The sequence below is a fragment of the Oncorhynchus keta genome, unplaced genomic scaffold (assembly GCF_023373465.1).
Source record: "Oncorhynchus keta strain PuntledgeMale-10-30-2019 unplaced genomic scaffold, Oket_V2 Un_scaffold_8559_pilon_pilon, whole genome shotgun sequence".
NCBI classification, from domain to species: Eukaryota; Metazoa; Chordata; class Actinopteri; order Salmoniformes; family Salmonidae; genus Oncorhynchus; species Oncorhynchus keta.
In genome coordinates this window covers 120,799-192,887 of record NW_026291008.1, presented here as the reverse complement: position 1 = coordinate 192,887, position 72,089 = coordinate 120,799, and the positions used below count along the sequence as shown (strand labels likewise).

Genomic DNA, 72,089 nt, shown 5'->3' with positions numbered 1-72,089 from the left:
CGCACCAAAGTCTGTTCATCTCTAGGAGACAGAACGCGTCTCCTTCCTGAGAGGTATGACGGCTGCGTGGTCCCATGGTGTTTATACTTGCGTACTATTGTTTATACAGATGAACGTGGCACCTTCAGGCATTTGGAAATTGCTCCCAAGGATGAACCAGACTTGTGGTGGTCTACAATTTTTTTCTGAGGTCTTGGCTGATTTCTTTAGATTTTCCCCATGATGTCAAGAAATGAGGCACTGAGTTTGAAGTTAGGCCTTGAATTACATCCATGGGTAGTATGTATAGTAACTATAGTTTGTTAACAAGAAATTTGTGGAGTGTTTGAAAAACGAGTTTTAATGACTCCAACCTAAGTGTACGTAAACTTCCGACTTCAACTGTATATACCAAAGCAGTTTCGTAGGAATATTTTGAAGCGAATTTGGGACAGTTTACTGATTCTAAATCTACTATGTGATATCTGTCCTATAGTATTTATGATAATATACACTACCATTCAAAGGTTGGGGTCACTTACAAATGTCCTTGTTTTCCATGAAAACATACATGAAATTAGATGCAAAATGAATAGGAAATATATTCAAGACGTTGACAAGGTTGTAAATAATGACTTTTTAATTGAAATAATAGTGTCCTTCAAACTTTGCTTTCGTCAAAGAATCCTCCATTTTCAGCAATTACAGCCTTGCAGACCTTGGCATTCTAGTTGTCAATTCTTTGAGGTAATCGGAAGAGATTTCACCCCATGCTTCCTGAAGCACCTCCCACAAGTTGGATTGGCTTGATGGGCACTTCTTACGTACCCTACGGTCAAGCTGCTCCCACAACAGCTCAGTAGGGTTGGGATCCGGTGACTGTGCTGGCCACTCCATTATAGACAGAATACCAGCTGACTGCTTCTTCCCTAAATAGTTGTTGCATAGTTTGGAGCTGTGCTTTGGGTCATTGTCCTGTTGTAGGAGGAAATTGGCTCCAATTAAGCGCTGTCCACAGGGTATGGCGTTGCGAAGTGGAGTGAAGGGCTTCCTTCTTCAAGATCCCTTTTACCCTTTACAAATCTCCCTCTTTACCACCACCAAAGCAACCCCAGACCATCACATTGCCTCCACCATGCTTGACAGATGGCGTCAAGCATTCCTTCAGCATTTTATTTATTGATTCTGCGTCTCACGAAAGTTCTTCTTTGTGATCTGAACACCTCAAACTTAGACTTGTCTGTTCATAACCATTTTTTCCAGACTTCCTCTGTCCAGTGTCTGTGTTCTTTTGCCAATCTTAATAATTTATTTTTATTGCTCAGTCAGAGATATGGCTTTTTCTTCTTTCTATCGCCTCTGTTTTGTGGGTACTATTTAATGAAGCTGCCAGTTGAGGACTTGTGAGGCGTTTGTTTCTCAGACTAGACACTCTAATGTACTTGTCCTCTTTCTCAGGTGTGCTTTCTATTCTGGTTAGAGCTACTTTTCACTGTTCTGTGAAGGGAGTAGTTAGTACACAGCGTTGTACGAGATCTTCAGTTTCTTGGCAATTTCTCGCATGGAATAGCCTTCATTTCTCAGAACAAGAATAGACTGACGAGATTCAGAAGAAAATTCTTTGTTTCTGGCCATTTTGAGCCTGTAATTGAACCCACAAATGCTGATGCTCCAGATACTCAACTAGTCTAAAGAAGGCCAGTTTTATTGCTTCTTTAATCAGAACAGTTTTCAGCTGTGCTACCATAATTGAAAAAGGGTTTTCTAATGATCAATTAGCCTTTTAAAATGAAAAACTTGGATTAGTTAACACAACGTTCCATTGGAACACAGGAGTGATGGTTGCTGATAATGGGCCTCTATACGCCTATGTAGATATTCCATTAAAATCCTGCCGTTTCCAGCTACAATAGTAATTTATAACATTAACGATGTCTACACTGTATTTCTGATCAATTTTATGTTATTTTAAATGGACAAAAAAGGTGCTTTTCTTTCAAAAACAAGGACATTTCTAAGCAACCCCAAACTTTTGAATGGTAGTGTACATGCATGGTCTGAGATGGAAAGCATGTAGAACAGAGTCAAATAGAATAGAGAAGCCAACAGTAGAATAGAGTAGAATAGAATAGAGTAGAATAGAGTAGAATAAAGTAGAGGAGAGCAGAGGAGAATAGAGTGAAATAGAGTAGACCATAGTAGAGCAGAGTAGAATAGAATAGAGCAGAATAGATTAAACCATAGTAGAGTAGAGTAGAGCAGAGCAGAATAGCGTAGAACAGAGTAGAGCCGATTACAGTAGAGTAGAAGAGAATAGAACAGAATAGAGTAGAGTAGAGTAGAATAGAGTAGACTAGAGTAGAGCACAGTACAGTAGAATAGAGTAAAATAGAATAGAGTAGACTAAAGCAGAGCAAAGTAGAATAGAGAAGAGTAGAGCAGAGCAGAGTAGAATAGAGTAGAGAGGAGCAGAGTAGAATAGAGCAGAGTAGTGCAGAGTATAGCAGAGTAAAATAGAGTAGAATGGAATAGAGAATAATAGAATACAGTAGAATACAGTAGAATAGAGCAGTGTAGAATAGAACAGAGTAGAATAGAGTAGAATAGAGTAGAGTAGAATAGAGTAGAGTAGAATAGAGTAGAACAGAGTAGAATAGAGTAGAGTAGAATAGAGCAGATTAGAGTAGAATAGATTAGAGTAGAATAGAGTAGAGTAGAATAGAGTAGAGTAGAGCAGAGTAGAATAGAGCAGAGTAGAATAGAGTAGAGTAGAATAGAATAGAATAGAAGTCGCTCTGGATAAGAGCGTCTGCTAAATGACTTAAATGTAATGTAAATGTAAGTAGAGCAGAGTAGAATAGAGCAGAGTGCAGTGTGGGGCGGCAGGTAGCCTAGTGGTTAGCGCGTTGGACTAATAACCAGACGGTTGCAAGATCAAATCCCCCAGTTGACAAGGTAAAAATCTGTTTTTCTGCCCCTGAACAAGGCAGTTAACCGACTGTTCTTAGGCCGTCATTGTAAATAAGAATTTGTTCTTAACTGACTTGTCTAGTTAAATAAAGGGAAAAAAAGAATACAGTAGAATAGAGCAGATTACAGTGGAATAGTGCAGATTACAGTAGATTAGAATAACAGATACACATTTGTGAGAGGAGCATCAACAGTGTTGAAGGCTTCCCTTTCGTTTCCCTCTCTGTTCCCATAGGGAAGTAAAGCCGATAGATGACTGCTGTGAGATAGATAACCCTACAGTGACTTTGCATTAACATGTGTCAGATAAGAGACTTTCAAGTGTCTGGTGAGAACTAAATAATTAGCTATTGCCGCCTTTAGCATTTGAATGGGCCCTTTAACTCTGAAAGCTCTCATTGTTTTGAGTAACGGCTCAGGCCCTATACCCTCAGTATCAGCTAAGTCTCCTATTGAAGAGGGAATCAGAAGAGAAACGTTTAAATTAAGGATAAGAGGTCCTGGTCGCTTTGTAGGTCAAGAGGCAGCGGGACCGGTTTTGTTGCCCATCACTAGATTGTCATTTCAATGGATTACTGAAGGGGTAAACAAAGTCATGCTGATAGCACCCTCACATCATGAATACGATCAAATGTGTCTCACAAGTGCACAGAAGTTCTTTCCCCAAACCCTCATCATTGATCCCAGAATAGCAAGATAGGCTATCACATGAAGTCAATGACAATCCAAAATGAAGTGTCAACGCACTAGAGTCAACAGCACCCTGGAGTCAACACTCTAAGCAACCTAATGAAATGGAGGATGTGTCGAGGTGCTTCCACCCAGCACTGGATCTAATGCAATTCAATTCAATAGACAATACTATAGAGTCAACACACACTAAACAACAGTCATCAAGCAAATGGTGGAAGTATCAAGGACAAGGTGCTTCTACACATCACTAGATCCACGAAGGCTCCAGCAATACTGTCCTGTATAAGGAGGCAGCCATGACCAGACAGCTGTAAAGAATAACAACAGACAGCCATGACCAGACAGCTGTAAAGAATAACAACAGACAGCCATGACCAGACAGCTGTAAAGAATAACAACAGACAGCCATGTCCAGACAACTGTAAAGAATAACAACAGACAGCCATGTCCAGACAACTGTAAAGAATACCAACAGACAGCCATGTCCAGACAACTGTAAAGAATACCAACAGACAGCCATGTCTAGACAACTGTAAAGAGTACCAACAGACAGCCATGTCCAGACAACTGTAAAGAATACTAACAGACAGCCATGTCCAGACAACTGTAAAGAATACCAACAGACAGCCATGTCTAGACAACTGTAAAGAATACCAACAGACAGCCATGTCCAGACAACTGTAAAGAGTACCAACAGACAGCCAGACAACTGTAAAGAGTACCAACAGACAGCCATGTCCAGACAACTGTAAAGAGTACCAACAGACAGCCATGTCTAGACAACTGTAAAGAATACCAACAGACAGCCATGTCTAGACAACTGTAAAGAATACCAACAGACAGCCATGTCCAGACAACTGTAAAGAATACCAACAGCCATGTCCAGACAACTGTAAAGAATACCAACAGACAGCCATGTCCAGACAACTGTAAAGAATACCAACAGACAGCCATGTCTAGACAACTGTAAAGAATACCAACAGACAGCCATGTCCAGACAACTGTAAAGAATACCAACAGACAGCCATGTCCAGACAACTGTAAAGAATACCAACAGACAGCCATGTCAGCCAACAGACAGCCATGTCCAGACAACTGTAAAGAGACAGACAGCCATGTAGACAACTGTAAAGAATAAACAGACAGTACCAACAGACAGCCATGTCCAGACAACTGTAAAGAATACCAACAGACAGCCAACTGTACAACTGTAAAGACCCAACAGACAGCCATGACAGCCATTTCAGACAACTGTAAAGATACAGACAGCCATGTCAACTGTAAAGAATACCAACAGACAGCCATGTCTAGACAACTGTAAAGAATACCAACAGCCATGTCCAGACAACTGTAAAGAATACCAAAGAATACAGACAGCCATGTCCAGACAACTGTAAAGAATACCAACAGACCATGCCATGTCCAGACAACTGTAAAGAATACCAACAGACAGCCATGTCCAGACAACTGTAAAGAATACCAACAGACAGCCATGTCTAGACAACTGTAACTGTAGACAGAATACCAACAGACAGCCATGCCTGTAAAGAATACCAACAGACAGCCATGACAACTGTAAAGAATCCAGACAACTGTAAAGAATACCAACAGACAGCCATGTCCAGACAACTGTAAAGAATACCAACAGACAGCCATGTCTAGACAACTGTAAAGAATACCAACAGACAGCCATGTCCAGACAACTGTAAAGAATACCAACAGACAGCCATGTCCAGACAACTGTAAAGAATACCAACAGACAGCCATGTCCAGACAACTGTAAAGAATACCAACAGACAGCCATGTCTAGACAACTGTAAAGAATACCAACAGACAGCCATGTCCAGACAACTGTAAAGAATACCAACAGACAGCCATGTCTAGACAACTGTAAAGAATACCAACAGACAGCCATGTCCAGACAACTGTACCAACAGACAGCCATGTCCAGACAACTGTAAACAGACAGCCATGTCTAGACAACTGTAAAGAATACCAACAGACAGCCATGTCCTAGACAACTGTAAAGAATACCAACAGACAGCCATGTCCAGACAACTGTAAAGAATACCAACACCAGACAACTGTAAAGAATACCAACAGACAGCCATGTCTAGACAACTGTAAAGAATACCAACAGACAGCCATGTCCAGACCAGACAACTGTAAAAAGAATACCAACAGACAGCCATGTCAACTGTAAAGAATACCAACAGACAGCCATGTCCAGACAAGTGTAGACAACTGTAAAACTGAATACCAACAGACAGCCATGTCCAGACAACTGTAAAGAATACCAACAGACAGCCATGTAAAGAATACCAGCCATGTCAGACAACTGTAAAGAATACCAACAGACAGCCATGACCAGACAACTGTAAAGAATACCAACAGACAGCCATGTCTAGACAACTGTAAAGAATACCAACAGACAGCCATGTCCAGACAACTGTAAATAATACCAACAGACAGCCATGTCTAGACAACTGTAAATAATACCAACAGACAGCCATGTCCAGACAGCCATGTCTACTGTAAAGAATACCAACAGCCATGTAGACATGTAAAGAATACCAACAGACAGCCATGTCAGACAGTAAAGAATACCAACAGCCATGTCAGACAGTAAAGAATACCAACAGACAGCCATGTCCAGAAAGAATACTGTCCAGTGTAAAGAATACCAACAGACAGCCATGTCCAGACAACTGTAAAGAATACCAACAGACAGCCATGTCTAGACAACTGTAAAGAATACCAACAGACAGCCATGTCCAGACAACTGTAAAGAATACCAACAGACAGCCATGTCTAGACAACTGTAAATAATACCAACAGACAGGTCCAGACTAGTGTAAAGAGTACCAACAGACAGCCATGTCTAGACAACTGTAAAGAATACCAACAGACGGCCATGTCTAGACAACTGTAAATAATACCAACAGACAGCCATGTCTAGACAACTGTAAATAATACCAACAGACAGCCATGTCCAGACAACTGTAAAGAATACCAACAGCCATGTCCAGACTAGTGTAAAGAATACCAACAGCCATGTCCAGACTAGTGTAAAGAATACCAACAGCCATGTCCAGACTAGTGTAAAGAATACCAACAGCCATGTCCAGACTAGTGTAAAGAATACCAACAGCCATGTCCAGACTAGTGTAAAGAATACCAACAGCCATGTCCAGACTAGTGTAAAGAATACCAACAGCCATGTCCAGACTAGTGTAAAGAATACCAACAGCCATGTCCAGACTAGTGTAAAGAATACCAACAGCCATGTCCAGACTAGTGTAAAGAATACCAACAGCCATGTCCAGACTAGTGTAAAGAATACCAACAGCCATGTCCAGACTAGTGTAAAGAATACCAACAGCCATGTCCAGACTAGTGTAAAGAGTACCAACAGCCATGTCCAGACTAGTGTAAAGAATACCAACAGCCATGTCCAGACAACTGTAAAGAATACCAACAGCCATGTCCAGACTAGTGTAAAGAGTACCAACAGACAGGCTTGTTTGCGCATCGTAGTTGAAGTCATTTAACAACATCACATTACTAGATTGCTGGATCATCATGGTTCGGTCACCCTGACCGTGATAACCAATCACATCACACCTGCTGGCATGATTCTGTGGGCAGATGGTCTACAAATGAGACGACAGGCGTACAGGCCTGTACAATAGCTTTTAATAGGTACCTGAGCAGTCATACAGCCATCTGTACAGCCTGGGGCAATACAGGGTATTTCAAACATGTACATGGACAGACACTGTGGCCGCATCTCAAATGGCACCCCATTCCCTATATAGTGCACTACATTTGACCAGGGTCTATAGGGTACCCATGGGGCTCTGATCAAAAGGAGTGCACAATATAGGGAGTAGGGTGGAATTTGTAACGCAGCCTGACAGATTGACAGATAGTGTAACTTTTAATGCTGACCCTCACTCTGAGGCAAAAATATGACAGTATTTACAGTATAGCTACTATAAATCAATGAGGTTATGTCAGTTAATTGTTTTCTGCAGTGCAGGGCCATACACAGATTAGGTGGATTTGTTTTGCCTAAAGTGTTAATCCCTAAACCTGTACAGGAGTTCAACGACAGGGCCAAGGCTGTTTGGCAGGTTTTGGAGTGTAGTGTGTCCCTGTCGAGGGTGGTGTGGTTGATCATCTGTTCATAGATACACTCAGAAAAAAGGGTTCCAAAATGGTTCTTTGGCTGTCCCCATAGAACCCATTTTGGTTACACGTAGAACCCTTTTGAGTTCCATGTAGAACCCTCTGTGGAAAGGGGGGTTCTACATGGAACCAAAAAGGGTCCTTCAAAGGGTGGGGACAGTCGGAGAACATTTTTAGGTTCTAGATAGCACCTTTTTTTCTAAGAGTTTAGTTTGGTGACAACGTCAGATGGCGGATAATGCGGATAGCTTTAGCTGTACTGAACATGCTGCTTCCTTTTTCCCACAAATAATGAACTAGTGGCGGGTGTTTAGCTGACTAGAGAGAGCAAGAGCTCCCTGAAGACAGAGACGGGGAGAGAATAAAAAAGTTGAAGACGAAATAAAAAATAAAAAGTCAGACTGATAAGTTCCCTGTAACCAAGGACATTAAAAAGGCCAGCAGAGCCACATACCTCAGCTGATCTTATCATAGCCAAACCCTTATGCAAACCTATATCATTGAGTCATAGGTACAGATACAGGAACTGCAGAGGGTGTCATAAAGCTTACAGCACGTGTCTCTCCTGTCCACAGCATTCAACAGAACACAATGATGTCAGCGGTGGCAGATTGGTTTACCTAATTCACTCCTTTCCCCTGTCTCTACCATTAGGACCTTGCCTGAACTTCCATTGAATTGACAAATCTTCACTTGGGAGAACTGGGTCGGAGCTGCGGGGAGCCCCAAATTGAATTACATGCACATTTCTCAGTCACAAAGGAGAGCTATCACTAATTAAAACATGTGATTGATGAGACTGACGGTCCATGCTGGAGGAGGATAAATCACGCTCTTCACTTTGCTGCATTGGTTTCTATCTCATCTATCTACAACATTACCCACTGGTTGAGTCAGTGCTCTTTCCATGTCATTTCAACAACACTCAATGTCTTTCCTTCTGATGACGTTGAATCAACATGGAAAACTGATTAAAGTCACATCAACGTGATGGAATTTGGAGAATTTTACTCCTTTTTTTCCACCCCCAAAAAACTCTATTTTGGTATTTTATACATGATGATGTGGCTGGTGACACTTTGCTTCAATATCTTCAAAACTTGACTGCTGACATGCAACACATTTTGGGACTGTATGAACAGTGGATTAATAAAAAATGAATGAAAGAAAATACATATTTCTTTTGGACTGGATTTTCCCTTTCAACCTAAATCCAGTGACATGGTACACATTTTTGTTGATTTCACGTTTTAATTCATCCTCTCCTTGGTTAAAACAGAGCCAAACTACTGAAAAAGGATCGCTGTATGTGCGGGTGAGTGAGTGCAAGAATTCAGAGCAAAATACACGGAGTGTACAAAACATTAAGAACACCTGCTCTTTCCATGACATAGACTGACCAGGTGAATCCAGGTGAAAGCTATGATCCCTTATTGATGTCAATTGTTAAATCCACTTCAATCAGTGTAGATAAAGGGGAAGAGACAGGTTAAAGAAGGATTTTTAAGCCTTGAGACATGGTTTGTGTATGTGTGCCATTCAGAGGGTAAATGGGCAAGACAAAGATGTAAGTGCCTTTGAATGGGGTATTGTAGTAGGTGCCAGGTGCACCGATTTGTGTCAAGAACTGCAATGGTGCTGCAGTTTTCACGCAGCACAAACTCATTCCACAGGGGATGAGTATCTGTGCATTTTCGCTCCTCGCCTGTACTTAATTGATGAATTAAGGTCAAAAATTAGTAAGGAAATCCCCTCACTTGGTTGTCTAGGGATTAATTGGAACAAAAAAACAAAAACCTGCAGACACTCGGCCCTCCGTGGAATGAGTTTGACACCCCTCCCTGTAGAGTCAATGCCCCGATGAATTGAGGCTGTTCTGATGGCAAAATGTATGTATTCTTCAGTGAGACAACAGAAACAAACAAACCAAATATGATTTGAAACTTCTCTTGTGTAGGTTTATACTGAGATAGATTATAAAGGAGATACACGGGAAAGTCCATTGTATATAATAGTGACCTGCTTTCTACACCCATGCTCTTAATTATGTTACCCAACAGGAACTCTGACCCAGTAAAAAGGCAAGCTGTCAAACCACCGTCCAGGGACAGCACTTAGTGTGTAATCACTGTCTGTCTAATGGCTTTAGAACTGAGCTAATGGCACACACACACACACACACACACACACACACACACACACACACACACACACACACACACACACACACACACACACACACACACACACACACACACACACACACACACACACACACACACACACACACACACACACACACACACACACACACACACCTATTCTCTGTACCTGCAGCTCTCTGATCAGTAATGTCTGTCTGTGTGTCCTCTGTACCTGCAGCTCTCTGATCAGTGATGTCTGTCAGTCCTGTCCTCTGTAACTACCTGCAGCTGTCTGATATGTGATGTCTGTCAGTCCTGTTCTCTGTACCTGCAGCTCTCTGACCAGTGATATATGTCTGTGCTGTCCTCTGTAGCTACCTGCAGCTCTCTGATCAGTGATGTCTGTCAGTCCTGTCCTCTGTCTAACCTCATCAAATGCTCTAATTGGCCAGCTAAGCTGAGGCCTTATGTGAGAGAGACCACAATGAATCTCAGGGGTGCTATCTGAGATACAGCCTATTCCATATGTAGTGCACTATTTATTGCACTAAATAATAGTGCACTACATAATCCCATAGGGCTCCCTGGTCCAAAGTCCAAAGTGTACTCTATATAGGGAATAGGGTGTAATTTGGGACATAGATGGATAGATGGACAGGACAATAGAGAATTACTGAATCTATCTATTTATGACTGAATTATAAACAAGGTGCCAATCTTATCCATTCATGTGGGGTTGAGGCCTATAGGTTTCTCCTAATGTATATAGGATCTGAATTATGGACTCAGCTCAACGTTAGACCCCTTTTGAGGGAGGAAAGTGGCTGGAAAATCCTTTCCTGAAATTCTGATTCTTTCATCAATGTGGTTTATCAGTCCAATTCATCAAAATGGTATAAACATGGTTGAATGCAATGTACTTTATAAACACAACACTTACATTAATTTACCATAAAGTACCAGAAGTGATTCAAAAGTCAATTTTCAGAGGTGGCTATCAAGTAATCAACAATCTATACTCTCCTGTGATAACCTATGATGTAACCAGAACAACCAACCAGTGGTGGCTATCAAGCTAGCCTCCTGCCTCCTACTGTAGGTGGACCATTTACAGTGGTAGCTAGCTAGCTAGCCTCCTGCCTCTCCTAGGTGGACCATTCCAGTGGTAGCTAGCTAGCTAGCCTCCTGCCTCTCCGAGGTGGACCATTCCAGTGGTGGCTATCAAGCTAGCCTCCTGCCTCCTACTGTAGGTGGACCATTTACAGTGGTAGCTAGCTAGCTAGCCTCCTGCCTCTCCTAGGTGGGCCATTCCAGTGGTAGCTAGCTAGCCTCCTGCCTCTCCTAGGTGGACCATTCCAGTGGTAGCTAGCTAGCTAGCCTCCTGCCTCTCCTAGGTGGACCATTCCAGTGGTAACTAGCCAGCTAGCCTCCTGTCACTGCTGTTTCTGTCTTAGGACCCTCACAATAATTTGGCATCTCTTTAAAAGCGGCATGCAAGTCTGATCCTGTCAGTGGGTTTGGTTTTGTTCCTGCAGCCAATTAGCGGGTCCTGCCTTAGCCTGCAGCTAAAAGGAGTCTAATGGCCTGGGTATCCACCTGATAGGTGCAAGAGACAACTACCCACTGGGCTTTCATTTCACAGGAGGGAGTGGAGGAGGGGGAGACTTCTGAGCTTTTCACCATTACACAGGACTTCATTGTGACTGCTGGCCGTTTGATCTTAAAATAATTTACTTAATGATCTCACCGCGGGAGCAATTGGTGCTGCTCGATTAGTCTGCAAGGTCTAATGGACATGGGAAGAAATAGGAGGAAGGAGGGAGGGAGGGAAGGATAGAAGGAGAAAGGGGGGACAGCACAGCGAAGGGCTAAATGCTACCATTTTGAAACCTTGGGGAGCGATATTTTCTAGCGTCATGGAGAGACTGAGCTTGTGACTGTGATCAGGGCTTCCAGGTACATTTCTCTTCTTCTGAAAATAAATGCTACTGTTTTTTAAATATCTAACAGGAAGATAATGTGTAGAGTCAAAGCAGTTTATTAATGATCAGATTGAAAATATTGGAAATATGTGGCTTCCAACCTGGGTAAAATGACATTTGATAGAAAATCACCAAAAACCATGATCTGTGTGGTGTCTAACCCTGACACAATACATTCCACATTGACCTGTAGAACATGTCTTTGTTTGATGGTTCCCTGCCCTGTTCCAATACATTGTCAGAGGAGGATCTTGGTTGGGGTTTGTCAGGCTAGAGCGATAGTGAATCACGTACGGTAATGAGGGGGATAACTAGTACACCGGCGCCCCCGTTATTAAAATAATTACATTTATGATCAGGATTTCCCCTGACAATTCCCCCCGTTTTATGGAATTGAATGAACAGCAATTAAGTTTAATGGGGAAGTTTAGAACTCATTTTAGTTCACAGGGGCAAATTGAATTAAGAGCGCCACATAATTGCAATAACACTGATTCGTCTCCCTGTTAACAAGGAACACCGGATGACTTAATAGAAAATTAAAACACTGTAATTTAACCTTTCGCTGTGTTGTACATACAGTGTGTCTAACTTACCGGTAGGATCCGGTCTTTTCTTCAGGAGCACTGCAGAGCTGGTAATGAATACTTCCACCTATAGAGACACACAAAGGAATCACTATTAATAAAGACTTCTCACCTTTATTGTGCAACGTATAAAGATATAAAGATGATATTATTTGACATTCATTACAGCTGGGCTAAGAGCAAACACTTATTGAAACGTGAAAGGAAAAACAAGAAAGATAAACATAAAAAATGATGACCTCAAGCACTAGGCATTTTGGGGTCACGGAGGAGAGAAGAGTTGAAAAGGTCATTGGACTAGTACTGTCCAATGAGGAGCCTGGAACTATGTATCTGCCACGGGGCCAGAAAGGCCTTCTAACTGACCCCTGTCCTTGGTTGGAACAAGCAAGCAGAGGGAAGGGGGAAGGGTTGGAGAGACGCACCCATTACAATATGGTTGGACTCGGGTAAATTGGTGCAGTTTATAGCAATCCCTCTGGCAAAGAAAGAAGGAGAGAGAGGGGTGGGGGTGGGGTCTAACATAGATGACTGTTATTAAATCACTGTGGAAGGTTGTTAGCGCACGTCAAGTTGTTTGCAACATGTCATGACAAAACCCAGACTCACTCAACCCATTAATTTGCACTTTAGTCTCCACAGTCACATTTTCTGAATGGAATTTTTTTGATAGGCACATAATCTGATGACATCACATTTGATCGACATTAATGTAATGTGGAAGCTGCCAGGTGACCGACTAGGTTACCATAGCAATAATTCATAGACATTGACAACAATTTATCAATAAAAATGGTTTGCCTGCACAAAGGGGTTGTTTTATGGTAATGTACAGAAAAATGTGACCATGTGTACATTTTGTACAATATTGTTCTGTTTCACAGTTGTAATATCTAGGCTGCTATAGGGACTTAATAGACTAAGAAAGGGGAACGAGTTAATTAAAAAATAAAATGATAAGTCAACAACACAGTAACAATAAGTCAACAACACAGTAACAATAAGTCAACAACACAGTAACAATAAATCAACAACACAGTAACAATAAATCAACAACACAGTAACAATAAGTCAACAACACAGTAACAATAAGTCAACAACACAGTAACAATAAGTCAACAACACAGTAACAATAAGTCAACAACACAGTAACAATAAGTCAACAACACAGTAACAATAAGTCAACAACACAGTAACAATAAGTCAACAACACAGTAACAATAAGTCAACAACACAGTAACAATAAATCAACAACACAGTAACAATAAGTCAACAACACAGTAACAATAAGTCAACAACACAGTAACAATAAGTCAACAACACAGTAACAATAAGTCAACAACACAGTAACAATAAGTCAACAACACAGTAACAATAAGTCAACAACACAGTAACAATAAGTCAACAACACAGTAACAATAAGTCAACAACACAGTAACAATAAGTCAACAACACAGTAACAATAAGTCAACACAGTAACAATAAGTCAACAACACAGTAACAATAAGTCAACAACAATAAGTCAGTAACAATAAGTCAACAACACAGTAACAATAAGTCAACAACAACAGTAACAATAAGTCAACAACACAGTAACAATAAGTCAACAACACAGTAACAATAAGTCAACAACACAGTAACAATAAGTCAACAACACAGTAACAATAAGTCAACAACACAGTAACAATAAGTCAACAACACAGTAACAATAAGTCAACAACGCAGTAACAATAAGTCAACAACACAGTAACAATAAGTCAACAACACAGTAACAATAAGTCAACAACACAGTAACAATAAGTCAACAACACAGTAACAATAAGTCAACAACACAGTAACAATAAGTCAACAACACAGTAACAATAAGTCAACAACACAGTAACAATAAATCAACAACACAGTAACAATAAGTCAACAACACAGTAACAATAAGTCAACAACACAGTAACAATAAGTCAACAACACAGTAACAATAAGTCAACAACACAGTAACAATAAGTCAACAACACAGTAACAATAAGTCAAGTCAACAACACAGTAACAATAAGTCAACAACACAGTAACAATAAGTCAACAACACAGTAACAATAAGTCAACAACACAGTAACAATAAGTCAACAACACAGTAACAATAAGTCAACAACACAGTAACAATAAGTCAACAACACAGTAACAATAAGTCAACAACACAGTAACAATAAGTCAACAACACAGTAACAATAAGTCAACAACAACATAACAATAAGTCAACAACACAGTAACAATAAGTCAACAACACAGTAACAATAAGTCAACAACACAGTAACAATAAGTCAACAACACAGTAACAATAAGTCAACAACACAGTAACAATAAGTCAACAACACAGTAACAATAAGTCAACAACACAGTAACAATAAGTCAACAACACAGTAACAATAAGTCAACAACACAGTAACAATAAGTCAACAACACAGTAACAATAAGTCAACAACACAGTAACAATAAGTCAACAACACAGTAACAATAAGTCAACAACACAGTAACAATTTTAAATAAGTCAAACACAGTAACAATAAGTCAACCAATAAATATTGTGGACACAGTAACAATATAACAATATAACAATAAGTCAACAACACAGTAACAATAAGTCAACAACACAGTAACAATAAGTCAACAACACAGTAACAATAAGTCAACAACACAGTAACAATGATCTAAGCACACAAATGGTGCAGATTTTTTTTTAAATCACACATTATGAAACTCACATAGTTTTAAAAAAGTAATTTGAACTATAACATATTGTGGATGTTTCCATAAAATATATGTATCTCAGTGAAATATTGCAGTAGCCTCTTGCCAAAACACTCATTCATAAAAACAATCGTAAATCTTACAACAAAGCCGGAGGGGAATTTCACAACAATGGAATCTTTATTTCTCAACTCCAATTCTCCAGTTGAAGCTAAAGAGCTAAAAGGACCTAGCTCTGCTTTGCATGACAAAAAGGATGTGCTCTCCAAGCTTCAATTACCTTTTAAAGTAGACACCAAAGCAGCATAAGTGGTGGAGAGAGGGCAAACACTAGAGCTGTGAAAAAAAAAACTCTCTCCGTTTTGCCTTCTTGATTTTATGTTGTGACTTTCAATACAAATCGGGGGCAAAGGTCAGCTGGGTTACTCCATAAAGAGAGGAGAAGCTAAGCGGTATGTTGAACACTAGCCTACACTGCTTATCAACAGCACTGCTTGTCTAGATCTGGAGGTATAACATATTTATTCTCCAAACTAATTATCTACAGTATGTAGACAGGCACTCTCTGATATAGTTACCGATTGGTGATGAACTGTGCTCGACTTAAATCCAATTTTTATGTTATAAAAACAAATAACAAATGTTCATTTTACTGTGTTGATTATGTGATATAATTTACAGAAGCTGAGTTGATCCCAGATCATCATTTTATCTGATTGGTTGATGTATTGTTGATCCTGGGTCGTCATTGTATCTGATTGGTTGATATATTGTTGATCCTGGGTCGTCATTGTATCTGATTGGTTGATATATTGTTGATCCTGGGTCGTCATTGTATCTGATTGGTTGATATATTGTTGATCCTTGGTCGTCATTTTATCTGATTGGTTGATATATTGTTGATCCTGGGTCGTCATTGTATCTGATTGGTTGATGTATTGTTGATCCCGGATCATCATTTTATCTGATTGGTTGATATATTGTTGATCCTGGGTCGTCATTGTATCTGATTGGTTGATATATTGTTGATCCTTGGTCGTCATTGTATCTGATTGGTTGATATATTGTTGATCCTGGGTCGTCATTGTATCTGATTGGTTGATGTATTGTTGATCCCGGATCATCATTTTATCTGATTGGTTGATATATTGTTGATCCTGGGTCGTCATTGTATCTGATTGGTTGATGTATTGTTGATCCCGGATCATCATTTTATCTGATTGGTTGATATATTGTTGATCCTGGGTCGTCATTGTATCTGATTGGTTGATGTATTGTTGATCCTGGGTCGTCATTGTATCTGATTGGTTGATATATTGTTGATCCTGGGTCGTCATTGTATCTGATTGGTTGATATATTGTTGATCCTTGGTCGTCATTGTATCTGATTGGTTGATATATTGTTGATCCTTGGTCGTCATTGTATCTGATTGGTTGATATATTGTTGATCCTGGGTCGTCATTGTATCTGATTGGTTGATATATTGTTGATCCTTGGTCGTCATTTTATCTGATTGGTTGATGTATTGTTGATCCACAGAAAAACTAAATAAGGATGATCCAGGATCAGGTCTCTCTTGGAGAAATCAGGCTGTTCCCTACTACATATAGCGATGTATATACAGTTGAAGTCGGAAGTTTACATACACTTAGGTTGGAGTCATTAAAACTAGTTTTTTCAACAACTCCACAAGTTTCTTGTTAACAAACTATAGTTTTGGCAAGTTGGTTAGGACATCTACTTTGTGCATGATACAAGTAATTTTTCCAACAATTGTTTACAGACAGAGTATTTGAGTTATAATTCACTGTATCACAATTCCAGTGGGTCAGAAGTTCACATACACTAAGTTGACTGTGCCTTTAAACAGCTCAGAAAATTCCTGAAAATGATCATGGCTTTAGAAGCTTCTGATAAGCTAATTGACATAATTTGAGTCAATTGGAGGTGTACCTGTGGATGTATTTCAAGGCCTACCTTCAAACTCAGTGCCTCTTTGCTTGACATCATGGAAAATCAAAAGAAATCAGCCAAGACCTCATAAAAAAAAATTGTAGACCTCAACAAGTCTGGTTCATCCTTGGGAGTAATTTCCAAATGCCTGAAGGTTCATCTGTATAAACAATAGTACGCAAGTATAAACACGATGGGACCATGTGTAACGGATGTGAAACGGCTAGCTTAGTTAGCGGTGTGCGCTAAATAGCGTTTCAATCGGTTACGTCACTTGCTCTGAGACCTTGAAGTAGTAGTTCCCCTTGCTCTGCAAGGGCCGCGGCTTTTGTGGAGCGATGGGTAACGATGCTTCGAGGGTGACTGTTGTTGATGTGTGCAGAAGGTCCCTGGTTCGCGCCCGGGTATGGGCGAGGGGACGGTTTAAAATTATACTGTTACACATGCAGCCGTCATACCTCTCAGGAAGAAGACGCGTTCTGTCTCCTAGAGATGAACGTACTTTGGTGCAAAAAGTGCAAATCAATCCCAGAACAACAGCAAAGGACCTTGTGAAGATGCTGGAGGAAACAGGTACAAAATTATCTATATCCACAGTAAAACAAGTCCTATATCGACATAACCTGAAAGGCCGCTCAGCAAGGAATAAGCCACTGCTCCAAAACTGCCATAAAAAAGCCAGATTACGGTTTGCAACTACACATGGGGACAAAGATCATACCTTTTCTTTCTGATGAAACAAAAATAGAACTATTTGGCCATAATGACCATCGTTATGTTTGGAGGAAAAAGGGGGAGGGTTGCAAGCCGAAGGACACCATCCCAACCGTGAAGCACGGGGTGGCAGCATCATGTTGTGGGTGTGCTTTGCTGCAGGAGGGACTGGTTCACTTCACAAAATACATGGCATCAAAAGGATGGAAAATTATGTGGATATTTTGAAGCAACATCTCAAGACAGTCAGGAAGTTAAAGCTTGGTCGCAAATGGGTCTACCAAATGGACATGACCCCAAGCATACTTCCAAAGTTGTGGCGAAATGGCTTACGGACAACAAAGTCAAGGTATTGGAGCTGCCATCACAAAGCCCTGACCTCATTCCTATAGAACATTTGTGGGCAGAACTGAAAAAGTGTGTGCGAGCAAGGATGCCTAGAAACCTGACTCAGTTACACCAGCTTTCCAGAAGGAATGGGCTACTACTTATTGTGGGATGCTTGTGGAAGGCTACCCGAAACGTTTGACCCAAGTTAAACAATTTAAAGACAATGCTACCAAATACTAATTGAGTGTATGTAAACTTCTGACCCACTGGGAATGTGATGAAAGAAATAAAAGCTCAAATAAATAATTCTCTCTACTATTATTCTGACATTTTACATTCTTAAAATAAAGTGGTGATCCTAACTGACCTAAGACAGGGACTTTTTACTAGGATTAAATATCAGGAATTGTGAAAAACTGAGTTTAAATGTATTTGGCTAAGGTGTATGTAAACTTCCGACTTCAGCTGTATGTGACATAGACTTACAGTATGTGTTGGGGGGAAAATCCTTCATATATGGGTGTTTGTATAATCGCTATATGACTGTAGGGACCTATATGCATTTTAAACTGGTATTGTCCCACCTCCCGGTACAGGCAGGCCAGAAGGCACTAATCCTTGTGATGTAGCTGTGCCTAAAGACCACGAGGTGTGCATATTCAAACCTTGTACTGGGGCTCCAGTTCCTCAACACCTGCAATCCCCTCACCATCGAACACCCTGCAAACCGCAAGGAACATAAATCATTGTTTGTGAGCGGAATATCTCATCGAGGGCCAGCATTCCACAGCTTGCGCTGCGATTAGAAAACCAAAAGGGCACACGCTCTGACAAATGCTTCTACGCAAGGCCCCGAAGGAAGCCCGGAGTGTTGAGAGTCAGCCAAGGAGGCTCGCTCAGCTCTGTCATTTATAATGGGGTAGGACTGACAGCTGCCCCCAGGACATTACCGCTACAACCTCCAAACCACTGTGCCATCCCAATAACTACAAATGATGGCCCAAACAGCAGCGGAAGAGACGAGCTCGGGCTTATTGCAGGAAGCAATGTCACATCTTCATTTACCTGTTGGCTTTCTGAGATATATATATATACAGTGGGGCAAAAAAAGTATTTAGTCAGCCACCAATTGTGCAAGTTCTTCCACTTAAAAAGATGAGAGAGGTAACGAGTGGAGGACAGAGGAGCCTCTTAAAGAAGAAGTTACAGGTCTGTGAGAGCCAGAAATCTTTCTTGTTTGTAGGTGACCAAATACTTATTTTCCACCATAATTTGCAAATAAAATTCATTAAAAATCCTACAATGTGATTTTCTGGATTTTTTTTCTCATTTTGTCTGTCATAGTTGAAGTGTACCTATGATGAAAATGACAGGTCTCTCTCATCTTTTTAAGTGGGAGAACTTGCACAATTGGTGGCTGACCAAATACTTTTTTGCCCCACTGTATATACTGTATATATACATGTTTTGATCGTGACGATGCCTATGTATGTTCATTGAAACTTTTTCATCAGTTGTTTTTCAGGGTAATGCTGCAGCATGTTATGCATGGTGTGATTTGTCACTGTCTGTGGATGGATCTGATGATGATACTGGAGGGTTTGGAGATGATGGGAGTCAACACTGTGATAGAAAATTATTGTTTTGTGTGTCCACTGTCCAATTCATCTGTGGGTAGAAAGCTGTGATAAATATAGTATCTAACTCTGTAGTAAAGTCCTACTGTATCAATCACATATTTGTCAAGAACGTGAACAACGATGTAGGTAGAGGACATGCAAAGACATGACTCAAACCTCTCTACCTGCGGCCCAATATTGTCCTGTATGTTATACTAAAATAACACTGGAGAGATTTAATTTGCATTTATGGAGTGAATAATTACACAAGTAAGTCAGGTTAAGTCTGATTGACAGAACCATTGTCTCCGTGGGCCTCACTTCATTTAGACTCCTCCACAGTGACCCCATGCAGGTCTTATGACCACAGGGGTAGTGCCAGTCTCAGAGGATGCTGATTAAGTGGGATAAACCATCCAGCCCTTCAGACACAAGTGGACTGGGAATCCTCAGGAGTCCCAGTCCCGTCCCCACAGGTCTCCTTCACAGTCTGGTCCCAGCCCCCTACGCCACCCCTTCTCTACCCCTCTCCTGTCTCCCACCCCACCCACCCCACCCCTCCTCTCCCCACCCCACCCCACCCCTCCTCCCCTCCCCCCCCCCCCCACCCCTCCTCTCCCCCCTCAGTGTCCCACCCCTCCCCTCCTCTCCCCTCCCCACAGTGTCCCACCCCTCCTCTCCCCTCCCCTCAGTGTCCCACCCCTCCCCTCCTCTCACCTCCCCTCAATGTCCAACCCCACCCCTCCACTCCCTCTCCCCTCAGTGTCCCACCCCACCCCTCCTCTCCCCTCAGTGTCCCACCCCACCCCTCCTCTCCCCTCAGTGTCCCACCCCCCCCCTCCCCTCCCCTCAGTGTCCCACCCCTCTTCTCCCCTCCCCTCAGTGTCCCACCCCACCCCTCCTCTCCCCTCCCCGTCCCCACCACCCCCCTCTCCCCCCCCTCCCCGTCCCACACCACCCCTCCTCTCCCCTCCCCTCAGTGTCCCACCCCACCACTCCTCTCCCCTCCCCTGTGTCCCACACCACCCCTCCTCTCCCCTCCCCTCAGTGTCCCACCACTCCCCTTAGTCTAAGTCCTCCACACCCCTCCACACCCACTACACACACCAAACACTCCCCTGTGCAGTAACTGTGCTGCCATGGGTCACTGTGCAGGACCGGCAGGCCATGTCTTGGAAGGGTTTCTGTACAATAAATTATATTAGGCTATTACTTATGGCTCCATTTGATCAAATATATTTTCTTATTTTTTCTTTATATTTTCTTGGGTTTTGAGATACAGTTTTCAGTATTACATTTTTTAAAAGAGAGCGACATGGAGTGATGTGAAATTCTAAGCGAATAAGATATGCATGTATCTTTCAATATTCTGGACTATTAAATTGTGAAAAATAGTTGTGTGTGACTCACATTAACGGACAATATACTGGTTAAGTCCTAATTCTAGAATATTATGGCTTTAATATATTTAGCTTATTTTGATTAAAGATTCAATTATAATTTGCTGACATCGTTTGGTGGGACATACCTGCAATAAAACAAATATTGAAAGCCTGTAAATGAATACTAAAACCCTTGAGGACCCAGTGCAGTCAAAAAAGTGATTCCCAGTGTTTTATATTATTCCACACTATGAGGTAGGAATAATACTGTTGAATTGTGAAAATGATGATAATTCCCTTTTAGTGGAAGAGCTGTTTGAAAAGACTGCCTGAAATGTCTAACTGTGTTTCGGGGAATGGAGTTGTGGCCTGCCTGGTGACATCACCAGGTGGTAAATTAGTTAATAGACCAATAATAATAATATATTTTCAGTTTTCCCCTCCCACTCAGACAGTCGTAGCAAATTATTGGTTGAGAAAGCGCTTTTTGTTTATTTTTGAACATTTTAATTGAAAGCAATCACAGTAAGGTACTGTAAGGTACTCAAATTTTTGATATTGAGATAAAAACGGCTGAATTGGATATTTAAGTAGCAGACATATGTCCAAACTATCAACTGTGCACGTTTAACACAAAACCATGGGATTATACCACAATAGTCAGGTAATGGGTGTCCTTAAATCTTTTGTATATTAACAGAGGAACACTTAAAACAAGCCTTTCAAGATAAGCGCCGGCTGTTGTACTGGAGCTTTACTCTGTCCCACAGGACAGCGTATCCATCAACAGATGCCCTCGGGTGTGGGATAACAAATTTGTTCATTCGGGGGCTTACATAACACAGCAGTAGCCTCATGGGAAACCTGCATGGGGCCGGATTTGACATGCTAGTCTCTGCTGTAACACAATTCCAGCGGTATAAAAAAAACTACGTCTTTGTTTATTTGTTTATCAATATGGATTATTTTTAGTAAATGCATCGTTGATTTTTAGACTATTAGGTTTGATATGGGCTCATATCTGCATTCATATCTATCGAGATGTTTTCCTTGTGTTTTTTTGTCTTTATAGACCCATTTAAAAATAATAATAATATGGGTATGTAAGGAATTCCATGATAAAATAAATAACCGAAATAAATAAACACATACATACGCCAACATTAGTCTATACTAATACATAATACTCATTCAAGTGGTTAGTAGGACTATTGACTTTATGCTGTTCAAATTGTACGATATTCACTTCTTTATCATTTAAAAATGCATCCTACATTTCTACATTAAAGTTACACAACCTGTGCGTGTAAAGGTCAACTATTTCCATCGATAGCTACGGGCTTTCCGACAGCCACATAGCCGTTACCATGTTAGGCTACACTTTCAGATTGATGGAATAGCGTACAACTATGTTTGTGTTGTGTTGTGTCGTGGGCCTATCCGTCGGCCCTATTCATTTCATCACTGGCAGTTTATTATGGTAGAAGTTTAGCCTACATTTGACTGCATTTTAGTGGCACTGCTGGCGTATAGACGTTTGCCTAATTGCTGTTAAAATAGACAGAGGCTACTGAAAAACACACCTCATCAATGTTGAAATCGCACAATCTGATCTAATAGCACAGTTCTTGTTTGGATTACATGTTAAAAACTCACCGTTGTATTTCACTCTGTTGCATAATGCGAGGGGAACTCAGAGGCATGAAAAAGTCAAGCGTTGTCTTGAGAGAAGTCTGCAAAAAGAGACAAAGCAGTGCCCTCTGCAGGACATGATAGCTAACCTACCCAATGCAACGTCAGAATTCTTCATAATCAAATGTAGCATCGTCTTGAGAGTCAGAAAACTGAAGGCTTTTATTTCCCTTCTGACGTGGTGACATGCCTCATCAAGAATAGGCAGACTTTTGGAGAGCACCTTTCTTCCAACTACAGTAAAGTTTGTTATTATTTTAATTAATTTGATTTCAGTGATTCATTTTAGCGATTCAACTGTTTTGTCATTTAAAAATATATTTAAATCCCATGAGACAAAGCCCCCTGATTCTCCAGACTGTTCAACACCCAAAACGTAAATAGAAAGCTAAGCACAGTCTAAATAGAAAGCCATAGAAAGCTAAGCACAGTCTAAATAGAAAGCTAAGCACAGTCTAAATAGAAAGCCATAGAAAGCTAAGCACAGTCTAAATAGAAAGCTAAGCACAGTCTAAAGAGAAAGCCAAGCACAGTCTAAAGAGAAAGCTAAGCACAGTCTAAATAGAAAGCTATAGAAAGCTAAGCACAATCTAAATAGAAAGCTAAGCACAGTCTAAATAGAAAGCTAAGCACAGTCTAAATAGAAAGCTAAGCACAGTCTAAATAGAAAGCTAAGCACAGTCTAAATAGAAAGCTATAGAAAGCTAAGCACAGTTTAAATAGAAAGCTAAGCACAGTCTAAATAGAAAGCTATAGAAAGCTAAGCACAGTCTAAAGAGAAAGCCATAGAAACCTAAGCACAGTCTAAATAGAAAGCCATAGAAAGCTAAGCACAGTCTAAATAGAAAGCCATAGAAAGCTAAGCACAGTCTAAATAGAAAGCTAAGCACAGTCTAAATAGAAAGCTATAGAAAGCTAAGCACAGTCTAAATAGAAAGCTAAGCACAGTCTAAATAGAAAGCTATAGAAAGCTAAGCACAGTCTAAATAGAAAGCTATAGAAAGCTAAGCACAGTCTAAATAGAAAGCTATAGAAAGCTAAGCACAGTCTAAATAGAAAGCTATAGAAAGCTAAGCACAGTCTAAATAGAAAGCTAAGCACAGTCTAAATAGAAAGCTATAGAAAGCTAAGCACAGTCTAAATAGAAAGCTATAGAAAGCTAAGCACAGTCTAAATAGAAAGCTATAGAAAGCTAAGCACAGTCTAAATAGAAAGCTATAGAAAGCTAAGCACAGTCTAAATAGAAAGCGAAGCACAGTCTAAATAGAAAGCTATAGAAAGCTACAGTCTAAATAGAAATCTAAGCACAGTCTAAATAGAAAGCTATAGAAAGCTAAGCACAGTCTAAATAGAAAGCTATAGAAAGCTAAGCACAGTCTAAATAGAAAGCTCTAAATAGAAAGCTATAGAAAGCACAGTCTAAATAGAAAGCTATAGAACAGTCTAAATAGAAAGCACAGTCTAAATAGAAAGCTAAGCACAGTCTAAATAGAAAGCTATAGAAAGCTAAGCACAGTCTAAATAGAAAGCTATAGAAAGCTAAGCACAGTCTAAATAGAAAGCTAAGCACAGTCTAAATAGAAAGCTATAGAAAGCTAAGCACAGTCTAAATAGAAAGCTAAGCACAGTCTAAATAGAAAGCTATAGAAAGCTAAGCACAGTCTAAATAGAAAGCTATAGAAAGCTAAGCACAGTCTAAATAGAAAGCTAAGCACAGTCTAAATAGAAAGCTATAGAAAGCTAAGCACAGTCTATCCTGCTGGAGATGAACACTTGTGTGAAAGGCCGATGCACCCTTGGTAGGCTGCCTATATCCTGCAGGGGGCATCCTTGACATGCTGTCTTACTCTAGCTATCTCGCCTACATCAAAGGTGAGGGTTGGTCTACTCAACACTACCACGTGTTGAGTAGAACCGAGTTCTGAAAATAGGTAGCCTACTCTGTAGCCCAGGGGTAGGCAACCCTGTTCATGCAGTGCCACAGGTACTGCAGTATTTTGTTCCACCTCTTGGCACCACACCTGACCAACTGAGCTGACTGATCAGTTCAGTGATTGCCTACATTCAACACACCTGGTCTTCCAGGTTGGTTAAATCAAACACATGAAGTGGCTGCAGTCCTCCAGGACCAGGGTTTCCTCCCCCTGGTGTAGCCTGTGTAAGAAAGGAAACACAACATAGGTCAGGTTGCTGTAATCTGGAAGTAGTAATGTTAATAATAAGGAACTGTAGGCAAATTTGACAAAATGTCTGTCATTATTTGCAGGTAATTGCATTATTGACCACATCTCAAGAATTCAAGAAGACAAGTTCCCACATTCGTCATCCTCCTATACAGGACTCTTTATAATTGAGAGTGCTGCATTTGGAGATAATGGCAAAAACATATTTTCATGTTTGCATGATTCATAATCACATTACGAGGGGTGAAGGTTCTTGGGTACATTTGTCTTTGTGTTGTGAAAATTGATAATCAATATGGTCATATTAACCTTAGTGATCATCAATATAACTCTGAAATGCATCGGCTTATGGGCTGCTAACCTTATCTAAATATATTACATTTCAGCACAATTACTATATGGATGAACTCACCACATGCATGTCTACTAGTTCTGCACTCACGTGCTAGTCGGAAGTCTGAAATGACACTTCTCTGTTCCTCTCCTTATCTACCCTGACCAGTGTTAGGGCTTTAGAAGGCTGAGTTCAGCCCCTGTCACAGCACTGTCTGTTGCCATGGACATTGGACAGCATTGTACACACAAACCCCTAAAATGGAGATGATCACCCCCTGGGCCCCATAGTCCCAAAGGACAACACCTACAACATCCCAGCCTACAGTTGGGACCATCAGTTCAATACAATACAATTGTATTCCATTTAAAAGTCTGATCTACATGTTGAATATTGCCCAAACACAATTCTACATCAATGCAGGTGAATTTATTCAACAAACTGACCCTGGATTGCAATTTAGGTTATTCCACTACCTCCATTTGCCATGCTCTTTCTGTAGTCAACTAGTAATTATTATTAAATATTTTCAGGGTTGGTTACTGTAGGTTACTTTCTAAATGTTACTAATTACTGTACCTGTCCAAAATTGTAATTAGTAACGTAATGTTTGGATTAACCAAACTCAGTAACGTAATCTGATTACATTCAGTTACTTTTAGATGACTTTCCCCTTAAGAGGCATTAGAAGAAGACACAGATGTATGTTACCAATTGAATGATCTATTGCAGGATAAATAAATGTTAAAGTTTACATAGCTGGCCATATATGGATGTTACATTTTACTTTCTGGGTTGGTTATGTAGGCTTCTTCTAACCCATCACTTTCTACTACATATAATAATACCATTAAATTATATCTTTACATTAATATATATGTATATATATATATATGTAGCAACTACAGATTTCCCCTTTAAGTCTATCTAAAGTCTGCAAGTTTGAGCATGTGTGTATTAGGCCTATGGATGTATTTTTTTTATCAGCATGAATCAGATTGAACAATATAAGCCAGTGGTGTAAAGTACTTATGTAAACTATTTTTACTTAAGTAGTTTTTTTTAGTGTCTGTAATTTACTATTTATATTTTTGACTACTTTGACTTTTACTTCACTACATTCCTAAAGAAAATGATGTACTTTTTACTCCATACATTTTCCCTGACACCCAAAAGGACTCATTACATTTTGAATGCTTAGCAGCACAGGGAAGTGGTCAGACTTGTCAAGAGAACATCCCTGTTCACCCCCACTGCCTCTGATCTGGTGGACTCAGTAAAGACAAATGCTTTATTTGTAAATTATGTGTTGGAATGTGTCCTTGAAGATACATAAATAATTTTTAAAAACCAAGAAAATTGTGCCGTCTGGTTGGTTTGATATAAGGAATAAGAAATTATTTATATTTTTTACTTTTGATACTTAAGTATATTTAAAACCAAATATTTTTAGACTTTTACTCAGGTAGTATTTTACTGGGTGACTTTCACTTTTACTTGAGTCATTTTCAATTAAGGTATCTTTACTTTTACCACCACTGATAAAAGCCCCACTTTTATTATTTTTATGATCCGCACTATGCAGATGTGCACGAGCGCATTTCTTCACTGGCTGTCCACTGGTTTCAAAAACAATGATTGATAGGCAGCTTAAACTTCTTGAATTCAACCATTACTGGGTTCAAATACACATTTAGATCTGTGAACAGGCATCCACAACAACCACAATCCGTAAGGCGCAAATAGCTAAATGAGAGAGCAGCAGTGATTCACATCAATGCGCTATGTAGATATCAACAAGTGAAAGATATATCGCCGTAGACTACAGTACACCACAGCTGTCATCCTTACCTCCAAGCGTTTATTCAAATTGTATAATCTTTGGATGCCGACAGCAGTCGCAGCAATGGAAGACATAGCTTGGACTGTAGCCTACAAAATGCTATTGCTGCTCTTTTCCCGCGATCCATCAAACACATTTGGTGTGTCATCACCAAATGTGGTCTCTGAGTTGTGGTCAGACTCGCTAAAGTGGAACCACCTTAAATTTGAGATTTTTTTCAATGCTGATTTTAATGTCATTGAGAAAACAGAGGAGTGTCAAACATTTTTTTCGTAAACATCTTTTCTGAATTTAAAAGTAATCCTCGAAGTAATCATCTAGTTTTTCAAAAGTATCTAATCTGATTACAATATTTTTGCTGGTAATGTAACGGATTACAGTTGCCGTTTTTGTAATCTCTTACATGTAACGTATTACATGTAATCCGTTACTCCCCAACCCTGAATATGGTTTGAAAAAACCTACAACTACTGAGCAATTTGGGAAGATTTGTTTTTCCAGGAGTGGTTTTCTCTTTGAAGATACAAGGAAGATGGAGCATCTGTATAATCGTCGGCAAGGAAACGAGACGCTGCACCGCCCCTAACATTGTACGGCAAAGGAAAAGCCTGCGCAGGAGAGCATGCATACACCTCTCACGTCAATCATGATTAGTTCGTCAAATAGTCAGAAACTGTTACATACTTTCCGCGGAATGAAGTAACGCTATATAGTGACACAAGTTTGAAGTTTTAGTGACAAAGAATTGTCAGGATGAAACATGTCTGTCGAGGAGAATGTCCCCCCCTTTTAGGAGGATGACAGAGTAAAGTTTATAAAAACAAACGTTTAGTCGGATTTTGGAAGTAAGGCAGGAAACCTGGGAGAAGAAGTGTGTTACAGTCGAGGAACGCCAGACCGTTCTGAAAGGTGTCTTCGAAAAGCAAGGTATTGTTTCTGACTCTACCATCGACTGGTGCTCCCCGAGGTGAGGCTGGCAGGTTACTCAGTCACTTTAGTACTTGAATGTGTTATTAGTGTTGTAAACACATTATTGTTTTGGGTCTATGAGCAAGGAGATTGTAAATTATAGTTTTACTTGACTGTTTTTTTACAGTGGAACATTGTCATGGCTACTGCCTGTAATTTCTAACTATTTTGTAAATCAATCTTTAGGCCTTACCTGCTTCTAAAGATAAATAATGTTATGTTCTCAAGAAGAGAGCTGTGTCCATAATTGCTGAAAACTGCAGGAAACATACTTTTTGGCTTGGTCTCCCAGCCTCTTCTTCCACAGATGTCATTCACTGTTGAACAGGTAATCAAGTGTTGTTGTTTTAACCCAGTCTCCAATCCATATTACAGTCAGGCAGTCCACTAAATGATTCTGACCTGAATTCTGTTAAATAATTAAACAACTAGCATGAAATAAGTTTAGACCTATATTGATAGATTAAAGGGAATATTTGTCACTGCTTGTTTATACCAAAGACCAGTAAACATTGAGAGATTTTTGCCTTCTCTATTTGGCCAAGGTGACAAAATATCCACATGTAGTCATCATATTAAGATGTAGTCATTGACTACATGTGTGTTTAGCCATAACCAAAGACATGAACAGATAGAGAAGGTCTACTTTTACTAATCTAGTTTGTCAAGGTGTGTGTGTGCCACTACTGTCCAACGAGAAGAACCATCAGACGTGGCCGCATTTGATGTCACAAGACCCAGTTGGACATTCAGAGAACATGAGGAACAAGGTGTCCTTGGTTAGGGGACAGTTCTTTGGGAAAACGGTCCTCCCCATCCCAACCGCTACAGCCAGGATAGAGGGCTCTCAGAGGAACATCAGACACACTCCAAGGGGTCCTAATACGGGCTACATCCCAAATGGCACCCTATTCCCTAATAGCTCACTGGTTCAAAGTAGTGCACTATATATGGAAAAACTTGGTGCCATTTGGAGCAGCTGCTGCATTACTACAGTATTCAATGTCTGAGTGATTTTAGGGCATTTATCTTCTGAATCAGGCATGATAGCCATGACTGGACAGTGGTCCATGCCATTGAGTCTATGGTGATCAGCTGGACCCATCTGATCCAGAAGATTTTGAAGGAGGATTCTGCTGAGCTGCTTCTGAAGGGTTTGAACCCAAGGCCTATTGCTGAGCTGCTTGTGATGGATCTGAACCCAGGGCCTAGTGCTGAGCTGCTTCTGATGGATCTGAACCCAGGGCCTAGTGCTGAGCTGCTTAGGCTGGATCTGAACCCAGAGCCCAGTGCTGAGCTGCTTCTGATGGATCTGAACCCAGGGACTAGTGCTGAGCTGCTTCTTAAGAGTCTTAACCCAGAACCCAGTGCTGAGCTCAACTTCTGGACCTCCAGGAAATATCATATACTCAGCATATCCCAGCAGGTACATTGTCCCTCATATGAGATGACATATTTCAACATTCGCTCTCTGGACTTCTTTGTGGAGAACATGGCTGGGGAGGACCAGGGTGGAGGCAGCAGGTTCCTCTGTTTGAGTCCCACATTGTGCTCTCCCCTCCTAGGGCCGTGGTGACCTTCATCCCCTCCCTGGAGAGTGAGGCTGGATACGGCATGTATGAGCTGCTGAGTGGCAGAACACCTATAGATACCTGATAGCTCTCCAACTATCATCAGATTTCAGGGTTAGTGCTTGGCTGGCTGGGTTCATGATTGGTTCGATCTGTTACTGGTCTGGTGGTGTCATGGCTTGGTTCTGATGTTTCTGGTCTGGTGGTGTCATGGCTTGGTTAGGATGGTCTGTTACTGGTCAGGGGTGTCTGGTTTGGTTAGATGTTTGAGGTCTGCTGTCTGGGGATGGTGAACCCAGGGCCTAGATGAGGTTTACTGGTGGATGGTGTCATGGCCTGGTTAGATAGATGTTTACTGGTCTGGTGGGTCTAGATGCTGAGCTGCTTCTTAGATAGATCACTGGTCAGGGGTGTCTGGCTGGTTAGATGGATGTTTACTGGTCTGGTGGTGTCATGGCTTGCTTAGATAGATGTTTACTGGTCTAGTGGTGTCATGGCTTGGTTAGATAGATGTTTACTGGTCTGGTGGTGTCATGGCTTCTGGTTAGGATAGATGTTTACTGGTCTGGTGGTGTCATGGCTTGGTTAGATAGATGTTTACTGGTCTGGTGGTGTCATGGCTTGGTTAGATAGATGTTTACTGGTCTGGTGGTGTCATGGCTTGGTTAGATAGATGTTTACTGGTCTGGTGGTGTCATGGCTTGGTTAGATAGATGTTTACTGGTCTGGTGGTGTCATGGCTTGGTTAGATAGATGTTTACTGGTCTGGTGGTGTCATGGCTTGGTTAGATAGATGTTTACTGGTCTGGTGGTGTCATGGCTTGGTTAGATAGATGTTTACTGGTCTGGTGGTGTCATGGTTTGGTTAGATAGATGTTTACTGGTCTGGTGGTGTCATGGTTTGGTTAGATAGATGTTTACTGGTCTGGTGGTGTCATGGTTTGGTTAGATAGATGTTTACTGGTCTGGTGGTGTCATGGTTTGGTTAGATGTTACACAAGCAGTCTCTCAATTTGAACATTTTAGAACATTGTAAAGCTCTACAGAGACTAGGGTTGCAAAATTCCAGTAACTTTATTAAAAATTCTGTTTTTTTCAGTAATCCGTTTTGGATGATTCCCGGGGTTCCTGTTTATTCTGGGAATTTTCCAACAGGGATTTCTGGGAAACCAGGGAATTTGGGGAGATCTACAGGAATGTTCCAACCCTAGTAGACATTTTAAAAGACTGCAATACTCAAATCTGTCACTAAATTAGGTGATTTCTAATTCAGTTTCTGCTTGATTTTCCAGATAGACTACTATGAAGCTGGTGGACGTTAGAGTGTTTGGGGGATGGTTCAGAGTAGATATCAAGTCATTCAAGATCAGTCTTCCGAATATCATTAAGAAGCGGAGCTGGATGTTCAAGGAACATCTTATGACATACGTCACTGACAGGTCGTCTGACAGAACGTCTTTTCATTTATCTAGGAGAATTCAATGTGTGCTCCTTCCAAGTGTGTGTTGTCAGGAGGGGTTGGGTTCAGCAGCAGAATAATTTCCATCACAACAGCAAACCAAAAAACCTACATTGTTTATTGGTGGATTTCTGATCGGGAGAAAAACATTGTTTATTGGTGGAGCTATGAACAGGAGAAAAACGTTGTTTATTGGTGGAGCTATGAACAGGAGAAAAACATTGTTTATTGGTGGAGCTATGAACAGGAGAAAAACGTTGTTTATTGGTGGAGCTATGAACAGGAGAAAAACGTTGTTTATTGGTGGAGCTATGAACAGGAGAAAAACGTTGTTTATTGGTGGAGCTATGAACAGGAGAAAAACGTTGTTTATTGGTGGAGCTATGAACAGGAGAAAAACGTTGTTTATTGGTGGAGCTATGAACAGGAGAAAAACGTTGTTTATTGGTGGAGCTATGATCAGGAGAAAAACGTTGTTTATTGGTGGAGCTATGATCAGGAGAAAACGTTGTTTATTGGTGGAGCTATGATCAGGAGAAAACGTTGTTTATTGGTGGAGCTATGATCAGGAGAAAAACGTTGTTTATTGGTGGAGCTATGATCAGGAGAAAAACGTTGTTTATTGGTGGAGCTATGAACAGGAGAAAAACGTTGTTTATTGGTGGAGCTATGAACAGGAGAAAAACGTTGTTTATTGGTGGAGCTATGAACAGGAGAAAAACGTTGTTTATTGGTGGAGCTATGAACAGGAGAAAAACGTTGTTTATTGGTGGGGCTATGAACAGGAGAAAAACGTTGTTTATTGGTGGAGCTATGATCAGGAGAAAACATTGTTTATTGGTGGAGCTATGATCAGGAGAAAAACGTTGTTTATTGGTGGAGCTATGAACAGGAGAAAAACGTTGTTTATTGGTGGAGCTATGATCAGGAGAAAACATTGCACACACTTCAGAGGCTATTTACTGTTTAAGACTTGACCTCTAATTTAGTCAGCACTATCTACTGTTTAAACATTACATCCATGGCTCCCGTACTCTCCCAGTCTGGATGAGCTGGAGCAGTTTGTGCGGGCCAAGACGAGGGGCAGCGGCAGGCTGTGTCTGAGGGCGATCGTGATGTCTTAGTGGAGGGGATGGGACACCTGCTGGCGGTCAGGGACAGACGGGCTGTTTGACCTGGATAACACCATAATATAACCCCAGACCTGTGGAAGCCCTCTCCTCTGTAGGATAACACCATAATATAACCACAGAGCTGTGGAAGCCCTCTACTCTGTAGGATAACACCATAATATAACCCCAGAGCTGTGGAAGCCCTCTCCTCTGTAGGATAACACCATAATATAACCCCAGAGCTGTGGAAGCCCTCTCCTCTGTAGGATAACACCATAATATAACCCCAGAGCTGTGGAAGCCCTCTCCTCTGTAGGATAACACCATAATATAACCACAGAGCTGTGGAAGCCCTCTCCTCTGTAGGATAACACCATAATATAACCACAGAGCTGTGGAAGCCCTCTCCTCTGCAGGATAACACCATAATATAACCACAGAGCTGTGGAAGCCCTCTCCTCTGTAGGATAACACCATAATATAACAACAGAGCTGTGGAAGCCCTCTCCTCTGTAGGATAACACCATAATATAACAACAGAGCTGTGGAAGCCCTCTCCTCTGTAGGATAACACCATAATATAACAACAGAGCTGTGGAAGCCCTCTCCTCTGTAGGATAACACCATAATATAACCCCAGAGCTGTGGAAGCCCTCTCCTCTGTAGGATAACACCATAATATAACAACAGAGCTGTGGAAGCCCTCTCCTCTCTCTTCAGGATAACACCATAATATAACCCCAGAGCTGTGGAAGCCCTCTCCTCTGTAGGATAACACCATAATATAACACCAGAGCTGTGGAAGCCCTCTCCTCTCTCTTCAGGATAACACCATAATATAACCCCAGAGCTGTGGAAGCCCTCTCCTCTGTAGGATAACACCATAACATAACCCCAGAGCTGTGGAAGCCCTCTCCTCTGTAGGATAACACCATAACATAACCCCAGAGCTGTGGAAGCCCTCTCCTCTCTCTTCAGCATAACACCAGTGTGTCCCTGGTAACTTCAAAACGGTCCCATTAAGGCTCCCCATTCATTCACTTGTGTATATTTATCTATGCAGTGCAGTGTGGAGGTCTGGACAATGACCAAGTGGAGGGAGATAAACATGGACCAGATGGGCGCAGAACTCAGGAGGTTTGTCAAGGTGACATCATCTACCTACCTAACGCCTCAACACACACACACACACACACACACACACACACACACACACACACACACACACACACACACACACACACACACACACACACACACACGTGTCACCCTCCCCATCTCTTCTGCAGTATATTCTGTCATTATGCCATATGTGTTAGCAAAGAACTAGATGCCTTAGTGTTGAACCTATCAGTTAGACGTCATCACTATCTACCCTCTGTTTGTGTAGGACATCTGTGAACTGTACAAAGAGGCCTGTGTGAGGGACGTGTATCGTGGGTTAGATCTCTATGTGTAGAACCTGTTGACATCATTGTGGGCTGTCAGCGAGCTGAAGAACCAGGCCATACGACAACGCAACAGGGCTCAACACGCCATCACCGCCAAGGTGACAGAGGGAAATAGCACTGATCTGACAAGAGATTCAATGGAGATGTGTCCCAAATGGCACCCTATTTCCAATCACTTTATAGTGCACTACTTTTGATTCAGGCCTATAGGGGTCTAGGCAAAAGTAGTGCACTATAAATGGAAAAGGGTGCCATTTGGGATACAGCCTATGATAGATCCATGCATCCCAATTAGAGGTCGACCGATTATGATTTTTTCAACGCCCATACCAATTATTGGAGGTCCAAAAAAAAGCCTATTTATTTGATTTATTTGTAATAATGACAATTACAACAACTGAATTAACACTTATTTTAACTTAATATAATACATCAATAAAAATCAATAATGAAACATGTTCAATTTGGTTTAAATAATGCAAAAACAAAGTGTTGGAGAAGAAAGTAAAAGTGCAATATGTTCCTTGCTCAGAACATGAGAACATATGAAAGCTGGTGGTTCCTTTTAACATGAGACTTCAATATACCAAGTTAAGTGTTTTTAGGTTGTAGTTATAGTATTTATAGGACTATTTCTCCCTATACCAGTTTTATTTCATATCCATTTGACTATTGGATGTTCTTTATAGGCACTTTAGTGTTGCCAGTGTAACCGTATAGCTTCCGTCCCTCTCCTCGCTCCTACCTGGGCTCGAACCAGGAACACATGACAACAGCCACCCTCAAAGCAGCGCTACCCATGCAGAGCAAGGGGAACAAGTACTCCAAGTCTCAGAGCGAGTGACATTTGAAAAGCTATTAGAGCGCACCCCGCTAACTAGCTAGCCATTTCACATTGGTTACACCAGCCAAATCTCGGGAGTTGATAGGCTTGAAGTCATAAACAGCTCAATGCTTGAAGAGCTGCTGGCAAAACGCACAAAAGTGCTGTTTGAATGAATGCTTACGAGCCTGCTGGTGCCTACCACCGCTCAGTCAGACTGCTCTATCAAATATCAAATCATAGAATTAACTACAACATAATAACACACGCAAATACGAGCCTTTGGTCATTAATATGGTCGAATCCGAAAAGTATCATTTCGAAAACAAAACGTTTATTTCAGTGAAATACGGAACTGTTCCGTATTTTATCTAACGGGTGGCATCCATAAGTCTAAATATTTCTGTTACATTGTACAACCTTCAATGTTATGTCATAATTACGTAGAATTCTGGGGAATTAGTTGGCAACGAGCCAGACTGCCCAGACTGTTGCATATACCCTGACTCTGCGTGCAGTGAACGCAAGAGAAGTGACACAATTTCACCTGGTTAATATTGCCTGCTAACCTGTATTTCTTTTAGCTAAATATGCAGGTTTAAAAATATATACTTCTGTGTATTGATTTTAAGAAAGGTATTGGTGTTTATGGTTAGGTACAGTCGTGTAACGATTGTGCTTTTTTCGCAAATGCGCTTTTGTTAAACCATCCCCCTGCATTGCATTTCAACATCAATGCAACGCAGGACACTCTAGGTAAACTAGTAATATGAGAGGTGATTGTACCATTCTCTTAAGGAAAAGCACGTTTAGTCAATCTGCTTTCTCTGCGAGAGCTTCCCAAATCTGGAATACACTGCCATCAGACACACATACGGTGGGGCAAAAAAGTATTTAGTCAGCCACCAATTGTGCAAGTTCTCCCACTTAAAAAGATGAGAGAGAGGCCTGTAATTTTCATCATAGGTACACTTCAACTATGACAGACAATGAGAAAAAAAAATCCAGAAAATCACATTGTAGAATTTTTAATGAATTTATTTGCACAAAAAAAAGTTTCAATACTTTGTTATATACCCTTTGTTGGCAATGACAGAGGTCAAATGTTTTCTGTAAGTCTTCACAAGGTTTTCACACACTGTTGGTATTTTGGCCCATTCCTCCATGCAGATCTCCTCTAGAGCAGTGATGGTTTGGGGCTGTTGCTGGGCAACACAAACTTTCAACTCCCTCCAAAGATGTTCTATGGGGTTGAGATCTGGAGACTGGAATGCTTTTACGAAGCCACTCCTTCGTTGCCCGGGCGGTGTGTTTGGGATCATTGTCATGCTGAAAGACACAGCCACATTTCATCTTCAATGCCATTGCTGATGGAAGGAGGTTATAACTTAAAATCTCACGATACATGGCCCCATTCATTCTTTCCTTTACACGGATCAGTCGTCCTGGTCCCTTTGCAGAAAAACAGCCCCAAAGCATGATGTTTCCACCCCCATGCATCACAGTAGGTATGGTGTTCTTTGGATGCAACTCAGCATTCTTTGTCCTTCAAATACAACGAGTTGATTTTTTTTTTTTACAAAAGTTATATTTTGGTTTCATCTGACCATATTACATTCTCCCAATCTTCTTCTGGATCATCCAAATGCTCTCCAGCAAACTTCAGACGGGCTTGGCTTAAGCAGGGGGACACGTCTGGCACTGCAGGATTTGAGTCCCTGGCGGCGTAGTGTGTTACTGATGGTAGGCTTTGTTACTTTGGTCCCAGCTCTCTGCAGGTCATTCACTACGTCCCCCCGTTTGTTTGTGGGATTTTTGCTCACCGTTCTTGTGATCATTTGACCCCCCGGGGTGAGATCTTGCGTGGAGCCCCAGATCGAGGGAGATAATCAGTGGTCTTGTATGTCTTCCATTTCCTAATAATTGCTCCCACAGTTGATTTCTTCAAACCAAGCTGCTTACCTATTGCAGATTCAGTCTTCCCAGCCTGGTGCAGGTCTACAATTTTGTTTCTGGTGTCCTTTGACAGCTCTTTGGTCTTGGCCATAGTGGAGTTTGGAGTGTGACTGTTTGAGGTTGTGGACAGGTGTCTTTTATACTGATAACAAGTTCAAACAGGTGCCATTAATACAGGTAACGAGTGGAGGACAGAGGAGCCTCATCCTCTTGGAACTATAGGTGCAGTATTTTCATTTTTGGAAAATACGTTCCCGTTTTATACAGGATATTTTGTCAGGAATAGATGCTAGAATATGCATATAATTGACAGCTTTCAATAGAAAACACTCTAACGTTTCCAAAACTGTAAAGATATTGTCTGTGAGTATAACAGAACTGATGTTGCAAGCGAAAGCCTGAGAAAAATCCAGTCTGGAAGTGCCCCAGGTTTTGAAAGCGCTGCGTTCCAATGACTCCCTATTTGGCTGTGAATGTACCATCAACGAGATTACGCTTTCTACGTGTTCCCCAATGTGTCTACAGCATTGTGACATAGTTTTACGCATTTCTGTTGAAGAATAGCCATAGGCGAGCACATTGCGTAAGTGGTCACATGGTGGCTCCGAGAGAGATTCTTGCGTAAAGTACAGAGGTAGCCATTACTCCAATCGGTCCTAGAGAAAAACGAATTGTCCCGACGTATATATTATCGAATAGATATTAGAAAAACACCTTGAGGATGGATTCTAAACAACGTTTGCCATGTTTCTGTCGATATTATGGAGCTAATTTGGGGGGAAAAATTGCCGCTGTGGTGACCGCAATTTCCGGGCGATTTCTCAGCCAAATGTGAAGAACAAACGGAGCTGTTTCGCCTACAAAAATAATATTTTGGGAAAAAATGAACTTTGGCTATCTACCTGGGAGTCTCGTGAGTGAAAACATCCAAAGTTCATCAAAGGTAAACGATTTAATTTGATTGCTTTTCTGATTTCCGCGACAAGGTTGCATGCTGCTAGCAAGGCATAATGCTATGCTAGGCTATTATAAACTTACACAAATGCTTGTCTAGCGTTGGCTGTAAAGCATATTTTGAAAATCTGAGATGACAGGGTGATTAACAAAATACTAAGCTGTGTCTCAATATATTTCATTTGTGATTTTCATGAATAGGAATATTTTCTAGGAATATTTATATCCGCTGCGTTATGCTAATTTGTTTCAGGCGATGATTACGCTCCCGGATCCGGGATGGGTAGTATCAAGTTAAAGAAGAAGTTACAGGTCTGTGAGAGCCAGAAATCTTGCTTGTTTGTAGGTGAAATACTTATTTTTCCACCATAATTTGCAAATAAATTCATAAAAAATCCTACAATGTGATTTCCTGGATTTTTTTTTTCTTCTAATTTTGTCTGTCATAATTGAAGTGTACCTATGATGAAAATTACAGGCCTCATCTTTTTAAGTGGGAGAACTTGCACAATTGGTGGCTGACTAAATACTTTTTTCCCCCACTGTACCTGCACCACCTATCACACTTTTTGAACTCAACTCAATATTCTACTGGTATTTATGTATTCATTTGTGATGCTATCCTTGATATGATCCTGTAATTGTCACATGCTAGACATGCACATATGTGTGCCCATGCATCTATCAATCCAATGTTATCATGGTTTGTTATCAGGGATATTATACTTTAGTAATCCACAATGACCTGATGATGTAAAAGTCTAATAATTACATTTGTCTTCCATATTCCTACAGATACCTTGTAACTGGCGATTCCTACAAAATGACTGCTTACAGTTACTGTGCATGGTTGGGTGACCAGGGCCATCTGGGACTGCCTCCTGGAGGAATTCAGGTGTGTGAAGGCTACCTGTGTTCTGCATAACTTCATGAGGATGGACACGAGGACCAGGAGGGGATCTGCAGCTCTCCGCTGTGTGTCAGAGGAGAGAAGCTGTGTGTCAGTCTGCTGTTCTGCATAACTTCATGAGGATGAACACGAGGACCAGGAGGGGATCTGCAGCTCTCTGCTGTGTGTCAGAGGAGAAGTCTGCTGTTCTGCATAACTTCATGAGGATGGACACGAGGACCAGGAGGGGATCTGCAGCTCTCTGCTGTGTGTCAGAGGAGAAGTCTGCTGTTCTGCATAACTTCATGAGGATGGACACGAGGACCAGGAGGGGATCTGCAGCTCTCTGCTGTGTGTCAGAGGAGAAGTCTGCTGTTCTGCATAACTTCATGAGGATGGACACGAGGACCAGGAGGGGATCTGCAGCTCTCTGCTGTGTGTCAGAGGAGAAGTCTGCTGTTCTGCATAACTTCATGAGGATGGACACGAGGACCAGGAGGGGATCTGCAGCTCTCTGCTGTGTGTCAGAGGAGAAGTGCTGTTCTGCATAACTTCAACAGGATGGAAGAGAGGACCAGGAGGGGATCTGCACCTCCTACTTCTTAGACAAGGTTGCTGTTCCCTGGCAACACCATAGACTACACTATGCACAACCAAAGGCTCTTTTAAGAGCCATTCACATTGAAAAAGTAATATTCTTACATTTCCTTGTCTATGTCAACTGCAGTTATTAAAATCCCAGTTTCTCTCCCTTTGATTTCTACTTATCAGGTAAGGGTGTGACGTCTGTACAAAAACAGGCTATTTTAAATCACCCATATTGAAAAGAATTAGAACAATTAGACACCCTATAACCCACACACTCATGTATAAATCTGATTGATGGATTGTGTTGTGCAGTAAGCAGGCTCAGGTGTATAACTGTGGCTCCTTCCACCTTCAAAGAATAGGCCAGGAGGGGATCTGCAGCTCTCATGCTGTGTGTCAGAGGAGAAGTCTGCTGTTCTGGTTCTGCCAACTTCATGAGGATGGACAAGAGGCAGCCCGGCTGTGGAGATGGGCAGAGGATGGACCCGGCCATGGAGAATGGGCAGAGAGGGCCCTGGCCATGGAGAATGGGCAAGAGGGCCCGGCCATGGAGAATGGGCAAGAGGGCTGCTGTTCTGCCTTCATGAGGATGGAGAACCAGGGGGGATCAGAGGGCCCGCTGTTCTGCATAACCATGAGGATGGGCAAGAGGACCAGGATGGGGATCTGCAGCTCTCTGCTGTGTGTCAGAGGAGAAGGGCTGCTGTTCCATAACTTCAGGATGGACACGAACCAGGAGGGGATCTGCAGCCATGTGTGTCAGAGGAGAAGTCTGCTGTTCTGCATAACTTCATGAGGATGGACACGAGGACCAGGAGGGGAATGGGCAGAGAGGGCTGTTCTGCATAACCATGGGATGAACACGGGCCAGGAGGGGATCTGCAGCCTCTGCTGGGTCAGAGGAGAAGTCTGCCTGCATAACTTCATGGGAGACATGGGCCAAGGGGATCTGGCTCTCTGCCATGGAGAATGGGCATAACTTCATGAGGATGGACCCGGCCAGGAGGGGAGCTCTCTGCTGTGTGTCAGAGGAGAAGTCTGCTGTTCTGCATAACTTCATGAGATGGACACGAGGACCAGGAGGGGATCTGCAGCTCTCTGCTGTGTGTCAGAGGAGAAGTCTGCTGTTCTGCATAACTTCATGAGGATGGACACGGGGACCAGGAGGGGATCTGCAGCTCTCTGCTGAATGTGTCAAGAGGGCCCTGCTGTTCATGGAGAATGGGCAAGAGGATGGATGGAGAATGGGCACGAGGACCATGGAGGGGATCTGCAGAATGGGCAAGAGGGCCTGTATAACCATGGGACACGAGGGCCAGGAGGGAGATCAGGCAGAGAGAAGTCTGCTGTTCTGCAGGATGGGGACAAGAGGGGGGAACGGCCAGCAAGAGAGGCTCCATGTGCCATGGAGATGGGCACCTCCTATGTGAGAAGAGGACAAGGTTGCTGTTCCCAGGATGTTTCACAAGAGGGCATGGAGAATGGGCAAAGGCCCATTTAAGAGGGCCATTCACATTGAAAAATTAATATTCTTACATTTCCTTGTCTATGTCAACTGCAGTTATTAAAATCACAGTTTCTCTCCCATTGATTTCTAATCAGGTAAGGGTGTGACGTCCATGTACAAAAACAGGCTATTTTAAATCACCCATGGAGAATTAGAACAATTAGGGCCCCTATAACCCACACTGGATAAATCTGTACAAAAAACAGCAAGAGGGCCCCCATTGATGGATTGTGTTGTGCAGTAAGCAGGCTCAGGTGTTTAACTGTGGCTCCTTCCACCTTCAAAGAATAGGCAAGAGGGCCCGGCCATGGAGAATGGGCAAGAGGGCCCGGCCCATGGAGAATGGGCAAGAGGGCCCGGCCCATGGAGAATGGGCAAGAGGGCCCGGCCCATGGAGAATGGGCAAGAGGGCCCGGCCATGGAGAATGGGCAAGAGGGCCCGGCCATGGAGAATGGGCAAGAGGGCCCGGCCCATGGAGAATGGGCAAGAGGGCCCGGCCCATGGAGAATGGGCAAGAGGGCCCGGCCCATGGAGAATGGGCAAGAGGGCCCGGCCCATGGAGAATAGTACGACACTTCATTATTTCTATAACTACTCTGCATTGTTTGTCCATTCATGTTTTTCAGCATAAAGTGCTCTGCAGACACTTTCCCTTTGTCTTTTACACCTCTCTCACTGCCCCCTCTTTCCTCCACTGTTTTATAATGCACAACAGATGTGCATTGAAGTACAGGTTGAACTTGTATTGATAATGCTTGTATTTATAACACTTGGATAATTAACTTCCTTCAATAAAGCGTTTCATATTCTCTACTGGTTGAAATTAAGTCTCATTTAATGAAGTACTACACCTATCCTGTTATCAGATCAATGCAGATGAAGGGCATTTGATATGGAGATGAACCGGTTTTAGAGTATTTACATTATGTATAGGAAGTGTTGGGTACTGTTTAAAAATATATATATTTCTGTATATTTGAATTACAAATCCGTCTTTAATTAGTTAAATCCTATTTCTAGTCTATTAGTTACAATGTGTAACCATTGCCGTCCCAGGACCAGGATTGGTAAACACTGCTGAAGTGTATAATTGTAATACATACACAGCATCGCCACATAACAGACACAGCATCATACAAAGACTGGAATGTGATACTCCTGGTATTGGATATGACTGAAGAATAATCTCAAAGCAATTATACCTGAACTGCACCTTTATTTGCCAAGCCAGAGAACATGATCAGTGAATATATTAAATGTACAGGCTACAATGTGGGGATCTCATGCATGGTAATAGCTATATGTATATAGGACTTGCATCCTTGGCACAAAGTTATATTATATTCTACTCAATCCATAGGCTTCATTAATGTCATTCAGACTGTTTTGAAGTTGATACAACTGGCTATGATAACTGAGGTTCATAGCTTGGTTCTGAACTAATATGTATACCAAATGATTGGGTCCATACACAGATTGGCTCGATAACGTAAACTCACCCCATTCCGTACAAATGTGCACAACCGCAACATTCAAACGAGGCTACAAAGAAAACTGTAGCAACTGTGTTGACGTCAAAATCGGGGGTGTGAACTAGGTTTCTATTCAAGCGTTGATCGACATGGTAATGGCTCTATAGTATTGGAGAAAAGTTGAATAAACTGACCCTCCGTTACATCTTGACGTGTCGTAACGTACAGCACGCATAAAGCATCTTTCTGTCTTACAATCTCTCCCCACCAGGTGTAGCACTTCTCTTATCCTTTAAAAACAAGAAATGGACAGTGACGGGGGTAAGGGGGGGATACCTAGTCATTTTTTGCATCATCATTGCATGCGATGATCATTCTCAAAGCCGCTGTTTACTTCTAAGATCACTTTAGCACCGCCCTAAAAACCCGATTTAAAATTCAACACAAACCTTCAAATAGGTACAGTGGGGCAAAAAAGTATTTAGTCAGCCCCCAATTGTGCAAGTTCTCCCACTTAAAAAGATGAGAGAGGCCTGTAATTTTCATCATAGGTACGCAAAAATCCCAGAACCACACGGGGGGACCTAGTGAATGACCTGCAGAGAGCTGGGACCAAATTAACAAAGCCTACCATCAGTAACACACTACGCCGCCAGGGACTCAAATCCTGCAGTGCAAGACGTGTCCCCCTGCTTTAGCCAGTACATGTCCAGGCCCGTCTGAAGTTTGCTAGAGAGCATTTGGATGATCCAGAAGAAGATTGGGAGAATGTCATATGGTCAGATGAAACCAAAATATAACTTTTTGGTAAAAACTCAACTTGTCGTGTTTGGAGGACAAAGAATGCTTCGTTGCATCCAAAGAACACCATACCTTCTGTGAATCATGGGGATGGAAACATCATGCTTTGGGGCTGTTTTTCTGCAAAGGGACCAGGACGACTGATCCGTGTAAAGGAAAGAATGGGGCCATGTATCATGAGATTGAGTGAAAACCTCCTGGGTCTTTCAGCATGACAATGATCCCAAACACACCACCCGGGCAACGAAGGAGTGGCTTCGTAAGAAGCATGTCAAGGTCCTGGAGTGGCCTTGCCAGTCTCCAGATCACAACCCCATAGAAAATCTTTGGAGGGAGTTAAAAGTCTGTGTTGCCCAGCAACAGCCCCAAAACGTCACTGCTCTAGAGGAGATCTGCATAGAGGAATGGGCCAAAATACCAGCAACAGTGTGTGAAAACCTTGTGAAGACTTACAGAAAACGTTTGACCTCTGTCATTGCCAACAAAGGGTATATAACCAAGTATTGAGAAACTTTTTTTGTGCAAATAAATTCATAAAAAATCCTACAATGTGATTTTCTGGATTTTTTTTCTTATTTTGTCTGTCATAGTTGAAGTGTACCTATGATGAAAATTACAGGCCTCTCATCTTTTTAAGTGGGAGAACTTGCACAATTGGTGGCTGACAATACTTTTTTGCCCCACTGTATGTAATGACAGATTATATGAACCCTTTACAGTGTTTTATTTACATTTTAGAGGCGATAAGTTGGACAGATCGAGTGGGGCAAAAAAAGCAATTTTCCCGCACAACATTTCTCCTTCTCACTATCACACATTAGTTTCGATTCCCCACCCACCATTTAAAAAAAGACCCGACGGGGATCCTTGCCTGCTTGAATTATGCATAAACGTGCAGCGTTTAGGTCATGTAATTGATTCTGTTGGAAAGGAAGAAATTGTGCTTTACAATGATATTGGCATTACAGTTGATCTGGAAGTATTACGTTTTTGGGGCGCTAAAATAAGGGCAATTGTACGGACCATGGCGATGTACGGGTTTACGTTAGCTAGCTACACATCTATAGGCATACAGATAATTTTTATCCTCCACTTCACAATAAGCAAGAACATAGCTAGCTATACTATTTCATCTATCTGCATTGCATGGCAAATATCAGCAAGGCAAGCTTACAAAATTGTACATTCAATTTGCAGTAAATGCTTCAGCTAGCTAGATTCTTTACATCCACTGTTTTAACAAGACGAGAGTCTGGTTTCCTGGTTGTTTCGGGAGTCCATAAAACAGTAAACAACCAGAATTACAATGTCATACTCCTGTCACAACACCCATAAAGCTGTCAGCTAGCTTGCTAAATCTCGATTTTCGCAAATTAACTTTATGATTAAAAAAAAACATGCATAATCGTGTCTCTACATTATCTAAAATATTCCTATCAACTGTAAAAAATGTTTTTGCATGATTCGTTATATATAAGCACTTACATTTGCTTCCATTCTAGTATTTTTGTCAGCCATTTTAGCTGAAGAAAGTCTCCAGCCTTGGGTCTCATAGTGTCAAATTCATCATGGGAACTACTCTATATGATTGGTCATCGCCCAGTGGTCGCCACTGGTGATTTGCATGAAGTTGGGAAAAGTTTATATTTTTCACCGCTTCCCACGCCACCTTCGCACCGCCAAAAGATCCCCGGCTCTCTCCACTTCTCACCGCTTTCCTTCCATTGAAATGAATGAGAAGCGGTGTTTAACCGCGTGGTAACCTGTGTTAGTGTATCATGCCCATGTGCCCGTATATCACTAGCGCGTGCAGTAGCCTCTGCAGCAGCAGCCTCCCCCAGGTCCTAGTGCCCGCTCTTAAAATGAAAAAAAAAAGATATCACAGAGAAAATATATTGACGGATATATGTATTTATTTAGGGGGGACTGATGAATATTTTAAGCCTAGCGACGTCCCTGCAATACTCTGTGTAGTTAATAGACTACAGTACCCTACAATATACAATACTCTGTCTAATTTATAAACTACAGTACCCTACAGTATACAATACTCTGTTTATTTTATAAACTACCGTACCCTACGGTATACAATACTCTGTCTAATTTATAAACTACAGTACCCTACAGTATACAATACTCTGTGTGTTTAATAAACTACAGTACCCTACGGTATACAATACTCTGTTTATTTAATAAACTACAGTACCCTACGGTATACAATACTCTGTTTATTTAATAAACTACAGTACCCTACGGTATACAATACTCTGTGTATTTAATAAACTACAGTACCCTACAGTAAACCGTACTCAGTGTATTTCTGTCTCTGCAGGAGTTGTTGGACAGCACCAAAACAATAAACCCCCATCTGTTTGAGAAACTAGAAAATCTTCAGAAAAGGTTCACATGGTCAATCACTTTGAAGATATACATGTTTTTCGTAGCCTTTATCCCTCTACGAGGACCGTCCCCAGGATACAGTGGTTGTTAGACTACTCAGGCCAGGTAGCTCTCGCTGGCTCTCAGGCCTGGTGGAGCAACGACGTGAGAATGGTATTTCAGAGGCTGGAGGACGGGTTTGAGTCGGTGCACAAAGACTACAAGAAGAAACGGGTGACGTGTGGCTCCATGTAGGATCCTTTTGATTAAGATCCAATATTGTAAACACAAAACATTTTTTGTTCGAGCTCAACAAAGAATGTACAGCTGCATTAACCATTTTTAATGGCTGTCAAATTTGAAATGATGGAAGTTGTAGGCCTCAATCTTCCTCTGCTAGAAGACACAGACCCAGTAGTTATCATACCTTTCCATCCCATTATTACCTCCCAGAGGTATTATATTCTCCATCAGTCTATGCACCTGTAGTGGGGGTGGGGACAGGGACAGGTGGAGGTGTTGAATGTAGCTGTCAGTCAGAAACATGGACACCTGCTCTGTTATCTCCTTTCATAGAGAGCTGCTGAACTGACCAAGTCTGAGCCCCAAATATCACTCTGTTCACTATGGCTATAGGGCCTCATATGGCTTGGATAGTAGTGCACTAGTGTACACAGGGAATCGGGTGTGATTTGGGACTGTAGAGTGTGTCTGTAGAGCCGTGTTGGGAGGCTGAGGGAGGCTCACAGAGGGTTGTTCTATATCAGTGTTGTCACTGTTGTCAGCAGTATGTGGTTAAGGTTAGCACGTCCTTGGCCGTGATGGGCTGTTTCAATAATCTCCCCCTTCTGCATCCCAAATGGCAACCTATTTCCTGTATAGTGCACTACTTTTTACCAGGGCTTCCATAAGGCTCTTGTCTAAAGTAGATCACTATAGGGGATAGTGTGCCATTTGAGAAGCAGCCCCTGCTCCTCTTCAACCTACAGACCCACTGCTGATTAGATCTCCTGACATACTAGACTGGTGATGAATGCAAGCTGCTGTCCCCTGGTGTTTTACACCAGTTGGTCAAATTTTTGTTTGTTTACTTTACTTGTGGGGACTTCTGGTTCCCCACAAGTATAGTTAACACACACACACAGACTCAGAATTATCTCCAGGTAAATGTTGCAATTCTTCAGCCATTCCTGAACCTTCTACCAAAAACAAGCTACATATGGACTGTATCAAAATAAATGATCTAATGATTATGTCTCTTCGCAGCAAACTTGCAGAGCTGAGATGGTTATATTCCCCATATATATATATAAAACATTCTATTGTTTCCAAGAATTTTGTATAGTAATTTACATTGAAAAACTCAAAGATTTGAATCCAGCTGTCACGTTCTGACCTTTATTTCCTTTGTTTTGTCTTTATTTAGTATGGTCAGGGTGTGAGTTGGGGTGGGCAGTCTGTGTGTTTTTCTATGTTGGGGTTCTGAGTTCAGCCGAATATGGTTCTCAATCAGAGGCAGGTGTCGTTAGTTGTCTCTGATTGAGAATCATACTTAGGTAGCCTGGGTTTCATTTTGAGTTGTGGGTGTTTGTTTCTGTGTGAGTGTTTGTTGCCACACGGTACTGTTTCGTTTTCGTTCACGTTTATTGTTTTGTAGTGTTCAGTTTATGTCTTTGAATAAACATTATGGACACTTACCACGCTGCGCATTGGTCCTCCGATCCTTCTCGCTTCTCCTCTTCAGAAGAGGAGGAGGAATGCCATTACACCTGCTTTGTTTTGTGTATCAATTCATAAACCATGTGCCATTGAATTGGTACATCAAAAATCTCCTCAACTATTTTGCAGTCTATATGGCACAGCTGTACATTTTTTGGTCCTTAAATGAAATGGGTATACGTTTTTATTCATCACAATTTTCTTTAGACAATGTTGGTCTTTAATCCAGGGCCAAACAGGGCCAATGCAGGGCCAAACAGGGCCAATGCAGGGCCAACAGACAAGTCCCTTACTTTGTCCCCCTTCCGCTTACCTCTTACATTTTTGTGATAATGCTGCAATTAGATGTAATTTTGAATAAAGTAGACATTTCCATATATTTTAGCTGCATGTGTGACATAAATCCACCAGTCCTATTTATGATATAATTTACAAAGATTATACCATAAACAAAAAAAAATGTTGTCCAAAAATATTGTATTTTTTTAAATCAATTAGTATATTTGAGTTTAACCATAATATTTTTTGTAATATATGTTCTGTCTTTTCTGGTGGATTAAAGTGAAATTGCAACCAACTCTCTATTTCTTGTTTTTAAAACACCGATATTCTGGAGATTGCTTCATTTTCAAATAACTGAAAGTGAGCGGTTGTAGTCTGAATAAAGGGGAAAAGGCCATTCTTGAACATGGGGTGAGACATTCTTACTAATCTGCCAGAGAGCCAGTTTGGATTTAAGTATAACTTTTGTATGACTGAAGCCTTTAGTGAGAGGTCTAATGCTTTAATATTGAATCATTTCTGCCCTCCGAACTCATAATCATTATATAAATAGGCCTGTTTCATTTTGTCTGGCTTTTCCGTTCCAAATCAAATGGAATATGTTTTTACAGGTGACCAACGGGCAGGCTTTCTACTGGCTGTCTCAGCTGAGGCATCGCTGGGACGAGCAGCAGAGACACTGCCTGGCTAACATCTGTGATGTTCACTTCTTCTACTCCTACCAATACCTGGGGAACACCCCTCGTCTGGTCATCACCCCCTCATTGGCCGGTCAGTACCTCAACCTAACCCTATGTTCATGTCCAGTTCAACCCTAGCCTCAACCACAGCCCTAATCCTCAACCCTAAATCTAACCCAGTCAAGTCATCAGTCCCCTCACAGACTGGTCCATAACTCTCCCCCTAAATCTGTACTGTCATCTCTCAGTTTATTTTGTTCATCTTGTCATTAGGTTTATTTCATGTTTACAACTGTGTTGCTATCAATGCTGATTAGAATACCAAATATTATCTCATTGTACTTTTATTTTGTGTCCTAAAGAATATAATTATTCAGTAGTCAGGAATAGAGAGCTGTGATTAATGACCACTTTGTTGTTCTCAGTGTGTGATGTTGTTGTTGTTGTTGTCATGTGTAGGTGCTACCTCACTCCGACCCAGTCTCTCCACCTGACGAAGAGTGGGACCACCAAGGACCTGGGAGGGGCCCTGGGCATCATGGTGTACGTCTTCAACGGCTCTGAACAGATGGACCTCAAGATTAGAACAAGGACACATTGGTTCCTATTTTTTGTTTTCTTGTCTTGACTTGTTTTTCAGTTGGAATATCACCAGTTACCACCTCCACAATATAGTGTTTTCATAATCATTGATGTTCAGTAGTTCTCCCTCTGCACTTGAATAGTTCCTTGTGCATGTTGTATAGCACCCAGGTGGTGTTAGTAATGTCATCCCCTGTCATGTCCAGCCTATAGGGAACATCTTTAAGGGCCTAGACTGGAGGGCCTACTTGATGAATTCAACTGTATCTCTGTGGAGGGCCTGTCAGTGGTAGCTGTGTAGGTCAAAACCATTCAGACTGCCACACGCAACAATGGGAAGTGGTGGGGACTGTTTTTATCATGTGAACAAAGGGTTATGTTCAACAGGGAGAATATGTTTTCAAATGGGGAGGTACAAGCCAAACGTTTTCCTTTTTCTGTTGCAAAACATTTTGATACGGTTTACCCTATTGAACATGACCCTGGTTCTTTGATTTGGACACAACACTACAAATCTGGATTGATTGTTGATGTTAATGTTTCTTAACCTTCTGTGTACAACACCAATAGTAATTCCTAGCAACATCTGTTGCATGGAAATACTGTTTTCTGATTCAGATCACAACCGGATTTCCCTGTTATATATAACTTATCATCAGACACAACTGATAGTAGGGATCTTCATCACCATGAACCCAGGCTATGCAGGCAGGATGGAGCTACCATTCTCTCACTGTATTATCCTCTCTTCAGGTAGAGCTAGCTCCATTTGGTGAGGCAGGTAGCATAGTGGTTAGAACGTTGGACCAGTAACCGAAAGGTGGCTAGATCAAATCCCCGAGCTGACAAGGTAAAAATCTGTCATTCTTCCCCTAAACAAGGCAGTTAACCCACTGTTCCTATGCTGTCATTGTAAATAAGAATTTGTTCTAAAATGACTTGCCTAGTTAAATAAAATGAAAATTCTCACACCATATTATCCTCTCTTCAGAGAGCTAGCTCCATTATCTCACCATATTATCCTCTCTTCAGAAAGCTAGCTCCATTATCTCACCATATTATCCTCTCTTCAGAAAGCTAGCTCCATTATCTCACCATATTATCCTCTCTTCAGAGAGCTAGCTCCATTATCTCACCATATTATCCCCTCTTCAGAGAGCTAGCTCCTTTATCTCACCATATTATCCTCTCTTCAGAGAGCTAGCTCCATTATCTCACCATATTATCCTCTCTTCAGAAAGCTAGCTCCATTATCTCACCATATTATCCTCTCTTCAGAGAGCTAGCTCCTTTATCTCACCATATTATCCTCTCTTCAGAGAGCTAGCTCCTTTATCTCACCATATTATCCTCTCTTCAGAAAGCTAGCTCCTTTATCTCACCATATTATCCTCTCTTCAGAGAGCTAGCTCCTTTATCTCACCATATTATCCTCTCTTCAGAAAGCTAGCTCCATTATCTCACCATATTATCCTCTCTTCAGAAAGCTAGCTCCATTCTCTCACCATATTATTCTCTCTTCAGAAAGCTAGCTCCTTTATCTCACCATATTATCCTCTCTTCAGAGAGCTAGCTCCATTCTCTCACCATATTATCCTCTCTTCAGAGAGCTAGCTCCATTATCTCACCATATTATCCTCTCTTCAGAGAGCTAGCTCCATTCTCTCACCATATTATCCTCTCTTCAGAGAGCTAGCTCCATTCTCTCACCATATTATCCTCTCTTCAGAGAGCTAGCTCCATTCTCTCACCATATTATCCTCTCTTCAGAGAGCTAGCTCCATTATCTCACCATATTATCCTCTCTTCAGAAAGCTAGCTCCTTTATCTCACCATATTATCCTCTTTTCAGAGAGCTAGCTCCATTATCTCACCATATTATCCTCTCTTCAGAGAGCTAGCTCCTTTATCTCACCATATTATCCTCTCTTCTGAGAGCTAGCTCCATTATCTCACCATATTATCCTCTCTTCAGAGAGCTAGCTCCTTTATATCTCACCATATTATCCTCTCTTCAGAGAGCTAGCTCCATTCTCTCACCATATTATCCTCTCTTCAGAGAGCTAGCTCCTTTATCTCACCATATTATCCTCTCTTCTGATCTGTGATCTGTGTGTGTTCAGACCGCGTGTCATGGTGGTGACTGACATTGCGCTGATCTGTGAGACCATGCTGAAGACTTACTCAGTGCCAAGCTACTGGCCAAGAAGTTGATTGCCCTGTACACACTCTGCAAGGAGCTGCTCTCCAAAAAGGTACCTTTAGTACTACACCATACTGCATTACACACACACACACACACACACACACACACACACACACACACACACACACACACACACACACACACACACACACACACACACACACACACACACACACACACACACACACACGCACGCACACACGGATTGATAGTCCGGCCCTGCGCTAGACTAGTGTCCTGTCCAGGAAGTGTACTGGTACATCAAGCTGTCTCACTACAGAAACAGGAGATAGACTAGTGTCCTGTCCAGGAGGTGTATTGGTACATCACTACAGAAACAGGAGATAGACTAGTGTCCTGGTACATCAAGCTGCCTCACTACAGAAACAGGAGATAAGCTCCTATAAGTCGTTACATCTATCACAAGCCAAGGCTCATGCACCAATCCCCCACTACAACAATCCAATCCACTATTACAACACACCAATCCACCACTACAACACACCAATCCACTACTACAACACGCCAGTCCACTATTACAACACACCAATCCACTATTACAACACACCAATCCACCTCTACAACACTCCGATCCACTATTACAACACACCAATCCACTATTACAAAACACCAATCCAACACTACAACACTCCAATCCACTATTACGACACTCCAATCCACCACTACAACACTCCAATCCACCACTACAACACACCAATCCACCACTACAACACTCCAATCCACTATTACGACACTCCAATCCACCACTACAACACACCAATCCACCACTACAACACTCCAATCCACTATTAAAACACTCCAATCCACCACTACAACTCTCCAATCCACCACTACAACACTCTAATCCACTATTACAACACTCCAATCCACTATTACGACACTCCAATCCATCACTACAACACTCCAATCCACCACTACAACACACCAATCCACCACTACAACACTCTAATCCACTATTACAACACTCCAATCCACTATTACAACACACCAATCCACCACTACAACACACCAATCCACTATTACAACACTCCAATCCACTATTACAACACACCAATCCACCACTACAACACACCAATCCACTATTACAACACAACAATCCACTATTACAAAACACCAATCCACTATTACAAAACACCAATCCAACACTACAACACTCCAATCCACTATTACGACACTCCAATCCACCACTACAACACTCCAATCCACTATTACAACACACCAATCCACCACTACAACACGCCAGTCCACTATTACAACACACCAATCATCTAGTATAACACACCAATCCACCTCTACAACACTCCGATCCACTATTACAACACACCAATCCACTATTACAAAACACCAATCCACTATTACAAAACACCAATCCAACACTACAACACTCCAATCCACTATTACAACACTCCAATCCACCACTACAACACACCAATCCACCACTACAACACTCCAATCCACTATTACACACTCCAATCCACCACTACAACACACCAATCCACCACTACAACACTCCAATCCACTATTACAACACACCAATCCACCACTACAACTCTCCAATCCACCACTACAACACTCTAATCCACTATTACAACACTCCAATCCACTATTACGACACTCCAATCCATCACTACAACACTCCAATCCACCACTACAACACACCAATCCACCACTACAACACTCTAATCCACTATTACAACACTCCAATCCACTATTACAACACACCAATCCACCACTACAACACACCAATCCACTATTACAACACAACAATCCACTATTACAACACACCAATCCACCACTACAACACACCAATCCACTATTACAACACACCAATCCACTATTACAACACACCAATCCACTATTACAACACACCAATCCACTATTACAACACTCTAATCCACTATTACAACACACCAATCCACCACTACAACACACCAATCCACTATTACAACACTCCAATCCACTATTACAACACACCAATCCACCACTACAACACACCAATCCACTATTACAACACACCAATCCACTATTACAACACACCAATGCACTATTACAACACACCAATCCACTATTACAACACACCAATCCACTATTACAACACACCAATCCACTACTGCAACACACCAGACTGTTGTCTCTCTGTAGCCTCTCTGTTGTCTCTCTGTTGTCTCTCTGTAGCCTATCTGTTGTCTCTATATTGTCTCTCTATTGTCTCTCTGTAGCCTCTCTGTTGTCTCTCTATTGTCTCTCTGTTGTCTCTCTATTGTCTCTCTATTGTCTCTCTGTAGCCTCTCTGTAGTATCTCTGTAGTCTCTCTGTAGTCTCTCTATTGTCTCTCTATTGTCTCTCTGTTGTCTCTCTGTAGCCTCTCTATTGTCTCTCTGTAGCCCCTCTATTGTCTCTGTTGTCTCTCTGTAGCCTCTCTATTGTCTCTCTGTAGCCTCTCTATTGTCTCTCTATTGTCTCTCTGTAGCCTCTCTGTAGCCTCTCTATTGTCTCTCTGTAGTCTCTCTGTAGCCTCTCTATTGTCTCTCTGTAGTCTCTCTGTTGTCTCTCTATTGTCTCTCTGTTGTCTCTCTGTTGTCTCTCTGTAGTCTCTCTATTGTCTCTCTGTAGCCTCTCTATTGTCTATTGTCTCTCTGTAGCCTCTCTATTGTCTCTCTGTAGCCTCTCTATTGTCTCTCTGTAGTCTCTCTGTTGTCTCTCTATTGTCTCTCTGTTGTCTCTCTGTTGTCTCTCTGTAGTCTCTCTATTGTCTCTCTGTAGCCTCTCTATTGTCTATTGTCTCTCTGTTGTCTCTCTATTGTCTCTCTGTTGTCTCTCTGTTGTCTCTCTGTTGTGTCTCTGTTGTGTCTCTATTGTCTCTCTATTGTCTCTCTATTGTCTCTCTGTAGCCTCTCTATTGTCTCTCTGTTGTCTCTCTGTTGTCTCTTTATTGTCTCTCTGTAGCCTCTCTATTGTCTCTCTGTTGTCTCTCTGTATCATGTAATTAACTAGCAGCACAGCCAGAGTTCTGGAAAACCTCCCGGTTACAGTTGATGTTTTTATTGTAGCCTACATGGGAATAATATCTTTCTGTTGCAGCTTTACCTTCCTGTTGCATCTTTACCTTCCTGTTGCAGCTTTACCTTCCTGTTGCAGCTTTACCTTCCTGTTGCAACTTTACCTTCCTGTTGCAACTTTACCTTCCTGTTGCAGCTTTACCTTCCTGTTGCAGCTTTACCTTCCTGTTGCAGCTTTACCTTCCTGTTGCAGCTTTACCTTCCTGTTGCAAATGTACCTTCCTGTTGCAGCTTTACCTTCCTGTTGCAGCTTTACCTTCCTGGTGCAGCTTTACCTTCCTGTTGCAACTTTACCTTCCTGTTGCAGCTTTACCTTCCTGTTGCAACTTTACCTTCCTGTTGCAACTTTACCTTCCTGTTGCAGCTTTACCTTCCTGTTGCAGCTTTACTTTCCTGTTGCAGCTTTACCTTCCTGTTGCAGCTTTACCTTCCTGTTGCATATTTACCTTCCTGTTGCAGCTTTACTTTCCTGTTGCATCTTTACCCTCCTGTTGCAACTTTACCTTCCTGTTGCATCTTTACCTTCCTGTTGCATCTTTACCTTCCTGTTGCAACTTTTCAAAGAACATCGGAATACACGTTTCAGTGAGAAAGACACCATTCTTTGAAAAACAATGACAAGAAATGAACAATGCGGCCGTATTAAAAATGTCTGAACGCATCAGCGAGCATGAGAGGGTAAAGCCACACATCATGAGGTCATAGTGGGGGTCCCTAGCTAGGACGGAACAAAGCCCTGCCACTGTGTCTGATTACCATCTAGCACACCGCATAGCAGAGGGTGTGGGTGTAAAAGCACAGACTCTAGACTCTCAACCCACGCTCTATTGCCTCCTCCCAGTACTCCTGCCCACAGCTGCCAGCCTGCTGCCTGCCGCCTCTGGCTGAGCTGTAATTAGCAGGGTTTTGTTCCCACCTAACGACGCTATTATCCCCGAACAGTGGCGGTGTACACGGGAGACATAAGACATTATCAATTATGAACAACTCACTGACTTGGTGTCGGTCAATACATGGCTTTCAAAGTGAGTGATATAACCGTGCTGTAACCATTTCTGTGTTCACACTTCACTCTTTTCTCAGTTGTTTTCTACGGCTGCTGTACTGTAGTCCGCTTTGGTGCACACGGCTGAGACGGTGCATCTGAGGTACTTTATGGATCTGTTGCTGGAGAGGGGCCAACCCCTGATGCTGGTGGGGAATGCAGTCGTGGAGAATACTTTTCTGGTCAGGAATCAGGTAGACCACCTGACAAATATTGACATGACCACTGAAGTACCCCTCAACTACTACCGCACCTCCCTCATGCTGCAGAGTGAGTGACACAACATTGGGTTCTTTTTTGACTTAAGCCCTTGGCTCCTATTAGGAGCATAGGCCATTGACGAATGTCCTCCATCTCACTCAGTTCTGGTCAAGTTCTTCCTGTGTTGAAGCTGTGCTTTAAGGCAACAGGCTGTGATGAAAAAAAATGCTTCACGTCTAAGATATGCAGTTGTAAGATCCAGATCTCCAATCAGAACAGAACAGCAGCACCATCTGCTGGTGTTACGAGGAGAACGAGTAGAGATGGTGAGGTGACAAAGAAAAGTTATCTGTAACGTCCAGCAGTGTTTCCCAACCCTGCTCATCCAGTAACTCCAACACTACACAGTTTTGTTGTAGCCCTTGACAAACGCACCTCATTCAACTCATTGAGGGCTTAATGATTAGTTGACAAGTTGAATCAGGGGTGCTTGTCCAGAATGACAATAAAAACATGTACTGTTGGGGGTACCTGAGGACCAGGGTTGGGGAACACTGCCATTTAGGCCAGGGGTATTCACCGCTTACCCTACGAGATCCAGAGCCTGCGGGGTTTCTGTTCTATCTGATAATTAATTCACCTGGTGTCCCAGGTCTAAATCAGTCCCTGATGAGAGACGAACAATGAAAAACTGCAGTGGAATTGGCTTTGAGGTCCAGAGTTGAGTTTGAGGGCTACAGGCCAGTACTAGTTTGATCATTTAACAATTCCACTTGTTCATCTTCTAAAAGGGCCAACAGGAAACACTTTGGTTGTTGGTGATCTAACAGTACTCATCAAAATATAGTTTATCAGTGACTTGTGGTGTTTTGGTAACTCTGATGTCTGATGTGACAGGGAGTTCTGGTAACTGATGTGACTAGGGAGTTCTGGTAACTGATGTGACCAGGGTGTTTTGGTAACTCTGATGTCTAATGTGACTAGGTAGTTCTGGTAACTGATGTGACTAGGGAGTTCTGGTAACTGATGTGACCAGGGTGTTTTGGTAACTGTGATGTCTGATGTGACTAGGGAGTTCTGGTAACTGATGTGACCAGGGTGTTTTGGTAACTGTGATGTCTGATGTGACTAGGGAGTTCTGGTAACTGATGTGACCAGGGTGTTTTGGTAACTGTGATGTCTGATATGACTAGGGAGTTCTGGTAACTGTGATATCTGATGTGACTAGGTAGTTCTGGTAACTGATGTGACCAGGGTGTTTTGGTAACTCTGATGTCTGATGTGACTAGGTAGTTCTGGTAACTGATGTGACCAGGGTGTTTTGGTAACTGTGATGTCTGATGTGACTAGGGAGTTCTGGTAACTGATGTGACCAGGGTGTTTTGGTAACTGTGATGTCTGATGTGACTAGGGAGTTCTGGTAACTGATGTGACCAGGGTGTTTTGGTAACTGTGATGTCTGATGTGACTAGGGAGTTCTGGTAACTGATGTGACCAGGGTGTTTTGGTAACTGTGATGTCTGATGTGACTAGGGAGTTCTGGTAACTGATGTGACCAGGCTGTTTTGGTAACTGTGATGTCTGATGTGACTAGGGAGTTCTGGTAACTGATGTGACCAGGCTGTTTTGGTAACTGTGATGTCTGATGTGACTAGGGAGTTCTGGTAACTGATGTGACAGTTTTGTCTGGATGAGTTGATGTGACTGGTTTGGTAACTGTGACTGAAACTGATGTGACTAGGGAGTAACTGTGTCTGATGACCAGGGTGTTTTGGTAACTGTGATTGTTCTGGTAACTGATGTGGGGTGTTTTGGTAACTGTTCTGATGTTTTCTGCTATGGTAACTGTGTCTGGTGTTTTTTAACTGGTAACTGATGTGACTAGGAGTTCTGGTAACTGATGTGACCAGGGTGTTTTGGTAACTGTGATGTCTGATGTGACTAGGGAGTTCTGGTAACTGATGTGACTAGGTAGTTCTGGTAACTGATGTGACTAGGGTGTTTGGTAACTGTGATGTGAACTGATGTGACTAGGTAGTTCTGGTAACTGTGATGTCTGATGTGACTAGGGAGTTCTGGTAACTGATGTGACTAGTTCTAGGTAACTGTGATGTCTGGTATGACTAGGGAGTTCTGGTAACTGATGTGACTAGGGTGTTCTGGTAACTGTGATGTCTGATGTCTGATGTGACTAGGGAGTTCTGGTAACTGATGTGACTAGGGAGTTCTGGTAACTGATGTGACCAGGGTGTTTTGGTAACTGTGATGTCTGATGTGACTAGGGAGTTCTGGTAACTGATGTGAGCAGGGTGTTTTGGTAACTTTGATGTCTGATGTGACAGGTCTGTGAGAGCCAAAATCTTGCTTGTTTGTAGGTGACCAAATACTTATTTTCCACCATAATTTGCAAATAAATTCATTAAAAATCCTACAATGTGGTTTTCTGGATTTTTTCCCCCTCATTTTGTCTGTCATAGTTGAAGTGTACCTATGATGAAAATTACAGGCCTCTCTCATCTTTTTAAGTGGGAGAACTTGCACAATTGGTAGCTGACTAAATACTTTTTTGCCCCACTGTATGCTCTCTCTAATTCTCCCGTCTCCCTCCTTCCGATCACACAGTCGAGAAGCCCTGCACACTGTAATGCCTCTTATACCCTCTTTGATTGTAAGATCAGAATGAAATGTTACACTTCCATTTTATCAGAAGTGTGATTTGTGTTGTGTTAGTTTTGTATAATCAAGCTGTTGCCCCACTCTTTCCTACTGCAGTTACGACAGGCAGAATATAACCCTAAATGAGATCCACCACTGTCAGTATGTTGCCTGTATGAAACCTACTTCTGGGAGCTTCACCATCAACCCTGGACTACAGGTACTGACCAGGACTAGCTCAACTCCACTGGTATATTCCAACTTAGACTCCAGGTACTGACTAGGAATGCCTAGACTCCAGGTACTGACTAGGAATGCTAGACTCCAGGTACTGACTAGGAATGCTAGACTCCAGGTACTGACTAGGAATGCTAGACTCCAGGTACTGACTAGGAATGCTAGACTCCAGGTACTGACTAGGAATGCTAGACTCCAGGTACTGACTAGGAATGCTAGACTCCAGGCACTGAGTAAGAATGCTAGACTCCAGGTACTGACTAGGAATGCTAGACTTCAGGTACTGACTAGGAATGCTAGACTCCAGGTAGTGACTAGGAATGCTAGACTCCAGGTACTGACTAGGAATGCTAGACTCCAGGTACTGACTAGGAATGCCTAGACTCCAGGTACTGACTGGGAAGGCCTAATAGCTAGCTACCTTTGTTTGCCTGTTCCTTAGCTAGCTAGCTTTCAGCTGACAGGTGTTAGCTAGCTACCGTTAGCTAGGTAATGCTAGGTAATCAAAATAGCTGTTTTGCATGTATTGATTAACCTCAGTTTGAATACCACCATACAGTTAGCTGTGTGATTTAACATTGATGTAAGGTTAGGGTTAGATTTAACATGTTACTGCAGTGGGCTAAATCAGGTGTTTCTTGGTAGTCTTCAACAAATCTACTTTGAAACAAAAGTATACACCTCACATACTGTATGGGCTTTACATAAAAAAGACACCTGTACCATGTCAGTTATAGAGTTGAAATGTCTTACATTTTGAGTTTGCATCCCAATATTACACTTTATATACATCACGGAAGGCTGAAATATAACAAAACCATTTGACATAAAAACACTGGATTTTTTTGTGGTTGTTTTATTTTCTGAATTATGAAAAATATGAATAACATTCCAAACATAAGACCACTAGAGGGTGATTTGGTCATTTGACTGCAGGAAAGGGTTTTAACAACACTGCTAACCGAACCTTAAATTGAGACCAAAAAGCTCATTTTTGCTCTCATGAGTTTTTTAAATAGACAATTCTGACTTTGCAGCTGGCCTATCTAAGGGGAAATCGCTCAGTTCTGCCTCGAGGACAAGACTCATGACAATAAATGTCAACCGGCTCTGATTACAGCTCTACACAATCAGATATACCTTAAAGCAGTCAGGTATGTATTCACCCCACCACTGTTCCTCCTGACCAAGGTGCTATTAGGGCCCAGGACTAGCAGTCATCTGTCAATGTGTTTGGCTGTATAGCGCAGCAACATCCATCTCCGACTAACACTGCTGTCCCACCTATTGATTACCACCTAAATACATCTGTTTCAAAACAAAGTTTCCAGAACAGCTTGAGCTGGACCAATTTGGGATGATCGGGTTTTGGTAGCTAAGCAATGTAATCGAAAAGGATTCATTTGAGTGCAACACCTAAAATGTATCCTTTTCTGTGTGGAATTCATTTTGTTTTGAAATAAAATAAGATCTTAGGATACATACAGATGCTCTTAATCCAAAACATGGTATTGAGTATTGGGACACGTAGCAAAGTGGGAGACTTAAGCTTTGTAATGGATATCTTTAAATGTGCACAATAACACAACCTACAGTTGATGCCTGTGTGTTAGTGAGAAAGTATGTGATGATAAACCATTGGTTCAATGGGTACGACGTCATCATTGTGGGCGTGGCACCCCGTGTAATGACCTGCGTCTCCAGAGGCATAACAGTAAGTCAAATGACATATAGCGTTCAGAGGTAAATAATGTGAAGGTTATAAAAAAACGAAGAAAGTATATTCAGTGTCTCATTACAACATATTTTGTATGTAATTGTGAATCAAAATGACTGTAAATGGTTTTCTTACTAATCTCACCTAATTTTGAATGTTGACATTTTGACAGTGTCCCAGTATGCCAATGGCCTACTGTGAAATTGGGACATCCTGTTACTGTCAAACTGGGACATCCTGTTACTGGGAAACTGGGACATCCTGTTACTGGGAAACTGGGACATCCTGTTACTGTCAAACTGGGACATCCTGTTACTGGGAAACTGGGACATCCTGTTACTGTCAAACTGGGACATCCTGTTACTGGGAAACTGGGACATCCTGTTACTGTGAAACTGGGACATCCTGTTACTGTCAAACTGGGACATCCTGTTACTGTCAAACTGGGACATCCTGTTACTGTCAAACTGGGACATCCTGTTACTGTCAAACTGGGACATCCTGTTACTGTCAAACTGGGACATCCTGTTACTGTCAAACTGGGACATCCTGTTACTGGGAAACTGGGACATCCTGTTACTGTCAAACTGGGACATCCTGTTACTGTCAAACTGGGACACTGCTCTAGGTCATTTTACTTGAGATTTTTTTTGTGGGGGGAATTATAAAATGCTTGCTTTTGTAACAGAAATCATTTTCTAAATAGGAGAAAATGTTCAATTTCATTAATCAAATCTGCTATCAGCTAGCTTACAAGTGAAAGCTAGCGTAGCTGCATATGAACTTTAAAAAAATACTCTACAGGATCGGTGGGTCCCCTGCTGGACGGTTGAGGCTAATGGGATTAGCATGAGGTTGTAAGTAAGAAGAAGATTTCACCGGACATAGACATATCTGATATTGGCAGAAAGCTTAAATTCTTGTTAATCTAACTGCACTGTCCAATTTACAGTAGCTATTACAGTGAAAGAATACCATTCTATTGTTTGAGGAGTGCACAGTTATGAACTTGAAAAGTTATTAATGAACCAATTAGGTACATTTGGGCAGTCTTGATACAACATTTTGAACAGAAATCAATGGTTCATTGGATGTTTGTCTGAAACACAACACACTGAATTTTGCCGTTATCTGCTACTAAAAGCCATAAGCCATGGCACAATATATCCAAGGTGCCACAGTATCAAAGCTGATACTGAATTAACAACAAATTGGATAACTGGGCTAGTGTAACCTGAGGGATGAACCCAGGCTTAATGCTGGAGAAACCAACGTCTTGACCATTAGACCAAGAGGAAATACCCTATTGGCCCTAGGGCCAACACTGATTTTGAAGTCGCCGGCGGGACTACCCATCACAATGAGCATCCGCGACCGACTCATGTCCGCGACCGACTCATGTCCGCGACCGACTCATGTCCGCGACCGACTCATGTCCGCGACCGACTCATGTCCGCGACCGACTCACCAGATTTGCTTTTGAAGGCCACGTTTTCTCAGATGACATAACAGGTGTCAAAATGGATCATAGCAATTGCAGATCAACTTTTATCTGAAATGAACAAACATTCACACTCTCTTAATGCCAAATGGTGCACTATTCCCCACAGAGTTCACTACTTTTGACCAGAGTCCTACGGGTCCTTGTCAAAAGTAGTGCACTACATTGGGAATAGGTGCCGTTTGGCGTATAGGCCATCTCTGAGAAGATTTTTTATTTTTTTATTTGACCTTTATTTAACTAGGCAAGTCAGTTAAGAACAAATTCTTATTTTCAATGACGGCCTAGGAACAGTGGGTTAACTGCCTTGTTCAGGGGCAGAACGACTGATGATGATCCGTGAGGGTGAAGGAGGAAAGATAAGAAACGTGATTTATAATAACAAATGACAAAAAATGGAGATCACAACCATTTGTACCTGTATTGTTAAGCAAATGACTTCCTTCCTCAGCACTAATTGCAGCGATCACTTATGCAGCGTGGCGTACTGTCACGTCGGCCTGCGTGTAATTACACCGAGAACAACACTTCATTGCCCCCCTAATGAATTCTCTGTGTAAGCACATACAGGTTAGCGTTTGGTTAACATAATGAAGGACATTCGTTTTTGGGGGGCAGAATCTGAGGAGATAATTGGTTGTGACCGGAGTAATAGGAAGAGAAAAACACATTATGTGTTGTTAGTGTGAATGAGGGGCACAACAGTATAATAATGACAGTCAAGTTATTCCACACAGATATCGACAAACCATTTCTGTATGGACCTCGCTTTGTGTACGGGGGAATTGTCATGCTGAAACAGGAAAGGGCCTTCTCCAAACTGTTGCCTCAAAGTTGGAAGCATAGAATTGTCTACAATGTCATTGTATACTGTACTATATTGTATACTGACATTGCTTGTAGAGGCAGTTTGAAACTTGGTAGTGAGTGTTGCAACCGAGGACAGTCGATTTTTATGTGCTGCACGTTTCAGCACTCGGTGGTCCCGTTCTGTGAGCTTGTGTAGCCTACCACTTCTGTGAGCTTGTGTAGCCTACCACCAGAATCCACTCATTTGAAGCGGTGTACACATCCTTTTGTATATACAGTGTATGATAGGAATGGAAATTCTCATTCTTTAAGTGTGGAATATTTCACTGCATATGAATTGAACATTTACTAACTGTACTTGTTTTGCTTATCGAAATAACTTATTACTATTTAAAAAACACAAATTTATGTAATTGATCAAAATATATTGTCTTAACACAAATCTCATATCTTGGATGAGTTTCCAATTGACACTAATTGACCCTTCGTTAAGCCCCACCCCAGAATTTGGGGCAACCAATTGCAGCGCACGTCAGACAAGCTCACATTTTAAACGCATGGAAGCCATTGAGGGCATTGTAAAGACAGAGCAAAAACAAATAGTTTAAATGGCTAATAACAGTGAACCAGGAGTACTTGCTACAGAGCCTGTAGGAGTATTTTTCGAATGCTACATTGTTTGCGAGCTCAGCTGGTTATCTACTGTAGATCCCGGTCTAAGTTACATTGACCACCCAACATTGCTAAAGCTGGCTAGCTAGCCAGTTAATATAACTTGTTTATTCTAAATGTCTGTTGGCTAACTTAGTTAGCAATGTTATGAATATAACTCTCATCTACTGTTGACATCAGGATATGATTTGAGAGCAGTAGTTAGCCCCAAAAGTGGTTAGTAGTATGGGGTGTGCCGAGTACTTGGAAAAAAACGAGTATTGTAACGGATATGGAGAATTTTGCGAATACGATTATGATTCATGATTAAGTCTTTTATTTGTATTATCCTTGGTCAGCCAGGACGCATCTCTCTTTCACTCAAACAGTGTGAAACGCTGTGTGCTCTAAACAACTATTAGCTTGTCTATCTTCAAAGCAACAGGTGGGGTATTGGTTGAGGCTGGTGCAACAATTTAATTGGATTAGAAAATGCCGCTCCCATTTCCCCCGACAGAAACACGTGCGGCTCTTAATCACTCACACGGTGAGGGGCACAAGTCCCCCCTTCTCAAAACATTGTGTGTGAATCATAATCCGTGACTAGTCATTGTTGTTCTAGCTATCAATCTAGTTATTGTCTGTAGACTTTTCTGAGGCCATATGTTTGTCTGTCTACTTAGCACTGTTTAAAAGGTTACTGCTTTGTCTGTTCGTATAAATATTCCATTGCTGACGATGTCTGTTATGTCGTGATCTAAGCCCATGCTTGCTTGCTATTTTTTTTATTTATTCTCGCCCAGGCATGTTTCCTGAGCGACAGATCATTAGAAAATAAAATAAAAATCTAATCAAATGTATTTATATAGCCCTTCTTACATCAGCTGATGTCACAAAGTGCTGTACAGAAACCCAGCCTAAAACCCCGAACAGCAAGCAATGCAGGTGTAGAAGCACGGTGGCTAGGAAAAACTCCCTAGAAAGGCCAAAACCTAAGAAGAAACCTAGAGAGGAACCAGGCTATGAGGGGTGGCCAGTCCTCTTCTGGCTGTGCCGGGTGGAGATTGTAACAGAACATGGCCAAGATGTTCAAATGTTCATAAATGACCAGCATGGTCAAATAATAATAATCACAGTAGTTGTCGAGGGTGCAACAAGTCAGCACCTCAGGAGTAAATGTCAGTTGGCTTTTCATAGCCGATCATTCAGGGTATCTCTACCGCTCCTGCTGACTCTAGAGAGTTGAAAACAGCACAGGTAGCACACGTACTGTAAACAGATCAGGGTTCCATAAAAGCAGGCAGAATAGTTGAAACTGGAGCAGCAGCACGGCCAGGTGGACTGGGGACAGCAAGGAGTCATCAGGCCAGGTAGTCCTGATAGTCCTGATTTGAAAACAAATCAAATAAATGAAGATCTAAATCTGTGGAAGAAATACAGGCTGCATTAGTCTATACCTTCATCTAAATCTGTGTCTGGAATAGATACAGGCTCCATTAGTCTACCTTCATATAAATCTGTGTCTGGAATAAATACAGGCTGCATTAGTCTATACCTTCATCTAAATCTGTGTCTGGAATAGATACAGGCTCCATTAGTCTACCTTCATATAAATCTGTGTCTGGAATAAATACAGGCTGCATTAGTCTACCTTCATCTAAATCTGTGTCTGGAATAAATACAGGCTCCATTAGTCTACCTTCATATAAATCTGTGTCTGGAATAAATACAGGCTGCATTAGTCTACCTTCATCTAAATCTGTGTCTGGAATAAATACAGGCTGCATTAGTCTACCTTCATCTAAATCTGTGTCTGGAATAAATACAGGCTCCATTAGTCTACCTTCATCTAAATCTGTGTCTGGAATAAATACAGGCTCAATTAGTCTACCTTCATCTAAATCTGTGTCTGGAATAAATAGATACAGGCTCCATTAGTCTACCTTCATATAAATCTGTGTCTGGAATAAATACAGGCTGCATTAGTCTACCTTCATCTAAATCTTTTCCGGGTTTTCCGATCACCAGTAAATCCGATTACGAGTATCGAGTGTGATAAAACGGATACAATTACGAATACGAGTATGACGAGATCGGCACACTCCTAGTTACTAGGTTTGGCTGCATGGTGACGGTGCATTCAGAACCATCCAGTGGCTAGACACACTACAACCTTCATTTTACCAGGTTCCTGTGAAGCAACTGTAATGACAGTCCACCACAACCACCCGATTAAACTATCGGGTGCCACAACATACCCAACAGTTTGAGATCATTGTGAGGGGATTTTGCCAGTGGTTCATATGGGGAAATGGGAATTCCAGGGAAAATGTAACTGAGGTTGCAACAGTAACCAAGGCTGGGCGGGTCTTCACTACAGGTGAAAGGCAGCTGCTGTAAGTGAGCTTCTCTTCGGGTGAAAGGCAGCTGCTGTAAGAGCTTCTCTTCAGGTGAAAGGCAGCTGCTGTAAGAGCTTCTCTTCAGGTGAAAGGCAGCTGCTGTAAGAAGGTGAAAGGCAGCTGCTGTAAGAGAGCTTCTCTACAGGAGAAAGGCAGCTGTTGTAAGAGCTTCACTACAGGTGAAAGGCAGCTGCTGTAAGAGAGCTTCACTACAGGTGAAAGGCAGCTGCTGTAAGAGCTTCTCTACAGGTGAAAGGCAGCTGTTGTAAGAGAGCTTCACTACAGGTGAAAGGCAGCTGTTGTAAGAGCTTCACTACAGGTGAAAGGCAGCTGTTGTAAGAGCTTCACTACAGGTGAAAGGCAGCTGTTGTAAGAGCTTCACTACAGGTGAAAGGCAGCTGTTGTAAGAGCTTCACTACAGGTGAAAGGCAGCTGCTGTAAGAGCTTCACTACAGGTGAAAGGCAGCTGCTGTAAGCTTCACTACAGGTGAAAGGCAGCTGTTGTAAAGGTGAAAGGCAGCTGCTGTAACTAGGTGAAAGGCAGCTGCTGTGAGCTTCACTCCTTGAGGAACCCTGCTCATTTCACAAGGCATCACTTGAACAGTATGAGTTATATTCTATATCTTCAAAACAACTTTTTTTAAAAATCAACCATATGTTTGCCTTTGACCTGGTTGAAGCTGTGGATAGCAGCGTGCAGACTGGCGTGCATGTCGCTGGGTGGCTCGTTGGGGATCTTGATGGCGTCCTCCAGGATGCCTCTGGGGATGACGTGCTGGTCAGGGCTGGGCGCTGGCTCCCTGCTGATGAACACCCGGTAGTCATGGTGTCCGCCCCGGTCCTCTCCAGGAGGGCTTCCAGAGTGGGCAACCAATGCGTCACCAGGTGCACTTTCTGACCGAAACAACACACACACAAAACTGTATTTATTGTATTTTATGTGTTCATTAGCGTTTCTTAATGAGGGGAAATGTTTCTAGAAACAAGACCTAAACACTTTTGTTCCAGCCAAGTACCGAAGCAGCTGATTTAGCTGATCTAATCTAATCACGCTTTAGATTGAACCAAATTGATTGAACCAAACTGATTGAACCAAATTGATAGAACCAAATTGAACCAAATTGCCTTAGGTTCCCTGGCTCAGCTCAAGAAGGCAGATAATCATGTTGAATCAGGTGCTCTATTCTATTGTCGCTGGCTGGCTGCTGGACCAACATCATACAGTCACTATGACCCTCCAGACTTCCACTAGTATAGACTTACCTACTGTATTACCGTGTCCAGCAGGCTGTACTGGAGGGCCGAAACACTTCTGGTTTTCATTCTCTCCTTCTAATCAAAGGGAAAAGGAAAGACCTAGTCAGTTGTACAACTTAATGCCTTCAACTGAAATGTGTCTTCCGTATGTAACCCTCTGAATCAGAGAGGTGCGGGGGCTGCCTTAATCCACATCCACGTCTTCGGTGCCCAGGGAACAGTGGGTTAACTGCCTTGCTCAGAGGCAGAACGACATATTTTTACCTTGTCAGCTCGGGATTCGATCCACTAACCTTTCGGTTACTGGCCCAATGCGGCAGGGACTAATTCAGACCTGGGACACCAGGTGAGTGTAATTAACTACCAGGTAGAATGAATGATGTTTGGGCCCTCCAGGACTGGAATATGACAGCCCTGCTGTACACTGTAATACAGTTTTCAGAAAGTAGTTTGAACGTCTGAGTGCCAGAAGCCCAGGGTACTGTCTGCACTTTGTGGACTATTCCATTTGTTCCACTGAGCCATGCAACCTCAATCAAATACTTCCATACTGACAAATGCTGTTCCCTACCTGCAGGATGACCCAGTGTCGGCTGTTCCCTACCTGCAGGATGACCCAGTGTCTGCTGTTCCCTACCTGCAGGATGACCCAGTGTCTGCTGTTCCCTACCTGCAGGATGACCCAGTGTCTGCTGTTCCCTACCTGCAGGATGACCCAGTGTCTGCTGTTCTCTACCTGCAGGATGACCCAGTGTCTGCTGTTCCCTACCTGCAGGATGACCCAGTGTCTGCTGTTCCCTACCTGCAGGATGACCCAGTGTCTGCTGTTCCCTACCTGCAGGATGACCCAGTGTCTGCTGTTCCCTACCTGCAGGATGACCCAGTGTCTGCTGTTCCCTACCTGCAGGATGACCCAGTGTCTGCTGTTCCCTACCTGCAGGATGACCCAGTGTCTGTGTCTGCTGTTCCCTCCCTACCTGCAGGATGACCCAGTGTCTGCTGTGTCCCCTACCTGCAGGATGACCCAGTGTCTGCTGTTCCCTACCTGCAGGATGACCCAGTGTCTGCTGTTCCTGTTCCCTACCTGCAGGATGACCCAGTGTCTGCTGTTCCCTACCTGCAGGATGACCCAGTGTCTGCTGTTCCCTACCTGCAGGATGACCCAGTGTCTGCTGTTCCCTACCTGCAGGATGACCCAGTGTCTGCTGTTCCCTACCTGCAGGATGACCCAGTGTCTGCTGTTCCCTACCTGCAGGATGACCCAGTGTCTGCTGTTCCCTACCTGCAGGATGACCCAGTGTCTGCTGTTCCCTACCTGCAGGATGACCCAGTGTCTGCTGTTCCCTACCTGCAGGATGACCCAGTGTCTGCTGTTCCCTACCTGCAGGATGACCCAGTGTCTGCTGTTCCCTACCTGCAGGATGACCCAGTGTCTGCTGTTCCCTACCTGCAGGATGACCCAGTGTCTGCTGTTCCCTACCTGCAGGATGACCCAGTGTCTGCTGTTCCCTACCTGCAGGATGACCCCGTGTCTGCTGTTCCCTACCTGCAGGATGACCCAGTGTCTGCTGTTCCCTACCTGCAGGATGACCCAGTGTCTGTGTTGATAGGCTTTCTGCAGGGCCCATGTCAGCCACCTCCTCCTGACCCAGAGACACATTGTGTAGTGTCCCCAGCTCTATGGAGAAACCCAGCCTCAATCCCACAACACAGGACACAAGACACTCAGAATATCTCTCCACAGTCCCCACGTGCTTCTTATCATCAGGATGTATCTGAATCAGGTGGTTAATGTGAGAACAGGACTGGAGTCTGCTGCTCAACCCAGTAGCTCTCTAGGAGGAGGGTTGGCAGCCCGGTGTTAGTGTGTTGTGTAGCCAGGTTCTCCACATTGTTGAGTGGGTCCACTCCAGGAGAGAGGATTCAGATCACAGGGCTGGAGGGGCTGCTCTCCAGCTTGGCAGCGTCCACATATCTCGTTCCCAAGCTCTCCTCCACAAAGCTCCTGTCACAGATTTAGTTACTTCCTCACTATGGGACTGATAGAGGTGAAATGCAGTATGTTACTATCATTTCCTTACTGGCAAAGCTTGAAGTGCATAAAACTGTTCATTTACATTCACCACTTCCAAGTCTGTTTACAAACAAGTGCAGGGGCCACACATCCTCACCAGAAATGAAAGAATACTGTAGAATATGTAGTGCTGATGTCTCAGTCCCAAATGGAACCCTTGGGCCCTGGTCAAAAGTAGTGCACTATATAGGGAATAATAGGGGGCCAATTGGGACATAACCGATGTCTCACCTGAGGGCGTAGGTCCTTCTGTCAGGGCGTATGGCTCTCAGCATAATGACTTTCTGTAGGGATGTCACGCCTTGGTCATTGTATTTTTGTGTTTTCCTTATATATTTGTTCAGGCCAGGGTGTGACATGGGTTTATTGTATTGTCGTATTGGGGTTTTTGTGGGCATTGGGATTGTGGTTGATTAGGGGTGTGTCTAGTGTAGGCTTGGCTGCCTGAGGCGGTTCTCAATCAGAGTCAGGTGATTCTTGTTGTCTCTGATGGGGAACCGTATTTAGGTAGCCTGGGTTTCACTGTGTATTTCGTGGGTGATTGTCTCTGTGTAGTGTTCACCAGATAGGCTGTAATTAGTTTTCACGTTCCGTTTGTTGTTTTTGTATTTATTAAGTTATTTCATGTATCGCTATTCTTTCATTAAAGACATGAGTAACCACCACGCTGCTTTTCGGTCCGACTCTCTTTCTACAAACGAAGAACGCCGTTACAAGGGAGCTTTTAGTCCTGAGGAAACCCCACTCTCTCAGGACACTCTGAGTCTACCATCTTCCTCCAGCGCTTGGCTGAGCCCTCAATGTCCCGGTCCAACCCCCCGGAACTCATCCAGGGTAGACAGGGTCTGAGGAGATCATCATCATCACACCACCCTAAGCTGCCAATGTCCCATTGCATGCTCCCTATTCCCTATGGGCCCTGGTCAATAGTGTACTACATAGGGAAAAAGGTGCCAGTTGGATCGCAAACACAATGTGCTACTGTACTTCTTAGTGCACTCATTTTAGTGCACTCTATGGGGAATAGGGTGTGATTAGTGCAGTCTATGGGGAATAGGGTGTGACTAGTGCACTCAATGGGGAATAGGGTGTGATTAGTGCAGTCTATGGGGAATAGGGTGTGACTAGTGCACTCAATGGGGAATAGGGTGTGATTAGTGCAGTCTATGGGGAATAGTGTGTGATTAGTGCACTCAATAGGGTGTGATTAGTGCAGTCTATGGGGAATAGGTGTGATTAGTGCACTCAATGGGGAATAGGGTGTGATTAGTGCACTCTATGGGGAATAGGGTGTGATTAGTGCACTCTATGGGGAATAGGATGTGATTAGTGCACTCAATGGGGAATAGGGTGTGATTAGTGCACTCAATGGGGAATAGGGTGTGATTAGTGCACTCTATAGGGAATAGGATGTGATTATTGCACTCAATGGGGAATAGGGTGTGATTAGTGCACTCTATAGGGAATAGGATGTGATTATTGCACTCAATGGGGAATAGGGTGTGATTAGTGCACTCAATGGGGAATAGGGTGTGATTAGTGCACTCTATAGGGAATAGGATGTGATTATTGCACTCAATGGGGAATAGGGTGTGATTAGTGCACTCAATGGGGAATAGGGTGTGATTAGTGCACTCAATGGGGAATAGGGTGTGATTAGTGCACTCTATGGGGAATAGGGTGTGATTAGTGCAGTCTATGGGGAATAGTGTGTGATTAGTGCACTCAATAGGGTGTGATTAGTGCAGTCTATAGGGAATAGGATGTGATTATTGCACTCAATGGGGAATAGGGTGTGATTTAAGGTGCAGCCTTGGAGATGTGTGTTACCATGACGATTCCCCAGGCTTGTGGGGACAGGAAGGAGACAGGGCTGGCTACGCTGGGCTCCACTAGGAAATACAACAGGAAGTCCAACTCCTGGGCCTCAATCTGCCCACGGGTCAGCAGAATCTGGAGAGGAGAGACAACAGAGATATAACAGGTATAGATTAGATTAGGGGATTATTCAGATCAGAACTTCTATCCTATCAATAAAGTGTTTGATCAAACAAGAATGTGGCCTCGGCTACCAGAAACATTCATCTGAAACAGAGACTTGTGAAGCCACGACCAGGTGAATGACAGCCTTACTGTAGACACTTTCTCACAGTGGAGTTGAGAACAGTTGGCGACAGGCAGGTGGCCATGACAGCTATTAGCATTCTGCCATCAGGCCACACCCCCTGTCAGAGGTAGCAGTCTGAACAGCTTTGGCCAGGCCAGGTGGGAGAGCTAATCAAAAGCAGCGTATGGTCCTTCTGTCCCGCTGACGGCCTCTAATTGAAGCTAATGTGGGGCCAGAATAAGTGCTTAGATTCATGAGAATGACAGGGGGGGCCAACCTTTTGGGGCGGCCCCGGGCCACTTACCTGGAAGGCGTTGTGTGACAGGAAGGTTGACTTGTCTCTCTGGAAGAGGCTCCGGCTGGTGTAGAGGAATGCTGAGTAGGTGACGGCCTCGGTCAAGGAGAACACTCTGGCCCTCACGTCCTCGTCCCACTCCGTTCGCTCTATCGCTTTGTGGAAGACTGTGTTGAAGGTCTGGAGCACAGGTACAGGTACAGGGAGAAAGGTTCAAGGAGACAGATACAGGGAGACAGGTACAGAGAGACAGGTACAGGGAGACAGGTACAGGGAGACAGGTACAGAGAGACAGGTACAGGGAGACAGGTACAGGGAGACAGGTACAGGGAGACAGGTACAGGGAGACAGGTACAGGGAGACAGGTACAGGGAGACAGGTACAGGGAGACAGGTACAGGGAGACAGGTACAGGGAGACAGGTACAGGGAGCTGGACACAGAGAGACAGGTACAGGGAGCTGGACACAGGGAGACAGGTACAGGGAACTGGACACAGGAAGACGGGTACAGAGAGACATGTACAGATAGTCAGGTACAGAGAGACAGGTACAGGGAGACAGGTTCCAGAGAGACAGGTACAGGGAGCTGGACACAGAGAGACAGGTACAGGGAGCTGGACACAGGGAGACAGGTAAAGAGAGACAGGTACAGAGAGACAGGTACAGGGAGCTGGACACAGGGAGACAGGTACAGAGAGACAGGTACAGAGAGACAGGTACAGAGAGACAGGTACAGGGAGACAGGTACAGATAGACAGGTACAGAGAGACAGGTACAGGGAGACAGGTACAGAGAGACAGGTACAGGGAGACAGGTACAGAGACAGGTACAGGGAGACAGGCACAGGGAGCTGGACACAGGGAGACAGGTACAGAGACAGGTACAGGGAGACAGGCACAGGGAGCTGGACAAGGTTGGAGTTATACAAGGTTTTAATCACCTTGAGGGAGAACTGGTACATGGGGTTATAATCACCTTGAGGGAGAAGTGGTATGTGGAGTTACAAGAGGTTATAATCTCATTGAGGGAGAACTGGTACATGGGGTTATAAGAGGTTTATAATGGGTTGTAATCACATTGAGGGAGAACTGGTACATGGAGTTATAAGATGTTATAATCACCTTGAGGGAAAACTGGTACATGGGGTTATAAGATGTTATAATCACCTTGAGGGAGAACTGGTACATGGGGTTATAAGATGTTATAATCACCTTGAGGGAGAACTGGTACATGGGGTTATAAGATGTTATAATCACCTTGAGGGAGAACTGGTACGTGGGGTTATAAGATGTTATAATCACCTTGAGGGAGAACTGGTACGTG

At 42.5% G+C, this 72,089-nt stretch overlaps 2 protein-coding genes across 6 annotated transcripts; one reads left to right on the top strand and one right to left on the bottom strand.

Moving 5' to 3' along the window:
* Window positions 1-27,812: 27,812 nt before the first annotated feature.
* LOC127929592 (dynein axonemal heavy chain 9-like) lies at window positions 27,813-49,646 on the top strand. Of its 5 annotated transcripts, none has more exons than XR_008135294.1 (4): window positions 27,813-28,303; window positions 33,511-33,584; window positions 33,838-33,996; window positions 38,427-38,615. XR_008135294.1 is itself a non-coding variant. In XM_052517570.1 (4 exons), exons 2-4 carry the CDS (start codon window positions 33,532-33,534, stop codon window positions 48,441-48,443), a joined length of 258 nt encoding a protein of 85 aa, XP_052373530.1. In that variant the 5' UTR covers window positions 27,813-28,263; window positions 33,511-33,531; the 3' UTR covers window positions 48,444-49,646. The 5 variants fall into 5 exon arrangements, 2 of the variants coding, with proteins under 2 accessions (XP_052373530.1, XP_052373529.1); XR_008135292.1 differs by having other exon boundaries at window positions 33,511-33,594; XM_052517570.1 differs by lacking the exons at window positions 33,838-33,996; window positions 38,427-38,615 and adding exons at window positions 47,881-48,040; window positions 48,409-49,646 and having other exon boundaries at window positions 27,813-28,263; window positions 33,511-33,594.
* Window positions 49,647-65,589: 15,943 nt separating this feature from the next.
* On the bottom strand, window positions 65,590-67,998 carry LOC127929597 (uncharacterized). Its single transcript, XM_052517576.1, has 6 exons — window positions 67,375-67,998; window positions 67,303-67,335; window positions 67,027-67,224; window positions 66,834-66,993; window positions 65,697-65,927; window positions 65,590-65,606 (listed from the first exon to the last, which is right to left on the bottom strand). The coding sequence occupies exons 1-6, from the start codon at window positions 67,948-67,950 to the stop codon at window positions 65,590-65,592; spliced, it is 1,215 nt and encodes a 404-aa protein (XP_052373536.1). The 5' UTR covers window positions 67,951-67,998.
* Window positions 67,999-72,089: the final 4,091 nt, after the last annotated feature.

Excerpts from the sequence above, each read along its gene's own strand:
- LOC127929592 (XM_052517570.1), top strand. The coding sequence starts at position 33,532 with ATGACCAAGTGGAGGGAGATAAACATGGACCAGATGGGCGCAGAACTC. Across the intron at positions 33,595-47,880 it reads AACTCAGGAGGTTTGTCAAG|GTGACCAACGGGCAGGCTTT; the intron begins GTGACATCATCT and ends ATGTTTTTACAG. Across the intron at positions 48,041-48,408 it reads CATCACCCCCTCATTGGCCG|GTGCTACCTCACTCCGACCC; the intron begins GTCAGTACCTCA and ends TGTCATGTGTAG.
- LOC127929597 (XM_052517576.1), bottom strand. The coding sequence starts at position 67,950 with ATGTGTCTCTGGGTCAGGAGGAGGTGGCTGACATGGGCCCTGCAGAAA. Across the intron at positions 67,336-67,374 it reads GACACTGGGTCATCCTGCAG|GTAGGGAACAGCAGACACTG; the intron begins GTAGGGAACAGG and ends GTCATCCTGCAG. Across the intron at positions 67,225-67,302 it reads GACACTGGGTCATCCTGCAG|GTAGGGAACAGCAGACACTG; the intron begins GTAGGGGACACA and ends GTCATCCTGCAG.